The 72,089-nt window shown below is 43.3% G+C and overlaps 1 protein-coding gene and 1 long non-coding RNA gene across 2 annotated transcripts; both read left to right on the forward strand.

Annotated features, from left to right (window-relative positions):
- Nucleotides 1–31,839: 31,839 nt before the first annotated feature.
- On the forward strand, nt 31,840–33,719 carry LOC132534005 (uncharacterized). The gene is made up of 3 exons (XR_009545723.1): nt 31,840–31,908; nt 33,027–33,349; nt 33,574–33,719. It is a non-coding gene; the product is annotated as an uncharacterized LOC132534005 (long non-coding RNA).
- Nucleotides 33,720–35,478: 1,759 nt separating this feature from the next.
- On the forward strand, nt 35,479–37,997 carry LOC132534060 (coiled-coil domain-containing protein 81-like). The gene is made up of 2 exons (XM_060177483.1): nt 35,479–36,160; nt 37,668–37,997. Exons 1-2 carry the CDS (start codon nt 36,006–36,008, stop codon nt 37,807–37,809), a joined length of 297 nt encoding a protein of 98 aa, XP_060033466.1. The 5' UTR covers nt 35,479–36,005; the 3' UTR covers nt 37,810–37,997.
- Nucleotides 37,998–72,089: the final 34,092 nt, after the last annotated feature.

A 72,089-nucleotide genomic window follows, 5' to 3' on the forward strand; every position in this document is an offset into this window, starting at 1 on the left:
GCAATGTTGAGAGGCCTTCCTCAAAACTGTGAAAAGGAGACAAGGACAGTGACCACCCCGCCCCAGTACCTGCTCCCATTCCCCCAGGCTGTTCTTCTCCTATCACTCACTGCCACAAATGATGGGCCCTACATGAGAGAGGGGGAGGAAATGCCTTCCACCAAAATCAGAACATCTCCTTTAGAAGAGATTGTATCCCAGTGGGAAAGATAGCATGGTGGTTCTGCAAAAGACTTGCATGTCTGAGACTCTGAAGTCCCAGGTTCAATCCTCTGTACCATCATAAGCCAGACTGAAGGAGGAGTAGAGAGAGAAAGAAGGGTAGGAGAAGAGGAAGGAGGAGTTATCCATGGGTTACCCAGGATTACAATTTGTTAATTGGCCATTTAGAATATTTGTGGCCTTTCTCTGACAATCAGTGTCCTATAGCAGTTTTTCATAAGTTTGTTAGCCTTTTGGATCTCCTCTGTAGTGAATGTTTTGTTCATATCCTCTGCCCATTTTTGGATGGGGTCATTTGCTTTTTTGGTGCTAAGTTTGCTGAGCTCTTTATATATTTTGGTGATTAGTTTCTTGTCTGATGTATGGCCTGTGAAGATCTTCTCCCATTCTGTGAGGGGTCTCTCTGTTTGTTTAATAGTTTCTTTGGATGTGCAGAAGCTTTTCAATTTGATGTAGTCCCATTGGTTTGTTTCTGCTTTAGTCTTCCTTGCAATTGGGTTTGATTCATCAAAGATGTCCTTGAGGTGTAGGTGGGAAAGTGTTTTACCAATGTTTTCCTCGAAGTATTTGATTGTTTCTGGTCTGACATCTAGGTGTTTGATCCATTGGGAGTTGATTTTTGTTTCTGGTGAGATAAAGTGGTTCAATTTCATTCTTCTGCATGTTACAACCCAGTTTTCCCAGCACTATTTATTGAAGAGAGCCTCCTTTTTCCATTTAATCCTTTGGGCCCCCTTATCAAAGATTAGATATCCATAGGTGTTGGGATTTATTTCTGGGCTTTCAATTCTGTTCCACTGGTCTGTGTGCCTCTTTTTGTTCCAGTACCATGCTGTTTTGATGATGATGGCTTTATAATATAGTTTAAGGTCTGGGAGTGTGATGCCTCCATTTCTGTTTCTTTTCCTCAAGATGGTTTTGGCAATTCTAGGTGTTTTCACGTTCCAGATAAATGATTGTAGTGTTTGTTCTATTCTCTTAAAGAAGCTTGGTGGAACTTTGATGGGTATTGCATTAAATTTGTATATGGCTCTGGGGAGAATATTCATTTTGATGATATTTATTCTTCCAATCCATGAGCATAGCTATTTTGCTAGCTCTTTGTGGCTAAACCGACTGTGCTGGCTCCTGATTCTGGGGTGTCCGCATCAATAAGAATTGTATTATCACACTGCCACGAGTTCCTCGTCTCTTTCTCCAGTGAAGCTAGCACAGCAAGGTGGGGAATACAGAAAGAGGGAGAGAAATATATACACCTGCATACCTGCTTCACCACTTATAAAGCTACTCCCCTAGAGGTGGGGATTGGGGGCTGTGAACCATGATATTTATATGCTTTGTGCCATGTACACTTAACCCACTGCACTACTGCCCGACCCCCTTCTTTCCCTCTTTATCCCCACTGCCCCTTTCAATTTCTGTGACTGCATTCAATAATAAATAAATAAAAAGTTGAAAAGGATTTATAAAATATTTAATTTATTTCTTAATACAAGGTAGTGGTGGGGTGGGAGATCCAGAGCATCCTATTGTTTCTGAGTGACACTTTCAGTGTGTCAGCAGATTATGTTCAGAATACAAATAGTAGAGCTGTCTTCACAAACTATTGAGTTCAGTTTAGCTACCATGTACCTGAGAGAGAAAGAGATGTCTGATTCTCTCTCTTAACATCTGGAAAGAAAAGTCAGGTGATCACAAAATACAAAGACTGATTTTTTGACAGGTTTTTTTTTTTTAGGCTTATGGCCCTTATTTATATAACAAGGATCATGATAATACACCATCTTGCACATTTATTTTTCCTTTTTGAAAATTGTGATTAGTAGTGGTTTACAAAATTCAATGCACTCTCCCACCGCCCAAAGAAAATCACGATAGGTGATTGTGGAAGAGCTTGGCACATGCCCCTGAAGTACTGGTCCCCAGGGCAGGTAGCTAGTTGTGAGGGAGGTCAGAGGTCATGCAGTGGGTGGCCCTGTAGTGTGGGCCCTAGAGCCTCCTGCATCTGCTGGACAGAATTCCTCCCCTCCTGGCCTGGCTTATCTGCGACTCATCAAAGGTTTCAGTTGCCCGACAGTTGGCACAGGGTCTCCACCTTGTTCACTGCTTAGTGGCTGGGAGACTGGTGAGGAAGGGCGGGGTGGGGGTGGTGGTGAGCCCCAGGCTGGGCGGGGAGCAGGGATGTCTGGCCCCAAGCCTGGCCTCTGCAGGTGCATCCTGGCTGGGCCTTTCTTTGCTCATCACCCTCTCCAGGAGCTGCAGTTCCCACCCAGGTCAAGCTGCGTGGCTGGCAGTGTAGACGTCTGCTGGAGCTCCTGTCACCCGGCGGGCAGTCGGGAGTTCTCATCTGGTCTGAGGACCCTGTTTTTTTAATGACCCCGGTGCTCGGACAGTGTAGACCTACCGGGCCGGGTGTAGCCTGGAGGACTCCAGGGCAAGCCGGACCTGAGGTTCTCCCCAGTCGCCCCGTGTTGGTCGGTAGCAGGCCTCCTTGTAAGGTCCCCAGAGAGGATGCCCACTGAGCTAGATTGTGTGACAGGGGCGAGGTCACCCCCTGAAATGGTCAGGAATACTCTGGAGGCAGCCTGGCTCGCCACCTTGGAAGACCCCTGGAAATGTCCCAGAGCTCTGCTTTCTTGCTGCTGTTCAGTGATGCAGCCTTTTTGTTGAATGGTGTTAAGGACCATAGTAGTGCGCCTTCCTACAGTGCATTGGGCCGGGCCTCGAACCTGGATCGTGAGCATGACAAAACTCTGTACTATCTGAGTCAGCTGTTTTAGAGACTCCTTGGATACTTAAAAATCTGTTTTTTATTTAAAGATTTCATTCACTCGGTGATATCTTAAATACTTATTTTAGATCACCTGGGACTTCAGAGCCTCAAGCATGAGTCTCCTTGCATAACCATTATGCTATCTACCCATGCCCTGTATGTCAGTTTTTTTAAAAAAAGGTCATTGTACACCTGAGAGGTGATGTTGTTGTACTCTCATTCAAGAAGTTTTGAGTTCAAGCCTTGGCATATCATGCCAGAGTGATGCTCTGGTTCTCACTCTGTCTACCTCTCCTCCTCCATAACCTCTGCCTTACTAATAAATAAATAATTTAGGTTTTCAGAAAAAGTACAGAATTTGAGTTCATTTCCGTTTAACATCCTCCAAGAATAATGCTTCTTTTAAAGTATTGATATGAAATTATGGGTATATGTTATGTGTGCGCATGTGTATTCATAGCCTCTGGTATACTGTCAGCATCTGTTGAACCATTTATACATAAGGGAAGATACCAGTATTTTAGGAACTTTTATGCAAGGAGACTCAGTAATACAGTGTCTGCTTTCTTTTTTTTTTCTTTTGCCTTTATTTTAGTTTTCTTATATTTTATAGGACCGAGAGAAATTCTGAGGGGAAAAGAAAGACACCTGCATCACTACCTTACTACCCTTAAAGCTTCCCCCCTCCTCCACCCCCTGCAGTTGGGGGCTGAGATCTTGAACCTGGGTCCTTGTGCATGGTCATGTGTAATCCAAGTGTGCCACCTACCCGCCCTTGATGTGTATATTTCTTTTTTTTTAAGATTTTTAAAAATATTTATTCATTTTTCTTTTTGTTGCCCTTGTTGTTTTTATTGTTGTAGTTATTATTGTTGTTGTTATTGCTGTCACCGTTTGGATAGAACAGAAAGAAATAGAGAGAGGAGTGGGAGAAAGAGAGAGGGAGAGAAGATAGACACCTGCAGACCTGCTTCACCGCTTGTGAAGCGACTCCCCTGAAGGTGGGGAGCCAGGGGCTTGAACCGGGATCCTTATACCGGTCCTTGTGCTTTGTGCCATGTACGCTTAACCTGCTGTGCTATCCCCCAACTTCCAATGTGTACATTTCTTAACCTGCCCTGATCATCTTAGTTGTCATGGGTCAAGAAGCTCTGTTGATAGAAATGCAGTTGGCATCAGGTTCTGAATTAATCTACTGTGACTTTCAGTTTGACTGAGAAGATTATTTGTAACATTTGGATTCTGAAAAGGAATTTTATGATGGTTTTCTTTTCCAGTTAACGGTAGTTCAACTCTGATAAAGCTCATTGGCTATGATACTCCCACAGCTCAAAGTTTGATGAAATTGCATTTTTATTTTTACATCTGCACTCACTTCTTTACTATTTCATTTCATTATTCATTTGTTGGATAGAGACAGACATTGAGAGGGAAGGGAGAATTAGAGAAGAGAGGGAAGGAACATCTGCAGCACTAACATACGCAGCAGTAGCATCAGCAGCACTGCTTCATCACTCATGACACTTCCCTCCCTGCAGCAGTTAGGGGCCAGAGGCTTGAACCCAGGTCCTTCTACACTGTCATATGCACTGTACTGGTGTGTCACCACCTAGTTCCTGAATTACATTTTCAGACTGAAAATAGACTGGAATAGTCAGACTGGAATAGTCTGGGAATGATGATTCAAAACTACGATGAGGGCCAGGCGCTAGCGCACCGGGTTAAGCGCACATAGTGTGAAGCACAAGGATGTGCACAATGATCCCAGTTCAGTTCCCTGCGGGGGGTAGGGGGGAGTCATTTTGCAAGCCATGAACCAGGTCTGCAGATGTCTGTTTTTCTCTCCTCCTCTCCAACTTCCCCTCCTCTCAATTTTTCTCTGTCCTAACAGCAGTCATAACAAGAATAAAAGCAGCAACAATGGACAAAAGATGGCCAACAGGAGCAGTTAATTTGTAGTGCCAGCACTGGGCCCCAGCTATAACCCCGGAGGCAAAAACAAAAACTGAAAAGGTGCCTGCTTTGCCATAGATTCAAGATCTGAGAGAAAGGAGGAAAAAAGCTAGAATTCTATGCACTACTACACAGAAGCCCCCAGCTTCTAGCAGAGCTGTGGGAGCAGAAAGTTGTTCTTTGTTCCCACAGAGCATGGTGGTATTGATTCCAAAAGTTTTTGTTGAAAAAGGATGGGGGAGTTGTACCCCTATTATCCTATGGTTTTTATCAGTGTTTGATTTTATAAATAAAAAAAATTGAAAAACAACAACAACACAAAGCTGTCTTTCTGCTAACTGCAGAAAGATAAAGGTTTTCTTAAAAATGTTTTAAGTGGAAAAAAATATTAGTTTGCTGCAAAATATATACCTGAAAGCAGAAGTACACTAGAGTTTGTAGTGAGTATCCCCCTCACACTTCCTCTCCACTATTCCAAGCTTTGGGTCCATGATTGCTCAACAATTTGTTTGGCTTTGTATGTGAACTCTCTTTTCAGTCACCAGGTTCCAGATGTCATCAGGATGCTGGCCAGGCTTCCCTGGACTGAAGACTCCACCAATGTGGCCTGGAGCTCCACTTCCCCAGAGGCCCACCATACTAGGGAAAGAGAGAGGCAGACTGGGAGTATGGACCAACCAGTCAACACCCATGTTCAGCAGGGAAGCAATTACAGAAGCCAGACCTTCCACCTTCTACTACCCACAGTGACCCTGGGTCCATGCTCCCAGAGGAATAGAGAGTGAGAAAGCTATCAGGGGAGGGGGTGGGATATGGAGATTGAGTGGTGGGAATTGTGTGGAGTTGTACCCCTCCTACCCTATGGTTTTGTTAATTAATCCTTTCTTAAGTAAAAAAATAAAAAATAAAAAAATATTAGTTTGGAACAGAAAAGGATAGAGATTCTTTTCAACTGTATTCTGTCAAGGTATCCTCCCCCCCAATAAGTTGATAACTATGGTATAAAGGAGAGTGGAGACCTCAAAGACAGGGTGATTGTGTACAAGGGGAGAGAAAAAAACGGAAAAAAATAAAGACTGCGACTTGCTCCTAGGGACAGGAGAAAATTTAAAAATGCAGGAATTAATCAGTGTTTCATTAGTCATCTCCTTCATCTTCCTCTCTTTCCTCCCCCTCATCACCATCTTCTTCTCCTTCATCCTTGTCTCCTTCTTCATATCTTCTTTTTTTAAAAAAAATTATTTTTATTTGTTAATTGGATAGAGACGGTCAGAAATCAAGAGGGAAGGGAGGGATAGAGAGGGTGAGAGACAGAGAGACAGCTGCAGTACTGCTTCACCACTTGTGAAGATCTCCCCCCTGCAGGTGAGAATTGGGGGCTTGAACCCAGGTCTTTGTGCATTGTAACATGTGAGCTCAACCAAGTGCACCACCACAAGGCTCCCACTTCTCCATATCTTCTAATGTTTCTTCCTCTTCTTCTTCTTCTTCATCATCATCATCTTCCCCCTCGCCTTATTCATCATCCATATCAGGAACCAAGTAGTATTGTAGTGGATGTGGCCAGATACCATCTTTAATGACCTCTCTTAACTCACCTGCATCTGCATGAGAATGGTCAATAAAGCAGGTGAAGAAGGTCTCTGGTTCCTCATGCTGTCTCTTCCTGTTGATTTTATATTGTGTTTGACTTGAACATTTGATCAAATCCTTTCCAGATTTCCATTTGATTTCAGTGGATCCTTCAAAAGAAGGATCACCACTCTCATTCAGATAAAATTCTTTGGAGAGAACTTTATTTTCAAAGTAAGGGTTTTCAACAAAATAAAAGTCTATTCTATTACCTGATTTACTATCTTTGAATACTGCCACTTCAACTCTTGTCAAGTAATGCAGTGCCTCTTCATCCTCTTCCCCAAGCAGTGTAGACACTTGTGGGTGGTTGACAAATGTTACCCCAAACTTTGGCATATTGGCCAACAATTCTGATCTCTTCTGAAAAAAGTAGTTGGCAGAGTTTGTTAAATTTCTGTTCTAACTTCAAAATTGTCACTCCCCAGACATCAGCTTGGTAAAAAAGCAACAGGATTGAATTGAATATATCCATGAAGTACAGAATGAAATAGACTTAAGGAACAAGCCAGCTAGGAGATTTCTGGAATTTTCTATCTCACCTTAACTCTAATCCCTGAGAGTCTCATCTAAGACTCTTTGCTGACTCTCTGCTACTTAAAAGAGTCAAAGTTCAGATATCTGCTAGGTAAGGAGGATGGCCTAGGTAGATAAAAGCAATGCATCAAGTGAGCTGAATGTACCGTGTTCCATTATATATATATATATCTGAGTTGTAGTTCTAAACTGAGCTATGTGGCTTAATAGAAAATAGTAGGGTCCTCATGTCTGTGGCTCATGTGACCTTGCTTGAAGCATATGAAGAAATCCAAAGTTTTTTTTTTGTTGTTTGTTTTTTTTTTTAGGTGCTCGAGATACCTAGAAGTTGTCAGACAACCTTTTGATGACTGGTCCTTCGATTTAGAGATTTTCTTTGTTATCTTAAGTTGCTATTTATGCAATCTTCTTTCATTCTCTCCTATGTCCCCTATTTCTCTCTCTCTCTTCCTCTCTCTCTATCTCTCCCCCCTCTGCCAGGACCTGAACCTGTCACCTTCTTCTTCTTCTAGCGTTTGCCCTTCTTCCGTAGCCAGTCAACAGCATCAGGTTGAGCCTGATGTAAAGTTTCGAGACCTCCTTTGAATCTGGAGAGGTGGCAGTCGTTGACTATGTGGGTCATAGTCTGTCTGTAGCCACAGGGGCAGTCCGGGTCATCTCTGGCCCCCCAGCGATGGAACATAGCGGCACACCGGCCATGGCCTGTTCGATAGCGATTGAGGAGGGCCCAATCATAACGTGCTAGGTCAAAGCCGGGTTGACGCTTGCAGGGGTCTGTGATGAGGTGTTTGTTTTTTTACCTCAGCTGACTGCCAACTCTGTTTCCAAGAGACTGGAACAGAGAAGTTCAGTGTAGTCATAGGGGACCAGATAGGGTGACGAGACGTCAAGCGTTGGACAGGGTGGGCGAAGATATCCGGGTATATTGGCAGGTCCGGTTGAGCGTAGACGTGGGAAATGAACTTAGATGATGCCGCATCCCGACGAATATCTGGCGGGCGATGTTGCTAAGAACTGGCATCCATGGAACTGGGGTGGAACGGATGGTTCCAGGAATTATCCTTATGGAGGAATATAATTTGGAATCGACCAAGTGGACATGGGGGCTACAGAACCATACTGGGGCACAGTATTCTGCAGTGGAATAGCATAATGCTAGAGATGATGATCGTAGTGTGGAAGCGCTCACGCCCCATGAGGAGGTGGCCAGTCTTGCAATGATGTTATTCCTTGCGCCCACCTTTGCTGCAGTTTTTATGAGATGTTTGTGAAATGACTGAGTGCGATCGAGAGTAACGCCAAGATAGATTGGCTGGACTTCATGCTGGATTCTCGTATCGCCAAGCTGCACATTAAGCTCACGCGAGGCCGAAGCATGGTGTAGATGGAAAACAGATGATACCGTTTTTGCAGTGCTAGGGATTAGTCGACATTTTTTACAGTAATCACATATCAGAGACATGTCTTTCGTGAGTGTTTCCTTGAGGATGTTGAACTTGGATGCCTGAGTTGCACAGCAGATGTCATCGGCTTAGATGAACTTCCTTGAAGAAGTTTCTGGGAGGTCATTGATGTAGATATTAAATAGCGTAGGAGCCAGAACAGAGCCCAGGGGGAGGCCACTTGAGACAAGTCTCCATCTGCTAGACTTGTCACCCAGATGCACCCGGAATCTTCTGTTTTGGAGAAGAAACGATATAGTGTTGGCCACCCATGAAGGCAGGCATCTTGAGATCTTGACTAGGAGACCATGGTGCCAGACCATGTCATAGGCTGCTGTGAGATCAACAAAGACAGCACCCGTCTTTAAATTCACTCCTGCTGCCACGGAACATTCTCCTAGGCCCCTGCATCTGGTGTACAGCAGGGCAGGTGAGCAGGGAGTCTGTGCCCGAGAAGAGGCCTCCCCACAAGAAGTACAGCATCTTAGCATGCCAGGTTTGTAACTGCCTCAGGTTTGCACATCCCATGGCCTAACTGCTCTGCAGGGCTGATGATGGCTAACTTTTCAAACACTAATTAGTGTCTATGGGTGCCACAGCTCCAGTGTCCAAACCCTAACCAAATCTTCATCTCACAGCACCCTCATTGGTTACATTATATAACTGATCCTTCTTCACTTGAATCACATCCTTTGTGTTTTATCCACCAAAAGGTAGTAAGGGGCTGGCAGGTGGCTTCCTCTGAGTGCACACATTACCATGCACGAGGACTCACATTCAAGTCCTAGGTCCCACATGGGAGCATCTAGAGGACCCAGGGAAGCTTCATCAGTGGTGGACAGTGCTGTAGTGTCTTCCCTTTTCTGTTTCTCCCCCTCACCCCCAGGACTAACCAAGGAAAAAAGAATGGTCTCTGGGGCCAGGTGGTGATTCACCTGGTTGAAAAGCCATAATCACTTGTCAGCATAGCAAAACTTAGAATACTTAATCTTTCAGGTGTTTGATGCCACTTTATCTCTCTCAGAAATTCCTCTGGCTGTCCCTGTCATATGTTTGTGCCATGCCATGAAAGGCAAAGTCTATTTGAGTGCAATTCTAAACAATTGAAGAAGTTGTCTCTGAGTGTTAATACCATCCTCTTATCCCAGGACTTTCAGGAATCACTACACCTTTTAAATGAAGCCTGAAGTGACTGACTTAGCATTCTGGTGGGTCATCTCAGCTAGAAGTAATTTGCCTCCACATCTTCCTGGCACACCATCTTCCCACCTTTCAGAAGCTCCTTCACTTAGCTTGCAGCTGATACAATGAGTATGTGTATCAATTCAAGTCTCAGGAGAACCGAACAAGAATCATTTAAGGGGGCTTTATAGCCCACAATGTGTCACTGTGCACTAACTCTGGACTTAGGAAGTTTGCTTCTTGTGGGGCTTGGCTGTGGAGCACCTGGTTCAGCATGCATGTTACCATGTGCTAGGACTCCAGTTCAAGCCCCCGGTCCTCACATGCAGCAGGGAAGCTTGAGGAGTAGTACAGCAGTATCTCGGGTCTCTCTTCTCTCTCTCTCCCTCTCTATATTCTCTGTCTTTATCCAATCAATAACAATTAAAATGTAAAGTAAAAAATAAAGAAGTTTGATTCCTGACTTTAAAGTGCCAGAACTCTACTTCTGTCTCTGTCTTCCTTTTCTGAAAATAAATTTTTATGGTCCTGAAGGTGGGCAATGGCTAGAACACTGGACTCCAAAGCATGAGATTCTGAGTTCAGTGTGCCAGAGTGATGCTGTGATTATTTCCCCTTCTCTCTCATGTTAATACGTAAGTTTTTTTTCTTTTTTTTTTTTTTGCCTCCAGAGTTATCACTGGGGCTTGGTGCCTGCACTGTGAATCTGCTGCTCCTGGGGGCCATATTTCCCATTTTCCCATTTTTGTTACCCTTGTTGTTATTGCTGTTATTGTTGTTGGATAGGACAAGGGAAATTAGAGAGAAGGGGAAGAAAGGGAGAGAGAGACACCTGCATACCCGCTTTACCGCATATGAAATGACCCCATCCTTCATGTGGGGAACCAGGGACTTGAACTGGGATCCTTAATGCTTGTCCTTGTGCTTCACACCATGTGAGCCTAACCCGCTGTGCTACCACCCAGCCCCCACCCCCAATAATTGTTTTTTAAAAAGTAGGAAGGTGGGTGGTGAAGTAGTAAAGTTGAGGGTCCAAGTGGTGATGTACCTGCCCAAGTATGTGCATTAAAATGTACAGGAATTCAAGTACTCCAGTTCCCAACTGCAGGAGGAAAACTTCCATGGGTGGTGATGCAGAGCTGCAGGTGTCTCTGTCTGTAAACCTCTCTACCTCTGTCCAATAAAACAAGTTATTTTTGTTCAGCTATTTATTTTTCAAAAATAGCTAATGGGTAGTGTGCTGCTTTGTCAAGTGTGCACCCATGTTCAAGTCTGGCCCCCAATGATTTGAAGGAAGATTTGGTGCTGTGGCTTGTCTGTCTATTTCTCTCTCTCTCTCTCTCTCTCTCTCTCTCTCTCTCTCTCTGCCTATATAAAAAGAAATGAAGGCTACACATAGGATTTTATTTGGGCACATACACATAGTCACTTATCTCTCTTGATTGGTGACTAGTGTCCTACCAATTAAGCAATATGTGAGAATCTTAGGGCCAGGTGGTGCACCTGGCTAAGAACGCACAGTACAGTGCACAAGGACCTGGGTTCAAGCCCATGGTCCCCCCTGCAGGGGAAATGCTTCACGCGTGGTGAGGCATGGCAGCAGTTGTCTCTCTGTCTCTCCTTTCTAACTCAGTCTCCCCTCCCAATTTCTGCTGTCATCAAATATAAATAATGTTCTTAGAATTTGCATTTAGTCTTAATGAGGACAGAAGAGATTTCATCTCTAATAGAGTTAGTAGTTTAGAAGAAAGAACATATATCATTGTATTTTAATATAGAAAGTCATAACATTTTTGGAAACTCAAAACACAGGTTGCTTAAATTCATTGCTTAGTTTTTGTTGGTGGTGGTGTTTTTGTTCTTACTGTTATTGTTTTACAAAGTGATTCAGAACATACTGGTTTTATTGACATTGTTGTACTTTACTTACTAGGTAAAACAAAGCAAGAAGTTTCTGGGTTTTGAAAGGTATGTCTCATTTTGAAGTCCTACTTCAAAAATATACTACCATTGATTTAGTTTTGATAACTCATCTCTAAGATGTTATCTACTTATAATAATCAATGAGTTAAAAGAGTGAGAAAGTAAAATCAATGCAGCAAAGATGTTTCTCAACATATATATTCTTATCACCTGATCAGCTGAAACAAATGCAGTTGAAACAAATTTAGAAGAGATCGTGTTGCTTTTTTTGTTTTCTTTACGTATTTATTTATTTAATCAGAGCCCTGCTCAGCTCTAGTTTATGGTGGTATGAGGGACTGAACCTGGGACTTTGAAGCCTCAGGCATAACTTTGAAGCCTCTCTTTGCATAACTATTATGCTTAGAATAGATCTTTACTAGAAGACCTGACTATGAAGAACACCAAACTAAAGGGTAGTTATAAGAGTTACTTCCTGATGGGTGGTTTGAAAGCAAGTTCTGCCACATATATGAGATAGTTTAATTAAATGTATTTTCTTTGTACACTTTGTATATACACTTTTTATATACACTCATTTAATATGCAAGGATTAATATAATGCAGAAGTTCATAAACCTATATTATTTTATGTTCATTAATAAATACATGCTACAGAAAATATATTTATTGATCCTGGAAATATTTTAACATGAAAGAATGACAAGAAATTTAATTTAAAATAGCTAATATTGAAGAGAATTTTTATTTATTTATTTTTCACCAGAGCACTACTCAGCTCTGGTTTATGGTGGTGTGGAGAATGAACCTGGGACTTTGGAGCCTCTGTCTTGAGAGTCTGTTTGCATAACCATTATGCTATTTACCCCACCCAAGAGATTTTTTGTAAAAAGTTTTACATTCTCCTATAAGTAAGGACTGGGGCTTGAACTTGGGTTCTTGTGCATATTAATGTGTGCATTCTACTGTATGTGCCAACGCCTTTCTCCCACATCCCACACCTTTTTTTTTTAAGATATATTTATTAACGAGAGAAAGATCACTTTTCTGGGTAATTCACTTCAGAACTCATGTTTGCAGGCCCTGTGCTCCCCTGCTTTACCTACCACTCCTTAAGATATTAAGTGCTCCCATTTTTTCCTTCATTATATTATATTTTCTTCAATAAATATGTGTTAAATGGGGAATAAATGAATTGCCTACCTCTTGCATGGTGGGTTCTCTCTCTGCCCCATCATCACGCCTCTTATCTCTTAGCAACCAACCAAGTGCCTGGTAAAAGCTAATATATGCTCAGTAGACATGGGTTAACTTTCTGGCAAGTTTTGAATAATACAAAAGTGAGGGCATTGTAAATGTCTTTTCTTTCAGATACATTCCCAGACTGTCCTTATTCAGAGTGTGAGTCTTTGGGTTGTGTGGCAGCTGAGGGATGTGAATGAAAAAGTGACTGTCATGTGGGTTTTGCAATGCAAGTCCACGCTTGCAGAAAAGCGTATGTGCATTGAGGCAGCTTAGAAAACTCTGACCCAGTTCATTTCTGTCTGTTTGCTTAAATCCCTATACTCTCCCTGCACTTCACTCTGTGTGTTTCTTACCTTGGCCAACTCTTGGACTACTTGAAAAGTAACCCATACTCTTGGTGATCAGTAAATAAGAGAGAAAAATGAGCAAAAAGTTCCCTGAACTCTTCTTCCCCTTCACTTAAAATGTCACATGGTCCCCAAACAACCACAGCCAACACTTTTGTGTATCTGTCCTCAAAGACTGATACAAGTTTGGAAAGTATAGTTGTGCCAGGGACCAACCTTAGCAGTTAACTTAGTACCACCTGGCATATAGGTTTGGCCCTGTGCCCACTGCACTATTCTCCTGTTTTTTTTTTCAGAGCAGATTATTGGCAGGGGAATAGCCATGGTGCCCTAGCTTTACTGTGGACTGAAGCCTGTGTGGTCTGCACTCCGAGTAGAGTCCAGCTAGTCCCTAGTCTCTGTTGGGACAGACTGGGGAGTAGGATGGAACAGTTGTTTCTTTCTCTTTTTTTCCTCCAGAGTTATTTGCCTGCACAGAGAATCCACTGGATGCTATTTTTCCCATTTTGTTGCCCTTGTTGTTGTGCTTGTTGTAGTTGTTTTTGTTGGGAGAGCTGTTGTTGTTGTTGGATAGGACATAGAGAAATGGAGGGAGGAGAGGAATACAGAGAGAGGGAGAGAAAGATAAACACCTGGAGACCTGCTTCCAACACTTACAAAATGACCTCCCGCAGGTGGGGAGCCAGGGCTCGAGTCGAGATCCTTACTCTGGCCCTTGGGTTTTGCGCCATGTGCATTTAAACTGCTGCACTACCACCCAGCTCCCTAGAGCAGCTGTTTCTATCACTGATGGAGTTCTAGTTCTTGCCTTGGGCAAGGTTTACATGACTGTGTTTAACGTGTGAGAATTCACAACTAGCAGTTGAAGAGGGGGAAAAAACAGTGCAGGATGATGGGGCACAGGTAAGGGAATGGAGGGGCAACTGGATAAAGAAGTGTCAAATGAGATGAGACAAATACTGCTTTGTAATTTAAAAATAAAGACTATTGGAGGTGATGATACAGAGTGAAATAAGGGAGAGAAAGGCAGCTACCATTTGGTTTTGCTCATGTGTGGAATATAGAGGGTTGAAACACAAACTTAGGAAAGGAGGGGGGTGAGGGACGGAAGGGAAGGGAAAAAGAGGAGGAGAAATGATAAATAATGAAGGAGAATGAAGAAAGGAGGAGAGAGATGAAGGGGGTGTGTGGGAAGAGGAGCCAAACTGTCTCTAAGACTTTGTGAGGTGGGTCAGGTGGCAGTGCACATGGACTGAAGCACAAGGACCAGTGTAAGCATCCTGGTTTTAACCCCAGGCTATTCATCTACAGGGGGTTGCTTGACAAGTGGTGAAGCAGGTCTGCAGGTGTCTACCTTTCTCTCTTCCTCTCTGTCTTCCCCTCCTCTCTCCATTTCTCTCTTTCCTATCCAGCAACAATGATGTCAATAACAACAATAATAACCACAAGGATGATAAAACAACAAGGGCAACAAAAAGGGGGGGGGGACACAAAAACCTCTAGGACTGGTGGAGGTACCAAGCCCCAGCAATAACACCAGAAACAGAAAAACAAACAAACAAAAAACAATAAAAAACTTTGTGAGAACTATGGTTATTTTGTGGTGGGGGTAAGGGTGTCACATAACTCTGGTCGTGGGTGTAATGTGCAACTATACCCTTGTAATCTTACCATCTTGTCAGCCATTATCATATCACTGATAATAGTGAAAAAAGTTCATCCCAGCTGTAAACTCATTTTTTTATTTAAGAAAATAACATTAAAAAAAAAAAGTCAACCTAAACTGGAGTTGGTGTATTGCACCAAAGTAAAAGATTCTGGGGTGGGTGTGTGGTAGAGTCCTGGAAAATGATGACAGAGGACCTAGTGGGGGTTTTATTGTTATGTGTAAAACTGAGAAATGTTATGCATGTAGAAGCTATTGTATTTACTGTGGAATGTAAAACATGAATCCCCAAAAAGTAAATTTAAAAACATAAAAATAAAAATTAAAAGAAAATATGAAAGAGGGGGAAAAAACCGTCAACAGAGAGAGTCAGAGTGACAGCCTGTGGAACATATCTGGCAGCAACATTCTAGCAAAGGGGTGGGGGCTGGGGGCCAGGCGCCCAGGTGATGACCTCTGAGCCTTTGTTGCTTGCTTGCCTGGCCACGCCCCTTCTCCAGGTTGCCCAGATTTTCTCTCTGAATCCTGAGAGTGCAGGAGGGCAGGAACCTAGCTCCTCTGTAACACTGCCCTTCTGGGAGTCTTGCCCAAAGTACTGAGCCCAGGGGGTGTGGAGGGGAGGCTAGGAAGAGCCTTTGCCCTTATATTAAAAAAAAAAAAAATTCAAATCGCTCATTCAGTTATAGCGTAATTTCGAGGCACAGTCGGAAGTCAGACAACCCCCGTGCCTGCCTTGGTGGGCGAGCCCCACCGCCCACCTCCTTTGGGAGGGTGGGCATCATGCGCCCTGCGGACAAGACAGGCCTCGGCCCTTCTGCCGCCATGGGCGCCACTGCAGAAGAGTTGACGATCTGGAGACAGCACATGAATAAGAACAAGCTGCACACCCTAGCTCGGCTGAGCCGGGATGGTAAGGACACCACCCACCCCTCTGTGTCCCTCTCCGTGGGCAGGCTGGCTGGGCTGGGGGGCGGGTAGGAGGAATCCACACTATGACAGCCTGGGGTGCCCCAAACTCTTATATGATCTGTATACTGGCACCAAGTCTGTGTCCAATAAATGCCACTCAACACAGCCACCTCCTGGCTTCCTGGCCAGGACTAGACAGCCGGTGGCGTCCCTGATTCCTGGGGTTGTGTTGTGTTAAGAAACTGGGGTGAGGAGGGCCCAAGTTCAAGGCCCCAGTTCCCACCTTCAGAGGGTGGAGATTTTAGGAGCAGTGGAGTAGTGCTGCAGGTATCTCTTCAGTTTCTCTTGCACTTTCTCTCTCCCCCTCTGTTGGAAAGTAAGGAGGGGGAAACCATAAAAAGAGCTGCTTAATGTTTGGGAGAGGACCAGAGCAGCATCCCCTAGAAGACTTTCTAGGCTTGTTTGAAAGAGGATGCTGATCTCTTGGCAAAACAGATGCCTCAAGAATGGCACCACCACTACCATTAAGTCACTGGGCTCTTGCCCAGACTCTCACTAAATGATGTGAGATGAACCAGGAAGAGGCATCTCTTCTTTCCCTTCCCTGACATCTATTCGACTTCCATATTTTTATAAGAACTTTATTCTGCTGTCAGGAACAGGAGTGCTATGGTGTTTTGGTTCACTGTCAGTCGTCTTCCTCTGTGGGACATTTAATTACTTTCCCAGCTTTCACATTTCCATTAAATTATAGTTAAAACATTTCTTACTAAACATCAGCTGATTTTTCTCCCAGAAACAAATTCTGAAATTAAACATCACAGGTAATGATTTTATAGGTCTTCTTTTTAAAAAATATTTTAAAATTATTTATTTACTTATTTCCTTTTGTTGCTCCTGTTCTTTTATTGTTATTGTTGTTGCTATTAATGTCATAGTTATTGAATAGGGCAGAGAGAAATGGAGAGAAGAAAAAGATAGATACCTGCAGCAGACCTGCTTCACCCTTTCAACCCACTGCACTACCGCCCGACTCCCGATGTTATGTGTCTTAAGAAATCTATGCCTGGGCAAATTTCTCAGTTTTTTTCTTGATTTCTTTCTAAATTTTGGTAGTATTCTTTTCATCAAGCCATTTGGAGAGCCCATTCTGTGGCTTGGTGTGGCTAGAGGTCAGTTGCCTGGGAGATGAGTATGTCACAAAGGCCACCCTGACTGCCAGTCACCAGGTCATAAAGGTGGACATTGTTGGGGAATCAGTATGTGACAAAGGTCAGCCTGGATGCAAAGTCCCAGGTCATAAAGGTGGACATTGCCCAGCACCACCAAGTGTATGGCTGTGTGCTGGGTACTGGGGAACTGATCAAAGTCAAACATTTTGAATTTATAACCTAGTGTTGGGAGATACACAAAACCCAGTAAGCACAGATATAAATGCACATGTATAGTGAGTGTGAGGAGTAATTTGTATGGTTATAAGGAATGCTTTTTTTAAATTTCCTTATTGGGGGATTAATATATTCATTTAACAGTAAATACAGTAGTTTGTAGATGAATAACATTTCTCATGTTTTCCACATAACAATACAACCCCTCTGCCATCATATTCCAGGACCTGAACTACAAGAAAGACATTTACAGAGGGCGAGGGTGGGGTATGTTTCAAGGCTGACTAAAGAAGGGGGAGATGTGAAGTGAGAATCAGGATCAGTGGAGCAGGAGAGGAAGATTTTTTTTTTTTTTTTTTTTGGTAGAGGGAACAAGGAGAACAAACACACTTAACTGAGGGTGGATGGACAGTTTGTGGAAGGAGGTGAAAGACAACACTATGGCTGCTGTCTGACTGGGCATGGAAGTATGTGATTTTTTTTTCCCACCAAGGTTATAGTTAGGGTGTAATGTTGGTAATACAAAGTCAGAACTCCTGGCAGCAATATTTTCCTTTTCTTTTTTAATAGGACATCAGAATTTAGAGAGTAGGGAGAGAGAAAGATAGACACCTGCAGTCCTGCTTCAGTGCTTGTGAAACATTCCCACTGCAGGTGGAGAGCCAGGACTCAAACTCAGGTCCTTGCACAAAAAACTATGTGCACTTAACCCAGCCAAAGTGTTTGCTTAATGAGAGGAAAAAGTCATGTTATTCGGGGCACTGTCAGTCACATCACATAGGTTGGCATTGAGGATAATCCTAATGAGGGGGTAGAAGAGAAGTGAACCCCCAAGATCTGTGCTGGGAAACACTGGCTCAGGTGGCAGTGTGGAGAATTAAGTAGATGTCGGGATTGCCTTTATGAGTGATCTAAGTGACAGCTCAGGTGGTGGCACAGTGAATAAGATGTTGGACTCTGTTTCATGTATTTGTTATTTGTTTGCATAGAGAGTACAAAAGTTCACAAGAACAAAGTTTCATTTAAGGAGTTGGAGGCTGGGCTTGAACCTGGATAGCACACATGGCAAAGTACTTCAGTGTCCAAGGAAGCATTTTGCTGGCCCAGGTTGTTGGATTTTCAAGCTTGAAGTCTCAAGAATAATTCCATGACATCCTATGCGCAAAAATGGTTCTCTGATTCTGTCTCTTTCTCTCTACTAATTCTTTTCCTCGTAGGGTTCCCCCCTCCGCAGCCCTCCCCCATGTTTTAAACTTTAATCAGGAAAATGAAAAGGCCACACACTAGAGAAGCATGTGGGCCACTCAGGCAAAAATGGATGACCTAACGTGGAACAATTGTTTCCTTTCAGAGTTATCTAAGAGAGAAAGGATGGCGATTTGGCCTGAATTGGTAGAATGAAATGTAGAGAGTGGACAGACTTAAAGGACAGATGTGAAAATCTATTGGTTACAGTGATGTAGTAAATGATAGGATATAGCAGAAAGGAACTTTCCAAGCAGCTTTTGAGTTTGGATCTATGCAAGTGAATCAAGTGATGATGCTATTCGTCGAGAGCAAAAGCCTACATCAAAGACAAGATTTAAAGGAAGCCCGATTCTGGCTTTAAGTGAGTTAGGTGTGGTTTTTCCCAGAGCACTGATTTTTGTTGGCTTATGGCTGTGCTGGGAATTGACTGTTGGACCTCAGAGCTTCAGGCTTGAGTCTTTTTGTATAACCATTGTGCTATTTATTTCTCCAGTCCAAGCATATCGATTGTGGGATATTCAGGTAGGAAGTCACATGCATAGGATCAAAAATGTGATTTTGTGTGAGTGTGTTGGTGGTAGAGAGTTGGGGGGAGGGAACCTTGGCTTTTGAATTTGCCTTTGGCAGAGATTGGCATAGTGATGGTTGGCAAGGCCCTGGGCATGATGTAAGCAGAGGGGATGGAGGGAAATAAGAGAATGTGGAGCTAGACCTCAACAAGCTCCAACACTGATGCCTAAATTGAGCTAGTGAACCTGCTGAGGGAACTGAGAAGAAATGGCATAGAGACACAGGGAATCCCAAGAGAGAATGGTGCCACAAAGCCATCCTTTGATGCCACAAGCCCTCATCGCCAGGGCACAGTGGGTGCATGCCAGGTGAGCTTGTCGGCAAGGTAACAGTGTCAGTGACTCCTGCAAAAACCTCACGGTTGAAGGACAGACAAGTATTTTCAAATATAAAAGTCATATTCCAATTCTCTGACACACTGGCATATTGGGGCATCAGAAAAACTAGTTCAATACCAAGTCTGTAAGGTTTCCAAGTCTATTCCAACTGAACTGCAGAGGACTGAAACTGTTCTAGAGGGCACCAGGTGGTATCCCACGGGCTTATGTGCACATAGTGCAAACTGCAAGGAGCTGCACAATGATCCTGTTTCAACCCCTTGGTTCTCCACGAGCAGGGGGGTCAATTCACAAGTGGTAAAGCAGGTCTGCAGGTGCCTTTCTCTTCTCTGCACTATTTTCTCCTCTCAATTTCTCTCTGTCCTATCCAAAAAAAGAAAAAAAGGAAAGAAAAAAAGGTGTCCAGGAGCAATGGGTTCATAGTGCAGGCACTAAGCTCCAATAGCCCTGGAGGAAAAAAAAGAAAAACTTCTTGGAGTGAATACTGTGCATGTGTTCTCTGTCTTCAATGAGAAGTAGGAAATATCAGGTCAAAGGAATTTAATGCTGCTCTTATTAGGACATCTATTAGATTCTTAAAAGCAAAACCACACAGTGGATTTGTATAGTATCCAGATGAAGAAACACGACTCTTACATTTCCAATTTAGCTCTCACAAGCCTTTCTACTAGCATTTGGTTGCAAGAAATACTGTTTCTCTGGGTCCCAACTAGGTCATTTCCTTTTTGAATAGATGTGTTTCCTGAAATCTGAGCTGCCTGCCTCAAATCTACATAAAAGACAGTAGGTTTGACGCACTAACTTGGAAAGGGCTCCCCTATATCCAGATAGTGAGATTCTATTTTATTCCTGTGTATATTTGATTGTGATGAAATTTTAACTTGGGGGGTACAAGTTGGACTAGGTTGGAGAATCTTCTTTTGTGCTTAGCTTCCAGGAGGAGAATTCTTTTGGTAATGAAAATATGATAGGATAGAGGAAATACCTGAACAGATTCAGAGCTTGTCTGGAGGTTCAATCAGGGGAGCACAGCTACTCATATACCTTCACCCAAAGACCGGTCACCTCTACTTAGGGAAGGCCATCCTCCTCGACAGAGCACACGGCTTTGGGAGGGTCACACATGGAGTGATGATGGAGCAAGGGGACACCCACCTAACCAGGCAGATGAGCCAAATCAACCTGGCATTCAATGGGGTGACAGATGTCACAACCAGATCGCCCTCACATTCCCTGATCAGTTTTAATACATTAATTAGCCATGATTTAGACCATGGTTTAGAGAATAGGGCAAAATCTTAGTCTTTGACTGACTTACTTTTAGTACTTGGCTTACCATAACATATGTTTTGGGGTAGGTTTCCACCACCCAGTTTGTCTCCAATGTCCATAAGAGCAATTACTAGTTCTCCTTCAACAACCTGTACTTCAGTCCTAGGACATCAGAAAAAAACTGTGTATAACTTCCACATACTGGAAGTGAAAGACTGTGGTATCTCTGTCTCGGGTAGTGGTTTGGGGGTGGGGGAATATTCCAGTGAATTGAGCAGTTTGCTTTATTCCATAAAGATTTCCTTCAAGTACATATCATGATGTACTATTTATTACATATTTACAGAGCTTAGCAGGGGTAAAGTTAAACAATCAGGGAAACTGACTTTCAGGAAGGACCTTATTTCTGTCTGTTTCTAGCTATGAATGACTTGCTATTTGAAGGAGTCTTTTGCATTTGCATTTGGATAGTGACAGGGTATTTACATAAATCAAATTGTGTTTTTGTTTTCTTTGAATTTCAGAAGTCTCTATGATATGGAGCCACGTTTCTGACTTTATTCTACGACAGCTGAGGCTGCAAAAGGTAGGACTTCGGAAGGTGACTTGACAGTAGAGCACTGACCCTGCACACATGCCTGAGGTCTTGAGTGTGAAGCCTGGCACTGGCTGTGTTGGAGTGGTGCTCTGGTATCATGCTCTCTCATCTCTCTGTCTCTCTCTGTCTCTGTCTCTGTCTGTCTGTCTGTCTGTCTCTCTCTCTCTCTCTCTCTCTCTCTCTATATATATATATATATGCAACTATAGCATCCCTATAGTTTCTCTTAATATTATAGCTTTCGAGCTAGAAATGGACCTAATCTATGATCCTGTAATTCCTCTCCTGGAGACATATCCTAAGGAACACAACACACCCATCCAAAAAGATCTGTATACACATATGTTCTTGGCAGCACAAGTTGTAATAGCCAAAACCTAGAAGCAACCCAGGTGTCCAACAACAGATGAGTGGCTGAGCAAGTTGTGGTATATATATATTAAAGTACTACTTAACTATAAAAGTGGTGACTTTGGGAGTAAGGCTGTAGCGCAGCGGGTTAAGCGCAGGTGGCGCAAAGCACATGGACCGGCATAAGGATCCCGGTTCGAACCCCATCTCCCCACCTGCAGGGGAGTCACTTCACAGGCAGTGAAGCAGGTCTGCAGGTATCTGTCTTTCTCTCCCCCTCTCTGTCTTCCCCTCCTCTCTCCATTTCTCCTGTCCTATCCAACAACGATAACAACAATAATAACTACAACAATAAAACAACAAGGGCAACAAAAGGGAATAAATAAGTAAAATAAAAAATAAAAAAAGTGGTGACTTCACTGTTTACAGCCAATCTTGGATGGACCTTGAAAAATTCATTTTAAGTGAAATAAGTCAGAAACAGAAGGATTAATATGGGTTGCTCTCACTCTCAGGCAGAAGTTGAAAATCAAGATCAGAAAGGAAAACACATGTAGAACCTGAACTGGAATGGGTGTATTGCACCAAAGTAAAAAACTCTAGGGTGGGTGGGTGGGGAGAATACAGATCAAAGAAAGATGACAGAGGACTTAAGGGGGGTTGTATTATTATATGGAAACTGGGAAATTTTATTCATGTACAAACTATTGAATTTACTATTGAATTTAAAACATTAATTTCCCAATAAGGAAATTTTTTAAGAAAGAAAAATATAGCCTTTGAATTGGTTATATTTTATGCAAACATCATTTGAAAACTTTTAGTCTAAAATTCTCTCAGGATTCGTCTTTATCATCCCTTCAGAGAAGTCAGCATGTGGTTCTTTTCTTCCCACCTTCTGTTTGCTTCGTTTCTAGGGGGTCTACATACCTGCTTTTGGGACATTTACTTTTATGAGGCAAAAACTAGATGCTGGGAACAGGTTTAGCTCTATCCAGATACCGATCTTTATCATGTCAGAGAAGCTATTGCAGCTGCATGGACTACGACAAACTAAGATCCACACACCTGGTAAGTAGCTCTACTGGCTAAACCTTTCCCATTAAAAGAGAGACAGTTATTTCTGAGTATCTGCCATCTGCTCACTGTCTTTCCCCCACACAACTGTCCTTTTCTCTTCCAGGGGATATTCCCGTTGTACCACTGAATTTTATCATGGTTGCCATAGCGGGGCATTATAGCAGGGACACAGTCGAAGGATGCATTAAAGAAACTCTGCAGCTCTTATCACGATCAATCTGCACACGAAAGAAAGTTGAATTTACTTTCCAAGGAATCGGTATCCTTACAATTGAAAATGACAAAGTAAAAATGAAATTTTTTCAGGACTTCTTGTCTGCAGTGGATACAAGTGGCAATCTGGAAAAAGGTATTGCAAAGGTAATGTTGACCTTCTAATTATTTCTCTTTCTTACAGTTCTGAATTGTCTATAGAGGTGTCACCCTTCAGTGTTGGCCTGTCTTAGATGACAAGTGCCCCTTGGGCAAAAAAAGGCTTGATTCTAAGTGTCTTACTCAGATAAAATGGCCAGAAGGATAAAACATCTGAAGGACTGAGCCAGGGACAGGGGAAAATATGGTTTAAAAGTATCTTACTGAGAGTTGGGAAGTAGTGCAGCGGGTTGAGCACAGTAGGCCCAAAGTGCAAAGACTGGCATGAGGATCGTGGTTTGAGTCTGCAGGTGTCTATCATTCTCTCCCCGTCTCTGTCTTCCCCTCTTCTCTCCATTTCTCTCTGTCCTACCCAACAACAAAGACTTCAATAAGGACAATAACTACAACAATAAAACAACAAGGGCAATAAAAAGAGAATAAATAAATATAAAAATAGATAAAAGTATCTCACCCACATAATTTCTTTTTTATTATTTTTATTGAGGAATTAATGTTTTATATTCAACAATAAATACAATAATTTGTACATGCATAACATTTCTCAGTCTTCCACATAACAATACAATCCCCACTAGGTTCTATGTCATCCTTTTGGAACCTGTACTCAACCACCACTGCACCAGGGAATGTTTTACGTTGTGGCAGTACACCAACTCCAGTTCGGTTTCTACTTGTGTTTTCTGATCTTGTTTTTAAGCGTCTTCCTGAGAGTGGGATCATCCATATTCATCCTTCTGTTTCTGACTTCTTTCAGTTAACATGATTTCTTCAAGCCCCATCCAATATGGGTTTACAATGGTGAAATCACCATTTTTAATAGCTGAGTGGTATTCCATTGTGTATATAGACCACAACTTGCTCAGCCACTCAACTGATGTTGGACACCTGGGTTGCTTCCAGTTTTTGGCTATTACAAATTGTGCTGCCAAGAACATAGGTATACACAAATCTTTTTGGATGTGCATGTTGGGTTCCTTAGGATATATCCCCAGGAGAGGAATTGCAGGATCATAGGGTAGGTCCATTTCTAGCCTTCTGAGAGTACTCCAGACTGTTCTCCACAGAGGTTGGACTAATTTACATTCCCACCTGCAGTGCAGGAGGGTTCCTTTGACCCTACAACCTCTGTAGTATTTGTTGCGCTACCTTTTTTGAAGTATGACATTTTCATAGGAGTGAAGTGGGATCTATTGGTTGTCTTTATTTGCATTTCTCTGCCAGTCAAAGACTTGGAGCATTTTTTCATGTGTTTCTCATCCTTTTGGATCTCTTCTGTGGTGAATATTCTGTCTATGTCTTCTCCACATTTTTGGATGGCTTCATTTGTTTTCTTGTGGTTGAGGCTGGTAAGCTCTTTATATATTTTGGTTATTAGCCTCTCGTTTGATGCAGGGCATGTGACAATCTTCTCCCATTCTGTGAGGGGTCTCTTGGTTTGGGTATTGCTTTTTTTGCTCTGCAGAATCTTTTTAATTTGATGAAGTCCGATAGGTATATATTTGCCTTAGTCTACTTTGTAACTGGATTCATTTCATTGAAGATGTCTTTAATATTTATGTGGAAAAGAGTTCTGCCAATATTTTCCTCTAAGTATCTGATAGTTTCTGGTCTAACATCCAAGCCCCTGATCCATTTAGAATTTACTTTTGTGTTTGGTGGTTCACATTCATTCCTCTGCATGTTTCAACCCATTTTCCCAACACCATTTGTTGAAGAGACTCTGCTTTCCCCCTTTTAATAGTCTGGGCACCTTTGTCAAAGACTAGATGTCCAGTGTGTGGGGGCTTACTTCTGGGTTCTTGGTTCTATTCCACTGGGCAGTGTGTCTATTCATGTTCCATTACCTAGAAGGTTTGATTACAAGGACCCCATAAAACAATTTGAGGTCAGGGAGTGTGATCCTCCAGTTCTGTTCTATCTTCTCAAGATTATTTTTGACAATTATAGGTCTTTTTGGTTCCAGATAAACATTTGTAGAATTCGTTTTATACTCCTACAAGATGTGTATGGATTCTTGATGGGGATAGCATTAAATTTGTATATGGCCTTGGGCAGTATATTCATTTTAATGATGATAATTCTTCCAACCCTTGAACATGGAATTATCTTTCCACTTCTTTGTGTCTTTTTCAATTTCCTTGATTAGTGACTCACAATTTTAGTATACAAGCATTTCACTTCTTTGGTTAGGTTTATTCCTAGATATTTTATTTTTTTGTTCTTGTTGTTGCTGTAGGAAAAGGAATTGATTTCTCGATTTTTCTTCTTCTAACATAGTGTTTGCACAGAGGAATGCCACTGAATTTGAATATTAATTTTGCAGCCTGACACCTTACTGTATTGCTTAATGATTTCCTAAAGCTTCTGGCTGGATTTCCTAGGTTTATCTATGTATACTATCATATCATCTGCAAATAGGGAGAATTTGACTTCTCTTACAATATGTATGCCTTTAATTCCTTGCTCCTGCGTGAAAGCTTGGGCAAGAACTTCCAAAACTATGTTGGGTAGTAATGGTGATAGTAGGCAGCCCTGTCTAGTACCTGATATGTGTGGAAATGCTTACAGTTTTTCACCATTGAGTATGATTTTGGCTGTAGGGTTCTGAGGGATCAGAGCTCCAGGACACATTGGTGGGGTTATCTGTCCAGGGAAGTCTGGTTGGCATCGTGCTTGCAGCTGCATCCTGTTGGCTGAAAAGAGAGTTAAAATGTAAAGCCAAACATGTTTTTGACTGATTATGAACCTAAAGGCTAGAATGGCACAAATGAAGAGTTGGGGGTGGTCTCCATTCTCTGCTAATAGGCGTATTTTAGTTATATTTGTTTTTTAAGCTTTATTTTTTTTATTTACAAAAGGAGACAATAACAGAACTGTAGGATACTAGGGGTACAACTCCACACAATTCCCACCACCCGATCTCCATATCCCATCTCCTCTCCTGATAGCTTTCCTATTCTCTATCCCTCTGGGAGTATGGACCCAAGGTCATTTTGGGTTGCAGAAGGTGGAAGGTCTGGCTTCTGTAATTGCTTCCCCACTGAGCATGGGCTTTTACTCATTGATCCATACTCCCAGTCTGCCTCTCTCTTTCCCTAGTAGGGTGGATCTCTGGGGAAGTGGAGCTCCAGGACACATAGGTGGTGTCATCAGTCCAGGGAAGTCTGGTCGGCATCATGCTGGCATCCGGAACCTGGTGGCTGATAAGAGAGTTAACATACAAAGCCAAACAAATTGTTGAACAATCATGGACCTTAAGGTTGGAATAGTGGAGAGGAAGTGTTAGGGGGGGTACTCACTGCAGACCAGTGTACTTGTGTACTTCTGCTTTCAGGTATATATTTTTCCTTGGTTTATGGACACATGTGAACATATGCTCTATCTCAGGGGACCTGGTCTATATCTGGGTTTGGGGACTTTATTGGGGAGTGGACCACCTGGAATGGAATTAGAGAATACTATGAAAGGAAAGGTCTCTCCTGAGTGATGAAGCTGAAGGGTTGTCGTTCCACACCTGAAGTCTCTGGACACAGTCTGAAGTGAAGCATGCTGGGGTGGTACTCGTTGCGTTGATTAGGTTGTGATCGGCGGATGCAATATTATTTGACATGAATTGAGAGAAGCATGCAGGAAAGTCCAAAGGGCCTGAGGATATACTAGTTTTTTTTCTCCCTGAGCCTGAAATGTTATATGCAGATGGATCCTAGTTATTGTCTGGGGAGATGATGTCATGGCTGGAAAAAGGACCAGAAAGCTGGATCAGGGAAGAGAGTAGCTTCCAAATATGCTAAAGGTATATAAATATTGTTGACTGTAAACCCCATCTATTGGATCTGATCTGTTGCCCTACTTCAGCTTAGGAGCCTATTTGATTGACCTCTGTATCCCTTTAGATCAAACCTCACATTCTGGATCATCAGTAAGAACATTCCAATTGCCCCAAAATTAGGACCCATCTTCCTCAGGTGTAGCATAGAGTATGTGGTCCAGCCTCATTTCAGAGGATGGAACATTCTCTACTGTTGTTGATTTGAGTGCAAGGACCTGTGGGGGTCCACAAAGGGATCTGTTTTGTTGTTCCTGATACAGATGACTGGTAACAATGGAGAAAGGGATTTATTTGAGGTCAAGGCCCATCATGTCTGTTTGGGAGTCTCAGAACTCCCAGACTAGGGCCCCAGCTTGATGGGGTGGCCTGATAGTGACTAAAGAGTCATTGTTAAAGTATGCCAGTCTCTTGCCCTTATTGAGCTTTTGCTGTCTTTGCTTTGATAAGGATATCTTGGGAGTAAGTATAATAGGAAATAGGGAAGGAACTTCCCTATTCTTTATCCCTCTGAGAGTATGGACTCATGATCATTATGGGGTGCAGAAGGTGGAAGGTCTGGCTTCTGTAATTGTTTCCCTGTTGAACACTGGCATTGGCTGGTCAATCCATATTCCCAGCCTGTCTCTCTCTTTCCCTAGTGGGGCAGAGATCTGAGATAGGTGTGTCTCCAGGTGGAGTCATCTGCCCAGGGAAGTCAGGTTGGCATCATGGTATCATCTGGAACCTGGTGGCTGAAAAAGAGTTAATATAGAAAGCTGAACATATTGTTGACTAATCATGAACCTAAAGGCAACAATATTGCAGATGAAGATTTGGGGTCTCTGTTTTGGAAAAAACAGGTTTGTCTATTTTAGGTTTATTCTAAGGGCTCCATTTTTGCCTGAGCCTAACAGCTGATATGCAGGTGGACACAGGTTACTGTCTGGGGAAATGGTGTCATAGTTGGAAAAGGGACTAGAAAGCTGGATCTGGGAGAAGAGTCAGAAGATCGTTATTAAATGGGGGGCGGGGGGGGTAAGCTTGAGGCTTTAGTCACTGAGCATCCAACAAGCCAGCCTTCCAGTAGCATTGCTTCCAGGGAGCCTGTGAGGTGTCTGGGTCCTGGACTATAGACCAGCTATAAATCTCCTCTCTCCTTTTTCTCCAGACACCTCAAAGTGTAAATTCAACTTTAGCAAACATCAAAAATTCGAAGAGAAGTCCAAACTGTGTTCTTTCATTCCCCAGGTGAGTGCCTTACCCCACAGGTTCCATGGACCGATCAACCCTGGCCTCCCAAACACTCTGCCAACCACATACCACTCTGACAGCCCTGTATTGAATCTGGTGACAGAACTAGAAAAGTCACATTCAAACTGAAACCAAAACCCAAAGGCATCCCCTCCCCCCCAGAGTATGAGTACCTTTTGAGACCTCAGTTTAGAAGAGGCAGGTCACAGTCAGACTCAGGCTAAAAAAGAAAAGAGTCTTCAGTCTGTGATTTCTGCATAACAAAGTCCAGGCACTCACTCATGGAGAGAAGTAGGTTTATTTCAGTATTATCAGGCTGGGTGGGGTGCTGCTCAGAACTGAGAATTCTCCTAGTTTCTTATTCAGATCCAGTGAGCAGGCAAACCTTTTGGTCCATTCCTAGAATTGAATTTGAATTAAAAGGAAATAATGAAACACTGGAAAAAATTGAACAACCTAAACTGAGGAAATCTGTGTTAAGAATGAAGTCAGACAAAGATGATGTGCAAGGTAGGCCAACGATTTTAGCTGTTTTCTCTTTTCTGCTAAGCAGCAGGGCATTGTTGCTGAGCAACTCCTGTGCCGAAAATCAGTACCATTAGAGTTATAAGAAATGTGTTCTTCTAAGAAACTGGTCTTCTAGAATTTTCTTTTTTTAATTTTATAATTATTTATTTTCCCTTTTGTTGCCTGTTTTTTATTGTTGTTGCAGTTGTTATTGTCATTGATGATGTTGTTGTTGGATAGGACAGAGAAATGGAGAGAGGAGGGGAAGGCAAGAGGGGGGAGAGAAAGACAGACACCAGCACACCTGCTTCACTGCTTGTGAAGCGACTCCTCTGCAGGTGGGGAGCCAGGGGCTAGAACTGGGATACTTACACTGGTCCTTGTGTTTTGTGCCACTGGCATTTTTCCAGCTGCGCTATCACCTGACTCCCAAGAAATATGCTCTTCTAAGAAATAGCTCTTCTAGAATTTTCTATCTCACCTTAACTCTAATCCCTGAGATTCTCAACTAAGACTCTTTGCTGGCTCTCTACTACTTAAAAGAGTCAAAGTTCAGATGGCTACCGGGGGAGGGAAGTGGCCTAGGTAGGTAACAGAAATGCATCAAGTGAGCTGCATGTAACATGTTCCATATATATATATTCTGAGTAGGAGTTTACAACTGTCTTATATGGCTTAATAGAAAATAGTAGGATTCTCATGTCTGTAGCTGATGTGACTTTGGTTGAAACATATGTAGAAACACAAAGGTTTTCTTAATTTTTTTCTAAGTTACTGGAGATAGCTAGAAGTTGCCAGACAATGTTTTGAGGACTGTTCCTTTCATAAAGAGATTTTACTTGTTATCTTAAGTTGTTATTTATGCAATCTTTCCCTTTCACTTTCTTCCCTTCTCTCTATCTCTCTCTCTCTGTATCTGTCTCTGTGTCTCTCTGCCAAGGATTGAACCTGTGATTTAAGAGCATCAGACACAAAAAAGTCTTTTGCATAACCACTATGCTATCTCCCTGGCCCATTATGCATTAGATTAAGCACTTAGCACAATTGGTGTAGAGTAAGAATGTGTTATCTGTTCCTATTGTATTTTTCTCTCTTCATTGTATCTATATGACCATTAAAGCCTCAAAGGAAAAGACTGAAAGGAAACTTAACTCTTTCTCTTATTCTACAGTCAACTTTCTACCTAGACCTCCAGGTCAAAAACCCACTCCAGCATCTGGAAATATTGCACCCGTAATATTGCCTACCACAGTGGAACCTAATAAGACTGTCTTTACAAAAACAAGAACCAAAAGGTAACATGATGGTCTTTTGTGGGGGGTTAGGTGGGGATCACACTTTACTAACTGTAGTCTGAGTCTTATCTTGATTCAGGGATATTAGATGTTTCCATGCATGCCTTTACATGGTGTCCCTGCATTTGTGCTCCATGGTGAGGACTGCAGAGATGTTCAGGGCTCACAGTCTATCAGGGGGAAGCTAGGTGTGCATGGTCATTAGCAGTGCCAAATACACTGGAGACCTCACTTACCTTGTTTAGTAACTTTGCTTTAGAATGTTGATTCCACAGGAAGAGGGTTTGTGTGTGTGTGCGTGTGTGTGTGTGTTTGTGTGTGTGTGTGTGTGTGTGTTCACTGCACCTCCCATGCCTGAGAAAGTGCAGTCAGTAATGCTCAAAAGTCAAATGTAAACAAGCATGCTATTATTGAAATCCAGGCTTATCAAACACATAGGTCGCTCACCTGTACAATGCAGAGCTCTGAAGAGAACCACTGAGCTATCTTCCTTTGGCTATATTTGCCTCTAATTTCACTCTGGATGTGAAATTGTGTTGTTTTTTAATATTTATTTATTCCCTTTTGCTGCCCTTGTTGTTTTATTGTTGTAGTTATTGTTATCATTATTGTTGGATAGGACATAGAGAAATGGAGAGAGAAGGGGAAGACAGAGAGAGGGGAGAGAAAGATAGACACCTGCATTTCTGCTTCTCTACTTGTGAAGCAACTCCCCTACAAGTGGGGAGCCAGGTTTGATCCTTATGCCAGTCCTTGTGCTTTGTGTCCTGTGCACTTAACCCACTGTGCTACAGCCTGACTCCCTATTGTTGTTTTCTTATAGTGTGCCACATCCACCCAGTCCATCAAAGAACACCAAAACAGAACCTAAGACCTCTGAGACTACAACTTGTAGGGATCATGAGAAAGCAGGACAGGTACCAGTCTCCTCAGACAAACAAATGATAAATGATGGGGGTGGGGGCCACTGAACACAAACAGGGCTGGGAGAACAAGGGTTCTGAGTGAACATAGACCTTGCAAATCAAGTGGAATTGTGGCCACTCCTGCAACCTGAGGACTCAGCCTATCAAACCCATTGTGCACATCGCTGTTCATATGTCTTTTTATCAAACACACTCCTGGAGAAATCCAGTCTTGGGGAGCACAGGAAGAAGTGTGAAGATAAGAAAGCAAAAGGTAGGAATAGACCCTTGGTGTCATTGTAGGAACTTTGTTACGTGTGTATGCAACGCAGGAAGGCCAACAGTGCACTGTATTCTAATGTCAAGTTGAAAAAAGAAGAAGAACAGGACGACCAAATTCTACATCAATATCAGATAATGAAAGACAAGGACACTGAATTCAAAGACCAGGTAGTAGAATGCTTGGATTGAGAGGTGGTGCAGTGGGGGCAGCAAACAAGACAAGGCCACTGCAGATGTCCTGTGCATGTCTGCCTGGCAGTGTGCCAAATCAGGCATTTCATTTGAGAATGAAGTTTGGGTCATGGCCAGGTTTTCAGGAGCAGACTAAAGTCTTGTTTGGTGCACTACATTTTGGGGCTGAAGCTACTTTCTGATCTCCTCACAGCTTATATAAATGCATTGGGGAGGGGTTTGGAGGATGAATGGAGGGTTTACTCTACTCTGTTGCATGAGTGCAGGGAAGAACATAGACAGCCATCCATTTTCAGGTGCCATTCTGCTTGACTTGCTAGAGCCACCAGGCCTTGGGTTTGAAAAAGAAAGTTCTTGACTGGGAGACATTTTCTCAGGGAGCAAAACAAACATAGAAAAGCCCAATCAGTTTGGACTCATTTGAAACACAGTCTTTGTAGAGAGAAAGTTAGTAGCCTTCACAAACAGAATGACATTTCCAGTGTGTGTTTATTTTCTTTTTCCTTGCGAAGTTGAGACTAAAATCAGAAAAAGAAGAACGCATGAGGAATGCTGCTTATAACCTTGGTGTCGCAGATGCTATAAAATCACAGAGGAATCCGAAATGCCACTTTTCTGTAAGAGTTGTTTCTGCCTCTCTCTTGCATATAACCCTGTCTGGGAATGTTTGAACCCACCCTCTGGAGGGCACATTGAAGGGATTCCTGTGGGCTTTACAAGAGTGATACTTCCTTTCTGGGTGGGAGCTCATTCCATAGAATCTTGGGCCCCTCCCCACACCCTCAGAACTAAGGTCTCCACCTCAGTAAAACCCTCAGGTGAGCTGTAGGTGCAGAAGTTTCAAAAAACTTCATTTCAGATGGCAGTGAACATGCTTCACCACCATTTTCATGTTTTTAGTATCTTTGGCTTCTATTTTTATCTGCCTAAATCATCCTCTTTTCAAACCATTTTCTAGTTAACCTGACAACTCTTGGACTTGATAGATAGTCCATTGTATTGCCTTTGTTCACCATGCAGGGCTTTGGGACACACACACACACACACACACACACACATACATACACACACACACACACACACATACATACACACACACACAGACACACCATGGAGAAGAAAAAAAGACCTGTGTTGTTAAAATTCGGAGTCTCTAGCTGGCCAGGCTAGCTTCACGAGCGGGTAACAGAGACGACCAGAGACATACGGCTGGGCAGAGAAGCTGTATTTCTTTATTTAGCATCAACGATTTATAAACTAAGACAAACTAATCACCAAACAGAACTCTGCTGCCTCTTTCCCATGGCGGCGCCAAGAACTCTCTCTAACTCTGCCACTCTGGAACTCTGTTGGGGTTCCTAGGGGCGGGGCCAAGCAGGCCCTCGAAACTAACTGGACTGATGGCAATTCTCTTGGTGGGGGAGAGCTAGAACAAACCAATGTAAAGCATACAACAGACCTGTGACCTCTGGTCAGTTCTGCTCAGAGTCACCTTGGAGCAGGTGAGTTCAACATGTAGCTGCTTTATCGGCACTTTGAAAAATGACTTTTCTTTCTTTTAGATAGATGGAGAAAGCAACCACAGCACTGAGGCTCCTTCAGTGTGGTAGCGCAGGGCTGAAACCCAGGTCTCACCAACGACAAAGCAGTCACTGTATAAGCCAGCTATTTTGCTAGCCCATCAGTTGCTTTCTTGCTTGTCTCAAAGAAATGAACTGCTCCTCTTTCATCCTAGAATCCATATTACTTTGCAAACCGACCAGCAAGTGCTGCTATTGTCACTGAAAAGAAAAATGAGTATACTAAGAACCTTCTCAAACAAATAGATGCCAATAGTAAACTGGCCAAGAAAAAGAAAGAAAATCAGAAAGTCTTGGAGCAACTAGAACGGCTGCAACTCAAACAAGAGTGAGTTTTGGTGGACTTGCAGGGGGACTCCAGTAGGGAAGGGTAGGGCAGCACAACTAGTGCTGCAGCACATGTCAGCCAGCCAACCAGGATCCCCATGCAGCCCATCATCGCCACCATGCTTAGTGTCAGGACAGCCTTGGAGGCCAGGTACAGTTGTTAGTTGGGACCATGGCCTTTGGCTTTGTGGTCAGTGGTGTTAGTAGAGGAAGAAGGGGCCAGTCTGATGGAGGGACCCTTCCAAGTGTAGGTTTATCATCAGTCTGTTGGGAGCCCAGCGCCCAGGGTCGGGAGTGTGGGGGCCCAGACTAGAAGCAGGGGCCAGGCCATCATGGAAAGTCTTCCACATACTCATACCTGCCATTCTCCTGTAGCTCAGCCTGGGATGAACATTTCTCTCAATTCCCAGTCCTGAGGAAAGAGAGTGTTTGGTTGCACTTGGCCTGAGGCTGAGCATTTGAGTCAGGGAGGAGGTCAGGAGAGCAGTGAGGGAAACTGCTGTGGGGAAGACTCCCCCAAATGGAGGTAATTCCTGCCTCCATAAAGCTAGTGTCTCTCTCTCTCTCTCCCTTGCTCCCTCCTTTCCTCCCTCCCTCCATTCCTTTCTTATTTGCCACTATGGTTATTTGGGGCCTGTTGCCCTGATGCTTCACTATTTCTGACAGTCCTTTCTCCCATCTAAGTACTAACCAGGTCCAACCCTGCTTAGATTCTGAGATCAGATGACATCGGGTGTGTTCAGGGTGGTATGGCCATAGACCTGACAGTCCTTTCTTTGATAGACTGTGATAGCTAGAGAGAAGACAGTGAGAGAGAAAGAGAGACAGAAATAGAGAGAGAGAGAGAGAAAAGGAGAGACACCTGCAGCACTGTTCCACTGCTTGTGATGTGTCTCCCTTGCAGGTGAGAACCTTGAGCTCAGGTCTTTGCACATGGCAGCATGTGTGCTCTCCTAGATGAGACACCACCAGGCTCCAAGGCCTGTCTCTATCAGGTGCAATGGAAGCTTCCAGAAGGAAGTACCAGCTTTTATTTTCTTGGAACTTATTCCCACTATTACTTGTTAGGTGTGTTTTGATGATGTTGGTCTCCATTAGAATAAAGTGTGGCCTCACCTCCTCCTCTTCCAATTATCAGAATTGATGAACAAAAAGCTGAATTGAAGAAACATCAATTTGAGGAGAGAGAAATGTATAAGAAAGCACTGGAACACCAGGTAAATGGACGGGTTGCTATTTTGAGAACTGTACACTGCTTCCTAGCACTCTGAACGTAGGTGTGTATTCTACCCTCCAATACTGGGCCCCCACCCACCTAGCAGGTTTCCTCATGTGAGTTTGGGTGCCCTGGCTCCTTCCTATAAACAGTGGGTCTGTCAGTGTACCCCAATGCTTCAAGCCTTCACACTGGCTCTCTCTGTTCCAGCTGAAACACAGGCCTTCCAGACTGCCCATCTATGAGCCCATGGGCACCGTCACCAACTTTGGGCAGAATGAGAAGACCCTGGAGGCCGAGAAGCGGCAGAGAAATATTGAATATATGAAGCAGCAGGTGGAAGCCGCTCTAGGTCACAGAAGACAGCGTGTCCTCAACCAAATAAAAAATCTGCAGCAAGAAAAAAAAATGCTTCAGAAAAACCAAGAAAAGTACGGGGCCTGGCCCTTCCTTCCTCACCATAACCCTCTCCTCCTTTCTCTCCCTCTCCTCCCCCACCCCTTGACACCGACCTTAGTAGAAACATGTGTGGACACGTGGAGAGTCATGACTGACCCTAGCTCGCCCCAGCCTGCTTCTCATCTCTACTCCCCAGTCAACTGCTGAGGCTGTTGCATGTCACAAACCACCTTATGGGATGAGTATAAATACAATAGTTTGCACATGCATAGCATTTCTCAGTTTTCCACATAACAATGCAAACCGCACTAGATGCTCTGTCATCATTTTTGGACATGGACACTGCCCCCCCCCCCACTGCACCCCAGAGTCTTTTACTTTGGTGCAATACAGCAACTGCCGTTCTGGTTCTACTTGTGCTTTCTCTTCTGATACTGTTTTTCAACTTCTGCCTGGGAGTGAGATCTTCCCATATTCATCCTGTTTCTGACTTATTTAATTTAACCTGATTTCTTCACACTCCATCCAAGATGGGCTGAAAATGGCGAAGTCACCATTTTTTTTTTATTATCACTGAATAGTATTCCATTGTGTATATAGACCACAACTTGCTCAGCCACTCATCTGTTGGACACCTGGGTTGCTTCCAGGTTCTGGCTATTACAAATTGTGCTGCTTACGAACATATGTGTACACAGATCCTTTTGGATGTGCGTGTTGGGTTCCTTAGGATATATCCCCAGGAGAGGAATTGCAGGATCATAGGGTAGGTCCATGAGATGAGTTTTCAGATTAATTAAAGGAAACAAACATCTTTTGACAGAAAGAGCGTTTTCATTGACAGAAAGAGGGTTTCGGCTTAAAGCAAGCAGCCTTGGACCCTTCAGCTAGGGTTCCCTGTATCTGCTCATGTTACTGACTCTTTTTCTTTCTTTTTTTTATTTTTGAAAATTTTTTATTTATTTTGGGTAGAGATTGGGAGAAAAACAGAGAGAAACCTGTTGCACTTCCTAATTGAAGTTGGGGACCTGAGGCTTGAACCCAGGTCCTTGCACACTGCAATGTGTGCCTTCAACTAGGTGCACCACTACCTGGCCTCCAACTTTACCTCTTATTCCAAAGAGAGAGAGCAAAACCAGATTTCCCACTGAATCCAAAGGAGAGAGGACTAGGCGGGAGATGGTGGCAGTGGATGGAGTCAGACTCTTGCCTTCCCTCCAGGCATTTAGCAGAAAGATGTGCAGAAGAGGATCGAAGGAACACCATCAATCAACACCTGAGAAAAGAATGGGATAAAGATGTTGTGCTGAAGCATCAGCGAGATGAAGATGCCAAGGCCTTTGACAAGTAATTGCCTTCTGGGGTTGCAAGTTGCCTCCTCTCCCCATTTCCTCCCCTCTGATCTGTGGGTCTATAGAGCTTCATGCAAATGAGTGGGGGTTGCCAAGAGAACTCCATGGAGGACAGAAGTCTGGGTTTAGTGTGGGGACAGGTGTGCTGCCTGCTAAATGTCTACCAACAGTGTTTTGGTCTGCCTCTACTCAAGGGAGCTTCGTTTTTCTTTTGTGGAGGGTGCAGGGCATTTCTCTTTGGAAATAACAAGTTTGAAGCAGGGAGAGTGAGTTTCCATCCTTGGCTTATGGAATGTTCTGTTCTAAGAGCAGAGCTGAGGAATCATGGGTAAATGGGCAGTCAGGGGAGTCGGGCTGTAGTGCAACGGGTTAAGCACATGGACTGGCATAAGGATCCTGGTTTGAACCCCGGCTCCCCACCTGCAGAGGAGTCGCTTCACAGGCGGTGAAGCAGGTCTGCATGTGTCTATCTTTCTCTCCTCCTCTCTGTCTTCCCCTCCTCTCTCCATTTCTCTCTGTCCTATCCAACAACGACAACAACAATAATAACTACAACAATAAAACAACAAGGGTAACAAAAGGGAACAAATAAAATAAATATTTAAATTAAAAAAAAAATTTAAGATAAAAAAAAAAGTAAAAAAAATGGACAGTCAGTTAGGAATGGAGTCATGAGTAATGGATGCTATACAAAGTAAGACACCCAGCTGGGAACAGGCCCAGACCATCCTCCCAGAGGGTGCCTGTCCTGTCTTCTCAGCCCTCTCTCTCTACTCACCACCAGGAGCAGAGCCTCTAGCCTCGGTCCATGGAGGTTGACAGTTAGCCTGAAAAAGGCTGATGATCTTTTGTTTTATTTTCATTTGTCAATGGCGAAAGTTAACATGTGCCTGACTGAGAAGGTGAAAAACTTGCCAAAACAGATGGAGCCTATCCCTTCAGATGTTATCAAAGCCTCAGTATGACAAACTTTTTTTTTTCATGAACCTTAGGTCAGGCTTATAGTGGAGCTGGGAATTAAACTGAAACTTAAAAGGAAATGAAAGTCACTTGCAGAATGACTGGGCTATATCGGTAGCCCCAAATATTCTAAATGACCAATTGACAAATTATTATCTTGGCTAACCCATGGATAAGTCCTCCTCCTCCTTCCTCTCCTCCTACTCTTCTTACTCTCTCTACTCTTCCTTCACTCTGGCTAATGATGATACAGAGTATTGAGCCTGGGACCTCAGAGCCTCAGACATGCAAGTCTTTGCACAACTGCCATGCTAGCTTTCCCACTGGGATACAATCTGTTCTAGAGAAGATGTTTTGATTTTAGTGGAAGGTGTTTCCTCCCCCACTCCCATGTAGGGCCGTCATTTGTGGCAGTGAGTGAGAGGAGAAGGGCAGGCTGGGGGCAAGGGGAACAGGTACTGGGGGGGGGTTCACTGTCCTTGTCTCCTTTTCACCGTTTTGAGGAAGGCCTCTCACCATCACATGTGCTTTTTCCACTTCAGGGCGCCAGACAAACTATTTATTTTGGATCAGTGCAATGACTACAAACGCTGTAAACAGTGTCAGAGAGACCCGTCCAACAAGGGCAAGACCCACTTCTGGCCCTACAACAAACACTTGCCAGGGTCTCTCATGCTCATGTGAAGCCAGAGTCCGGTCCTCGCCTCCCAGTTGTCTTGGGACTCCAGCAGGATGCCACCTGGGAGCTTGCAGAGAAGATTGTGTCTGTCCTCCCTCCTTTTGTGAATCCGTGTGTGCCTGATCACCCACAGCCTCACCCCAGTCCACCTGCACCCCAGAACATAATGTGACAGCTGTGAGGAGGAGTTATGTAGACTCACCCTAGGGTGGAGTGCTGTCCTCCACCCCCACCACAGACACCAGTCCAGCCTCAACCTCACAGCACCTGCTGCCAGGGTGGCAGGGGAGAAGGCACCCAGCCTCACCTGAGCTGTAGTGATCTGTCCTCAAACCCATCCCCCCACCCACAGCCCCTTCCCTCACCGTCCACTTCATCCCTCCCCTGGCCATCCCCTCATACCCCAGTTGACCCTTAGCACAGCCCACCACCCACCCTGGAGTCTACCTCCCTTTTCCCCATCTACCACCCTCCCCTCATCCACCACCCACCCTGCAGTCCACCCCCTTAACCCCATCCACCACCCTCCCCTCATCCACCAACCACCCTGCAGTCCACCCCCTTCCCCCCCATCCACCACCCTCCCCTCATCCACCAACCACCCTGCAGTCCACCTACCTGCCCCAGTCCACGTCCACGTCCACTCAGAGCCCACTATCCACCTCCATCAGTCCACCCTTAGCCCACAGCACCCTGGCTGTAGTGTGCTGTCCTCACCCTCACTCTACTCCCGCCCCAGTCTACCAATCCCCCTCCAAATCCACACCTCTCCCTTATTGCACCCCTCCCCTCCAAGTTCACCAAAACATAGCAGTCCATCCAGCTCACCCCTACTGGACTCCCCACTATCAAAGCACCCAACCATTACTCCACCCTTCCTCCACCCTCATTTTCTGTCCCTTCTCAGCCCTAAAGGTACCCACTGCCAGATGGCTGGAGAAAGCCACCTAGCCTCCATTTGGCTTTGGTGTATTGCCCCCCCCTAACCAGTGCAACCAAAGTTCACCTTTTTGGACCCCCCTCTCTAAGTCCAGCCTCCTCCCTTCACCTTCCCTGTCCCTCCTCATCCACTGTACCTGCTGCCAGGGAGGAGACACCCAGCCTCACCCTGACTGATGTTTCAGCCTCCTCCTCCCACCAGTCCTCTCCTCTGCCTCATTAGACCCCCTCCCACTCCCATTAGTCCACCCTCCCGCCACCCCCCACTTGTGCATCCCCCTCCTCTAACCATACCCCTCCTCCCCTCCATCCAACTCTCCTCCCATTAGCCCACCCTCTGCCCACCCCACCCCCCAGTCCACCCTCAACCCCACAGCACCTGCTACCAGGACAACTGAGGACAAGGCACCCAGCCTAACACTGGCTGTGCTGTGCTGTTTTTGACCCCGGCCCCCACCACTGCACCCTTCCGCCACTCAAAACCCCTCTACCCTCCTGTGCTCCTTCCACCACCCCATCTCCCTTCTACCTCCAGGCCCACAATACCTGCTGCCAGAGCAGCTGGGAGGCACCCAGCTTCCCTGGCAGCCAGGGCCATGGGGTTGAAGGTGGACAGGAGATGGGGTGGTGGTGAAAGGAGGGTAGTTGGGGTGAAGGGGTGTTGAGTGTGGAGGAGGGGTGGAGTGGTGGGGGGCTGGGCATTGAGGACCAGGACTGAACATCACAGCCAGTTAGGCTGGGTGCCTTCTCCTCAGCTGTCCTGGTAGCAGGGCCTGGGGGTTAGGGGTAGACTGGGGGGTGGGGGGGTAGAGGGAGGATTCACCCCACTCAACAGTCCAGTACCCCAACCCCATACTCCCACCACTCAACCTACCTCTACCCCTTTCATCACCCCCAACCCAACCACAAACCTTATACCCTCCCAGTGCACCCTCAGGCCTGCTGGGGAGAAGGCACCAGAGTCAGACAGGATGTGGTGAACTCTCCTCACTCCCTTCACCCACCAGTCTTCCCCTCTCCTGGCCTCAGATCCCCTCAGACTAGTCCAGCACCACAGCCTACCCCCAGTCCACTATCAACCTCACAGTCAGGTTACCAGGACAGCTGGTGAGAGTGCTCCCAGCCTAACTCTGGATTATGCATCTGTCCTCACCCCCCACCCCACACCAGGCCACTCTCATCCCTCCCATTCAACTCCCCTATCTCCCAGTCTAAACCCCTTGCCCAACCCTCCCCATTGCTCTATTCCAGCCCATCCCCATCCCACCCCTCCCCCACTCAAATCCCACACCTCCCCACTCTACTCCTCCCTGAACCCACCCCCTCACCATTACCCCTCCCTCCCCACTTCAACCCTCTCCCATTCCATTCCCTCCCCCACTTTACCCCTCCCCCATCCCACTCCTTCCCCCTTCACCCCAGCCCCATTCCACTCATTCTCCCCCACTCTACTCCTCCCCAACCCACTCCCTTTCCAATTCCACCTCTCTCCCCCCACTCCAACCCTCCCCATTCCACCTCACTCCACCAACCCCCTTTCCCCCACTCCATACCCTCCCCTTAGTCCACTCCAACCCCTCTGGCCCCTTAGTGCAGCCTCCTATCCTCCAAGCTCACCCTAGACCCTTTATCACTGAATTCCAGGGCAGCTGGGGAGGGTGACCCCAGTCTTACCCCAAGCTGTGCAGTGCTATCTTCATTCTCATGCCCTTGGCACCCAGTCCATGCTCCCCACAGCATCTGCTGCCAAAGAAGCTGGGGAAGAGGCACCCAGCCTCACCTTGCCGGGGTGCATCCCTGCTTGTGCCTGTACCCTCCTTGTGTATCACCCACAATCTTTTCTAAAAAAGCGCAACCTCCTCTTGGAATTGATGTTAAAATAATAAAGTGTTTCTATGTGCCCGCTTGCTCTTAATATTTTTTTTTTCTTTTTTGTCATCAAGACTTAACCACACTGGGCTAACTTATTGAGAAAGAGAAGCAGCACTGACTTTCCCTCAATTCTGTGGGTGCCAGGTTTGAACCAGGATCATGCACATGACAAAGCAGCACACTATTCTAGTGAGCTATTTTTTCAGTCCACAGTTTTTTATCTAATGTGGTGCCTGTTAGAGGAGGAATCCAGGGGACTCATGTCTGCTCATTGTGACTGAGCTACCTTCCCAGACAATCTGTAAGTCTGTATTTTTAGAGAAAAGACAAGATCAAAGTACTGTCCCACCATCCATGGAGCCCCATTCAATGCTTCAGCATTCCAGGCAATTCTTTCAGAGGGAGAGCAGGAAAGACCCCAGCAGGACAGCTTCCTTCAGTGTGGTGGGGGTTGGGCTCTAGCAGGGTTGAGTGTAGTGCCAAGCAGGGTTCTGTTCAGGGAAGCTTTTCTGCCAGCCCTCCACTGGCCTTTATCCAGGGTGCTCCCATGTAGTGGAAGGTCTCCAACTCCTACATCAAGGCTTTATCACAGCCCCCTCCTGGGTCCCTGTGTGTAACAACCTTCTGTAGCTAAAGGCAAGAAACCTAAGGTCCTGTGCTTGTGTAATTGCATCGCTCAGAGGCCTCCTGGCCTCAAATGTTTCACTGTGTCCAGAGTGGGAGAGAGACTAATGTTACCCTAGCACCGTTCCCCTCACCATGAAGCTCCCCACCCCTTTTACCTTTCATGGTGCTCTCATGTGGTGCAGGGGCTCGAACCCAGGGCCTTAGTATGAAGAGCTATTTTCTCCCTCTCTCCTCCAGAACAGTTACTTGTGAATCTGATCATGCCTCCCTAAGCCTGGACTTTTCTGAAGGAATGAATGTTCTGGAACACCCCCCAACCCCCATGAATCTTTCAACCCAAATCCAGGAGTCATGGGACAGAGCTATGCTTTGGGGACACTACACTGAGTGTCAGCACACTGGGAGATATGGGGAGACTAAGACCTGGGCCAAAGGGGCCTGTTGTGGCTGACAGATGGCAGTGTGGCTCTAGGCAGAGCAGGCAGCAGGGGTTTCCTGAGTGTCTGCTTCCTGTGTCACACAGTGACATCACTGGCACACTCAATGTCAAGGACTCAACTCAGGATCTCATGCTTGTGACTCATGTAGTGTAGTTTAGTCACTGCTCCACCACTCTGCTCTCTCACTGCTCAGCTGCCTGCCCTGAACCACTTTCCTCCTGTTCAAGTGACTCCCCACGTGGCACACTTCACTCTCCACCAGCAGCCATGGGTACTGTCGGGGCTGAGCTTCAGGTGGGGCTTTCAGATTTTTCACAAGCTTAGGTTCAGGGCTGGCAACAGAAAGTCTGGAGAAATCCTTAAGCCAGATGTGGAGGGAGGTTCTGAAAAGATGGGCATTTAGGGCCTGTGGGACAAGATATCTCTGGGCTTCTGCTCTTGCACAGAGAGTTTAGGGATAGACAGTGACAAGGACAGCCATCAGTGGTCATCTGTATTGTTGGTGTCCCTCCCTTGCCCCTGCTCCCAGCCCTGCAGAAATGGCATCAGACCATCTGCACATTCATGAGTTCCCTAGAACAGGTGTAGCTGTCCAGTGAGAAGGATTAGCCCAAAAGAGAAGGATGATTATTGGATGATCTCACTCATAGGCAGATCTTAACAGTCAAGGACAGAAAGGGAAAACGCCAAGTAAATTTGAACTGCATTTCATGCATTGCACAAAAACAGCAAAGGATTCTGGGGAAGGAGGCAGCAAAAGGGCTGTGGAGTGCTTGGAGGGATGGTTTCTGGTGCACGATGGAACAGAAGGACCTAAATCAGGATTGAGAATGTTCTGCAGATGAGACATTGTCCTGTAAACCACTATCCAGCCAAGAAAACAGTAAAAAATTGGTTTAATCAACAATAAAGATGTAAGATATACATGTATATGTATATTAATAGAAATAACATAATAAGAATGTCCTTAGCATTCCTAGAATAATCAAAGTTAACTTTACTGCTCCACATTTGTTTTTTACACCAGGGATATTTCTAGGGCTCAGTGCCTACATGATTCCACTATTCCCTGTAGCCATTATTTTTTAAATGAGACAGAGATAGTGGGAGAAGTGAGAGACAGAATTAGAGGGAGAGACAGAAGGGGAGCCACCTGCAGCACTGCTCCACTGCTCATGAAGCTCCCCCTTCAGATAGGGATCCATGGCTTGAACCTGGGTAACATATGTTCTCTGTGAGGTGAGCCACCACCTGACCCCTCTGATTTATGTTTATGGCCTGGGCTCTCACGTCTCATTTCTGGTTCCATACAGTCTTTTGTGTGTACATGTGTGCACTCACACATATGTGCATGTATAAGACACACATGTACACACATGTGCAGCCATGTGTTTGCACAAACATATGTGGGAGCCCTGGGTGAGAGCATGTCTGACAGGAAGCAAGGAGGGGACAGTCCAGGCAGCACACTCCCAGCTTCCTTTGCACCATTCTCCACTCCAAAGCCAAAGTCTGAGCCTTTGCTTGGTGGGGGTGGGGAGAGGCTGGCACTGAATAAACTCTCAGAAACACTGAGCATCACCCCCTACAACAGGGAGACTCTCCAGCAGGTGAGCACAGGCCTCCCAGCCCCGAGGGTGTGCCTAGCATGTGCCAGAGCAGATCAGGCCCCCTTGCAATCCCCCCTGAGCATCAAAATCAATATTTAGTGAAATACAGCCATTCTTATGAATGCCCAGAGTTGTCCAGAAAGAATCCATGAAGCACTTCCAGTACAGAGTCTTCTAAGAGTGGAAACAGCCTAAATGCCCATCAAGAAATGACAGGCTGTTGTCTGGGATGTGGCAGAGTGGATAAATCATTGGATTATCAACCATGAGGTTCTGATTATAATCCCCGGCAGCACATGCCAGAGTGGTGTCTGTTTCTTTCTCTCTCTGCCTATCTTTCTCATGAATAAATAAACAAATTCTTTAAAAAAAAACGACAGGCTGAGGACGTTCTGGGATATGTATTCCATGGAATACTACTCTTTGACCAAAAACCATGACATTGACATTGTGACCTCTGGGACAACATGGATGCAGTAGAGGTGACCATTCTTAGTGAAATAAGTAGACATCTGGGTTACTTCTTATTTGGGCTCTTAGAAATCATGCTGCTGGGAGAAGCGCTATAATGTAGAGGGCTAAGCGCAGGTGGAACAGAGCTCAAGGACCTGCTTAAGGATCCTGGTTTGATCTCCTGTCTCCCCACCTGCAGGGGAGTCGCTTCACAAGTGGTGAAGCAGGTCTCCAGGTATCTATCTTTCTCTTTGTCTTCCCCTCCTCTCTCCCTCTCCATTTCTCTCTGTCCTATCCAACAATGATGACATCAACAACAATAATAACTACAACAATAAAACAACAAGGGCAACAAAAGGGAATAAATAAATATTTTTAAAATCTTTTCTTAAAAAAGAAGCTATGCTGCTGCGAACTTAGGGGTGCAGAGATCTTTTTGGATAGGTATTTCTACCAACCCTCTTTCATCTGAATTTCTTGGCGTCCACAGATGTGCTTTTGCCAACCCTGATGATTATTTTGAGCCCCTATAAATCTGCCCTAGAAGACTTTCAGAATTTCCTCAGCCTAGGAATCTATTTCAGCACAGCCTTCAGCCTCCTGCATGAGCGACTGCGCTCTGACCAGCAGATGGCACCAAAGACCATCAGTAGAACAGCTTCCAAGGCTGGGCCTTGGTACTGTGAGTGGCATGTTCTTTGGTGGCTGGAATCTGAATAACCCTGATAATATCCACTGCTACCTTGCACCTTGCACTGTTAACACTCAGCCTGATCGCCCAGGTCACCAAGTATACTTTCTCTGGGCCTCTGCACAGCACCTTGATCTTAAAATAAGCTTTGGCACTCTGCTCCAGCAGTGTAGATGACTTCCAGAGCCTCCAGACATTTTGGTAACCTAGGGTGCCATCTGAGGCTACCTTTGAAGGGAGAAGTTAACTCCACCCCCACCCCCCCACACACACACTACAGCCCAGAACCTCAAATGATGAACAACATGTCTTGAACCCTACAACAGAAAGTTTTTTTTTTTTTTTTTCCAACAGTGACTTTCATGGAGCAGGGGCTCTTGGATCACATATTAAGGACTTAAAAATAGAAAGGAGGACCAGCAGTTGGCTCACCTGGTAGAGTGTACACATTACCATGTATAAAGACCTGGGTTCAAGTCCCCCAGTCACCACAAGGGAGTTTCTGCAGAGGGGTGGGGTCTTCTGTGGTGGCGGAACAGTACTGTGGTATCTCTCCTTCCCTCGCTGTCTTTACTTCTCTATCTCAAGGAATAAATGGTCACTAGGAGCAGTGGAGTCATGCAGGCACTGAGCCCCAGTGATAACCCTGATGGCAGAGAGAGAGAGGGGGACAGGTAGTGAAAGAGACCGTAGCACCTCCGGTGTGGTGGGGGCTGGGCTCAAACCTGGGTTGTGCACAGGAGAAAGGAACGCACTATCCAAATGAGCTATTTTGCCTGTCTCCCGCAAAGCCCCCACCCTAACCCTGCTTTTTTCTTATATTTATATAAAATTTCATGTACATATATTTCATGTGTATATATATTTCACATATATGTAGTTTATATTTCTTTCTAACATTTATTTACTTACATAATTTTTTAAATTTCATTTTTGAGGAATTAATGTTTCACCTTCAGCAGTAAATACAATAGCTTGTACATGCATAAAATTCCCCATTTTCCCATATAACAATACAATCCCCACCAGGTCCTCTGTCATCCTTCTTAGACCTATATTGTCCCCACCCCCCACCCCCAGAGTCTTTTACTTCGGTGCAATACACCAATTCCAGTTCAGGTTCTACTTGTGTTTCTTTTTTCGATCTTGTTTTTCAACTTCTGCCTGAGAGTGAGATCATCCCATATTCATCCTTCTGTTTCTGACTTATTTCATTCAACATGAATTTTTCAAGGTCCATCCAAGATTGGCTGAAAACAGTGAAGTCACCATTTTTTATAGCTGAGTAGTATTCCATTGTCTATATATACAACTTGCTCATCTGTTTTTGGACACCAGGGTTGTTTCCAGGTTTTGGCTATTACAAATTGTGCTGCCGAGAACATATGCATATACAGATCTCTTTGGAGGGGTGTTTTGGCTTCCTTAGAATATATCCCCAGGAGAGGAATTGCAGGATCATAGGGTAGGTCCATTTCTAGCCTTCTGAGACTTCTCCAGACTGTTCTCCACAGAGGTTGAACCAATTGACATTCCTACCAGCAGTGTAAGAGGGTTCCTTTGACCCCAAACCCTCTCCAGAATTTGCTGCTGTAACCTTTTCTGATGTATGACATTCTCACAAGAGTGAAGTGGCATCTCATTGTTGTCTTTATTTACATTTCTCTGACAGTCAGAGACTTGGAGCATTTTTTCATGTCTTTCTCAACCTTTTGGATCTCTTCTGTGGTGAATATTCTGTCCAAGTCTTCTCCCCATTTTTGGATGGGGTTATTTGTTGTCTTGTTGTTGAGTTTGGCAAGCTCTTTATATATGTTGGTTATTTAACTCTTGTCTGATGTATGGCATGTAAAGATCTTTTCCCATTCTGTGTGGTGTCTCTTGGTTTGGTAGTGGTTTCTTTTGCTGTGAAGAAGCTTTTTAATTTGATGTTGTCCCATAGGTTTATACTTGTCTTAGTGTTCTTTGTAATAGGATTCATTTCATTGAAGATGCCTTTAAAATTTATGCAGAAAAGAATTCTGCTACTATTTTCCTCTAAGTATCTGATAGTTTGTAGTCTAACCTCCAAGTCCTTGATCCACTTGGAATTTATATTTGTATTTGGTGAAATACAGTGTTTCAGTTTCATTCTTCTGCATGTTTCAACCCATTCTTTCCAACACCATTAGTTGAAGAGACTCTGTTTTCCCCATTTAATAGTCTGGGACCCTTTGTCAAGGATTAGATGTCCATAGGTGTGGGGGCTTATTTACTTACATTATTTATTTAATCTGATATAACAAAGAGAAATTGAGGAGGGGCCACATGGTGGCACATGTGGTTGAGCACACATGTTATAGCATAAGGACCCAGGTTCGAGCCCTCAGTCCCCACCCGCAGGGGGAGTGCTTTGCAAGTGATGAAGCAATGTTGCAGGTGTCTCTCTGTCTCTTCTTCTCTATCACCCCCTTCCCTCTCGATTTCTGGCTGCTTCTATCTAGTCAAAATAAAGATAATAAAGAAATTAAAAATAAATTGAGGGGGGAGAGATAGGGAGAACCTATATCACTGCTTCACCACTTATGAACCTTTCCCCTGACAGGTGGTGACAGATTGGGTCCTTGTGCATGATAACACCTGTACTTGACCAAGTGCACCAACACTCAGGCCCCAGTATCTCATATTTGTTTGTGTGTGTGTGTGTGTGTGTGTGTGTGTGCCTGTGCATGTGTGTGTACAATTCATATATGTATATTCAAGAGGGATTTCATTATTTATCCATTTATTTTATTTTTTTATTTTTTAATATTGTTTATTTCCTTTTGTTGCCCTTGCTGCTTTTTATTGTTGTAGTTATTGTTGTTATTGATGTCATTGTTGGATTCGACAGAGAGAAATAGAGAGGAGGGCAAGACAGAGAGAGGGAGAGAAAGATAGACACCTGCAGACCTGCTTCACCACCTGTAAAGCAACTCCCCTGCAGGTGGGGAGCCTGGGGCTCGAACCAGTATCCTTCCTCTGGTCCTAGCACTTTGTACCATGTGCGCTTAACCCGCTGCACTACAGCCCTACTCCCTATCCATTTATTTTTAAACAAAGCACTGCTCAGTTCTGACTTTTGGTTGTGCTGGGGACTGTACCTGTACCTCAGAGCCTCAGGAGTGAAAGCCTTTTTGCATAACCACTGCAATGTCTCCTCAGGCTCCTAACCCCCAGATCTTGGTCACCTGACAAAACCTTCAGACCAACTAGGACCAGAGGGCTGAATAGTGGGCCAGTGTGGCCTCCAATTGAACCCTTTATTACAGAAGGTGGGCTTGTTGGAGGCCCACCATCATGTCTGGCCAGCTGTCATGTGGGTCCACTGTCAGCCCTGTGTCACAGTGAGGCAGAGTTTGGGCCACTTAATTGCAGCCACACGTGGCCAGTGGGAGGCATAAAGGTGATGGGCCCTGGTGTGCACCCCTCACCTTCCCCCCATGGATTCCCTGGCAGGTACCACCAGGGCAAAACCAGGGAGTGCTGGGAAATTGTGAGCATGTGGTTGGGCTTGACTTGAGGGGAGATCCATCCTCTCCCTGCCTCTCAAACTACCCTACATTCCTGATACTATGGCCTGTTCTTTTATTATCTACATATCAATTTCCTGCTTTGTCTTACAAATGATTAAAGGTCTCCTTCCTAATTCCCCACAAGATATAGCTAATCCTAGGAGTTGATCCCCCAGCAGGGTTTCCACCAACCAGGTTGAGATCAGCAGATGCAATATTATTTGATAGGAATTGGGAGAGGCATGCGGGAAAGTGGGTCCTATCCTAAGGTTCCAGGACTGGGGGAAATATAGGCTCTATAGTGGAGATGTGAGGTTCCTGCTGTCTTAGGGTTCAAAAATATAATGGATAGTTATTGTTATCATCACATTATTTGGTAATTGGGTTAACAAACTCTTTTTCTAGGGTTTTCTGTATAGTACCCAGTATATTGTTTATAGCTGTGCTACTGGTTGCTTTTGATCTACTTGGTCTAGGCTTTTGAGAGAGTCCGCAAGTCAAATACACAGCCTATATATTAAAAAGACTCAGTCTGTTTTAAATTACGAGAAGTGTACATAAACACCATTCCCACCACCAAAAGACTGTGTCCCATCCCACCCACCCACACCCACACCCACCAACCCAGGAAACAGCATGTGTACCCCTCACCACAGGGTTTTTACTTTGGTGCCCTACTTTCAATTTAGTCAGATCCTGCTTTTAGTTTCCCTTTCAGATCTTCTTTCTCAACTTCTGTTGATGAGTGGGATCATCCCATACTCATCTTTATCTTTCTGACTTATCTCACTTAACATAATTCCTTCTCGCTCTGTCCAAGATGGTTCAGAGAAGGTGGGTTCATTGTTCTTGATAGCTGTATAGATTTCCACTGTGTATATATACCACAGCTTTCTCAGCCACTCATCTGTTGTTGGGTACCTGGGTTGCTTCCAGGTTTTAGCTATTATGAATTGTGCAGCTATGAACATAGGAGTACACACCTCTTTTTGGTTGGGTGTTATGGAGTCCTTGGGGTATAACCGTAGGAGAGGAATTACTGGATCATATGGAAGGTCTGTGTCTAGCCTAGTGAGAGTTCTCCATACTGCTCTCCACAGAGACTGGACCAATTTACATTCCCACCAGAGTTCTGCTCAGCTCTGGTTTGTGATGATGCTTGAGATTGAACGTGGGAACTCAGAACCTTAAGCATTCAAATCTTTGCATAACTACTGTGCTATCTTCCTGACCTCCTCCTCCTCCCTTTTTTTTTTTTTTTCTTTACTGGGGAGTTTTACATTTGACAGTAAATACAATTTGTTGTACATTCATAACATTTCTCAGTTTTACTTATAACTATACAACCCCACCAGGTCCTCTGAATCCTTCTTGGACCTGTATTCTCCACAAACCCCACCCCCACCCAGCCCAGGGTCTTTTAATTCCTGTTCAGCTTCTACTTGCATTTTCTCTTCTGATCTTGTTTTTCAACTTTTGCCTGAGAGTTAGATCATCCTGTATTCAGCCTTCTATTTCTGACTTATTTCACTTAACATGAGTTCTTCAATGTCTATCCCAGATGGGCTGAAGACAGTGAAGTTACCATTTGTTATAGCTAAGTAGTATTCCATTGTGTATCTAGACCACAACTTGCTCAACTTGTCACTCATTTGTTGTTGGACACCTGGGTTATTTTCACGTTTTGCCTATTACAAATTGTGCTCCTAAGAACATATGTGAACACAGATGTTTTTGTATGGGTGCGTTGGGTTCCTCAGGATATATCCCCAGGAGAGAAATTGCAGTATCATAGGGTAAGTCCATTTCTAGCCTTCTAAGAGTTCTCTAGACTCTTCTCCACAGAGGTTGAACTAATTGACATTCCCACCAGCAGTGCAGGAATGTTCCTTGGTCTCTACAACCTCTCCAGCATTTGCTGCTGTTACGTTGTCATTTTAAAAAAAAATTTTATTTATATAAAAGGAAACATTGACAAAACCATAGGATAAGAGGGATACAGCTTTTCACAGTTCCCATCACCATACCTCCAAATCCCATCCCTTCCTCTGATGCCTTTCCTCTTCTTTAACCCCTTGGGAGTATAAACCCAATATCCCTGTGGGTTGCAGAAGGATAAAGGTCTTGGTTCTATAGTTGCTTCCCTGCTGAACATGGGCATTGACAAGTCAATCCATACTCCCAGCCTGTTTCTCTTTCCCTAGGAGGAAGGGTTCTGGGGGAACATAGCTCCAAGATACATTGGTGGGATTGTCTGTCCAGGGAAGTCTGGTCGCATCCTCCTAGCATCTGGAACCTGGTGGCTGAAAAGAGAGTTAATATACAAAGCCAAACAAATTGTTGACCATTCATGGACCTAAAGTCTGGAATAGTGCAGATGAAGAGTTGGGGGGGTCCTCCATTTTGTAGATAGCTAGTAGGCATAATTTAGTTATATTTCAAAGGACAAAGGGCCTGTAGCTATACTAGTGTTTTCTTTTTTGTTTTTGTTGTTGTTTTTGCCTGAGTCTGAAATCTGATATGCAGGAGGATCCTCATTATTGTCTGGGGAGATGATGTCATGGCTGGTAAAAGGATCAGAAAGCTGGATCAGGGAAGAGAGTACCTCCCTAATATGGGACAAGCCTATAAATATTACTCAAACTCCAGCGATGTTATGTTGTCTGGAGCCCATAATTAGCTTAGTTGCCTGTGTGACCTCTTCATTCCTCTAGATCTGATCTCACATTCTGTGGCCATGACAGGAGTGCTGTTACTTTTTCTGATGTATGAAATTCTCACAGGAGTGAAGTGGTATCTGATTGATGTCTTTATTTGCATTTCTCTGACAATCTAACACTTGGAGCATTTTTTCATGTGTTTCTCGGGCCTTTTGGTTCTCTTCTGTAGTGAATATTCTGTCCATTTCCTCCCCCCCCCATTTTGGATGGGGTTATTTATTTTCTTGTTCTTGAGTTTGGTAAGCTCTTTATATATTCTGGTTATTAGCCTATTGTCTGATGTATGGCCTGTAAAGATCTTCTCCCATTCTGTAAGGGGTCTCTTGGTTTGGTAGTGGTTTCCTTTGCTGTGCGGAAGCTTTTTAATTTGATGTAGTCCCTTAGGTTTATACTTGCTTTAGTCTTCTTTGTAGTTGGCTTAGTTTCACTGAGGATGTATTTAAAATTTATGTGGAAAATATTTCTGCCAATATTTTCCTCTATCTGATAGTTTGTGGTCTAACCTCCAAGTCCTTGATCCACTTGGAATTTACTTTTGTGTTTGGTGAACTATATCAGTTCAGTTTCATTCTTCTGTATGTTTCAACCCATTCTTTCCAAAACCATTTGTTGAAGAGACACTGTTTTCCCCATTTAATAGTCTGGGAACCTTTGTCAAAGATAGATGCCCGTAAGTGTGGGGGTTTACATCTGGGCTCTCAATTCTATTCCACTGGTCAGTGTGTCTATTCATTTTTCAGTACCAAGAATTTTTTATGATAGTGGCCCGAAAATACAATATTTGAGATCTGGGAGGATGATGTCTCCAGTCCTGTTCTTTCTTCTCAAGATTGTTTTCGTAATCCTAGGTCTTTTCTGGTTCCAGATAAACATTTGTAGCATTTGCTCTATTCTCTTAAAAATGTTTTTGGGATCATGATGGGGACAGCATTAAATTTGTATATGACTCTGGGGGGTAGTATATAAATTTTGATGATGTGAATTCTTCCAACCCATGAACATGGAATGTCTTTCCACTTCTTGGTGTCTTTTTCTATTTCCTTGAGTAGTGACTCGTAATTTTTGGTAAGCAAGACTTTCACTTCTTTCATTAGATTTATTCCTAGATATTTTGTTAATTTTTTTGTTACTATAGTAAAAGGCCTGATTTATAGGGCCAGAACTTCCAACACTATGTTGAGTAGTACGTTAGCATCATAAAAGCTGGAAGGATGTATTCCAGTGTCTTTAATCCTTTGGAAGACTTTTAAAAGTAGAGGTGTTAGTTCTTCTTTGAATGTTTTGTAGAATTCATTTGTAAAACCATCTGGACCAGGACTTTTATTTTTGGGAATGTCTTTGACAACTGTTTCAAATTCACTAGCTGTGATGGGCCTGTTCGTGTTATCTACTTCCATTTATTTAATTTAGGAAGTTTGTAGGTATGTAGGAAATTGTCCATTTTCTCCAGGTTCTCTAGCTTGGTGGCGTATATTTGTTCATAAACGCCTCCACATGATATCTTGAATTTCTGTGGTGTCTTTTGTGATATGTCTTTTTCATTTATGATCCGATTTATTTGGTTCTTCTACCTTTTCTGTTTTCTGAGTCTGGCTAAAGGCATGTCAGTTTTGTTCACTCTTTTGAATAACCAACATTTGTTTTCATTGATCTTTTGTGTCATTTTCTTATTTTCAATCTTATTCTTATTTCTGCCCTAATTTTAATGATTTCTTTCCTTCTATTTCCTTTAGAGTTCTTCTTCTAGGTCTTTGACATATGCAATCAGGTTGTTTATTTGTGCTTTTTCTTGTTACCTTATATGTGCTTGTGTGGATAAGAACCTCCACTCAGTATAACAATACCTGTATTCCATGTATTTTGATAGCTCGTGTCTTAAATTTTATTGACCTCTCAAAACATCTTGATTTCTTCCTTGATTTTCTCTTGTTAAGTAGTGTACTGCTGAGATTCCACACTTTGGGACTCTTACTAATCTTATGTTGATTGTTAAGTGTTAGTTTAATTCCACTGTGGTCTGAGAAGATCCTTGGGAAGACTTCAGTGCTCTTGAATTTGCTGATGCTGTCTATGTGGCTTAATATATGGTCTATCTTTGAGAATGACACATGGGAACTTGAGTAAAATGTGTACTCCAGTTTCATGGGGTGAATGACTCTGACAATGTCCAATATTTTTTTTATCTATCTCCTCATTTAGCTCCCTTATGTCTTTATGGTTTTCTGCTTGGGTGATCTGTCAAAATGAGAGAATGGTGTCTGAAGTCCCCTACTATGACTATGTTGCTGTTAATATATTGCTGTGGCTCTTTCAGTAGATGTTTGATGTATTTAGATGGCTTCTTATTGGGTGCTTAGATATTAGTAATTGTTCAGTACTCTTGATTGACTGATCTACTGACCATTAATTAGTGTCCATTCCTATCTTTTTAAATTTTATTTATTTTAAAATCCATCATGTCAAATATGAGAATAGCTTTTCCTGCCCCTTTTGTGGACCATTGGCTTGTATGATAATTATCTATCCTTTCACTTTAAGTCTGTGTTTGTCCTGTTGAATGAGGTGGGTTTCCTGTAGACAGCAAATTGCTGGGTTGTATTTTCTGATCCTTCTTCCTACTCTGTGTCTTTTCATAGGTGAATTCAGGCCATTGACATTTACTGTTATCAAAGATTGAAGATATTGTAATGCCATTCTTGTAGAGTTTCAGAGTGTTCTGATATGTCTTATTTATGGTGGTCTGAATGATTATAGGAGGCCTTGCAGAACTTCTTTCAGGGCAGGCTTGGTGATAGTTGATTCTTTTAACTGTTGCTTATCTGAGAAGGTTTTGATGCCTCCATCTATTCTGTTTAGTTTGAATGACAGTCTAGCAGGATACAATAGTCTTGGTTGAAAGCCTTTCTCCTTGAGCACTTCTTTCCATTCTATTCTGGCCTGTAGTGTTTATGTGGAGAATTCAGCTGCTAATCTTATGGGACTTCCTCTGTAGGTGACTCTGTTTTTCTCTTGCAGCCTTCAGAATCCTTTCTTTATCCTTAATCCTTTCCATTTCTAAATATGATGTTTCCTGGTGTCTTTATGTCTGGGTTAATTCTGTTTGGGAACCTCTGGGCTTCTTGAATCTTTATGTCTTTGATGTTGTCTAGACTAGAGGAGTTCTCACCTATTATGTCCTGAAGAATTCTTTCTTCCCCTCTCTCTCTCTTTCTTCCTTAACTAAGCCAATAATGCGTATATTGTTTCCTTGAAAGTCATACCATAGGTCTCTGTTGTTGTTTTCAATATCTCTTAATGTCTTTTTGAGATCTCTTACTTCTTTTTTAGTCATCTCTAATTCTTCCTTGATACTGCTAATTCTGTCTTCAGCCTCATTTATTCTATACTGTTTCTGGAGTTCTCTTATTTTGTTACCCTGTTCTGATACTGTTTTAGCTTGTTCAGTTTGTTGTGTTCTTAGCTCAGCTATTTCAGTTGTTGGTTCTCTAATAACCTTGAGATAATTAGTGTTTCTTCCAGGGTCTCATTTGGTGTTTCAGCATTTCTGATACAATTCTTTCAAACTCTTTACTCACTCCTGTGAGTATTTCCTTAACTAGTGTCTGAATGTTGACCTCATTATTTTGTGATCCAACCTTTGGGGGACTTTTATTTGGACTCTTGTCCTCATTCATTTCTCCAGTATTTCTTCTTGTTGGTTTAACCATTTTATATATGTTATGAGGTCCCTCTCTCAGTACTTTTCAAATTACTGATCACTCTTGCCTGTATTGACTTGTGTATAATTAAGGTAATTATAGGGTTCACAGTTGTGGAAATTGACCGTTGTTATAACAGTATTTTAATCCCTGAGTTGGAAGTAAGTGGCTTAAAAGCCTCTTTTGTTCTTTCTCTTCCCTGTAGGCTATAGGAGCCTGAGTGATTTTAAACTTTAAGTAGGCTTCTTTGCTTATTCACTGACTCCTGATCAAGAGATAAAGCAGGGTGTGACAAAGATAATCCAGTAGTTTTGCAAAGAGACATTCACAGTCCCACCACTAAGTCACAAAGGTAGAGATCTTCTGCTAAGTTTTGCCATTAGTTCTCTGTCCCCTCGTGTCAGCACACTGCTTCTATGCTGCTGCTCCAGATTTTGAGGGCAGTAACAATGGAGATACACACTTGCATTTGGTGAGTCTCAGGAGAGTCCTCTCCTCCCTTCAACCATTTCTTTGTTGGTGAAACAGAGTGGAGGTGTTGTCTTAACTGTTAAACTGCCACTTACCTGTTAAACTGGCAAACTGTTAAACTGCCACTTAAACTGGTAAACCAGCCACTTAATCTCTCCCTAGGCTCATCTCTGTCCATGAGCCATATATGTTTGTACTCACCATTGATTTGGTGGGTTCCTGAAGTTAAAGTCATTCTAGTCGTCATGTGGTCCCAGGAGTCTCCTGTGGTATTCCTAGTTGACCCAGGAGAGAGGAGAGGAGAGAAACATAGTTGCTATTGTTCTGTAGCCCAACTCCAGAAGTGTTCCCCTTTTCTTCTTATTTTGCCACCAAGATCATCACTAGAGTTTGTTTCCCACATGACAGTATTGCTCCCAGTGAGAGAAAGAGAGGCAGAGAGGGAGAGAGAGAGAGAGAAAGTGAGAGAGAGAGAGAGAATGAGAGAGTAATCTCTTGTACTGCTTCACTGTTCATGATGTTTGGGTCCTTGAGCCTGATAACCTGTATGATCTAATGGCCATGCCACCATATAACCTCCATACATTTGCAATTTAAACATTTACTGTATCTGCCCCAGGTCTTTGTTAGCTTATTCTGTGGAGAGAGGCTGAAACTGTGACTCACAAAAGTGCTCTGTCCTATTCCATCTTCCACTTGCTGGTTGTATTATTTATAAAGCTCTTTACATGTTTAATTTCATTTTCTTTTTTTTTTCACCAGTGTTCTTGCTAGGGCTGAATGCATATATGTGATAGAAATCAAGATATGGAGAGAGACTACGAGTGAGACAGACAGAAAGAGGGGTGACACCATGGCACTGATCCATTGCTCATGAAACTTCCCTCTTTTTTCTTTATTTTTGATTCTCTTTTTAAAATACTATTTATAAAATGAAACACTTACAAGATCATAGAAAAAGAGAGGTACAATTCCCAATGCCAGATCTTCATATCCCATCCCATCTGCTTATAGCTTTCCTATTCTTTAACTCTGTGGGAGTGAGTATGGACCCAAGGTCATTGTGGGGTGTAACTGCTTCCCTGCTGAATAAGAGCATTGACAGGTTGATCCATACTTCCAGCCTGTCTCTTTCTTTCCTTAATGGGTCAGGTTTCTGGGGAAATGGGGCTCCAGTACAAATTGGTGGGGTTGTCTTCCCCGGGAAGTCCTGTTGGCATCATGTTAGCATCTGGAATATTGTGACTGAAAGAAGAGGTTACATAGAAAGCCATACAAGCTTCCGTCTTGTAGGTGCTCCCATGTGGTTTCCAGAGGCTCAAACATATATCCTTGTACACCGTCACAGATATATTCAGTAATGTAATACTCATTTCCCTTAATGTGGCCATGGTCTCCAAGGTATAGACCAGGGATCAGTGGGTTAGCAAAGCCCCTGAACTCTCTCCCAGGTCACAGCAAAGCCTGAGCCACGAGGCAGTGGAGCCCCAGTGGCACACTGGCAGCAGGTGGTCCTGTCCCAGCCACTCAGTCTCAGGGAGAAAACTACCTTGGATGTCATCACTGTATATGCAGTACATGTTTCAGTACTTGTTTATCAGAAGGAAGGCACTGGCATTGGCAAAGTCCTCAATCTGGACAAGTGAGTGGTTTCCATATCAGAGTAGAGAAGTCCGTGATAGTAAAAACTATACTGTACTGTACTACACTATACTCTCAGAAAGGGTTGAGACATCCTGAATGCTAGAACTTTCTGCAGGAAGGATACATTTCCCCTCTACTCATAACATCCTGCGCTTGCCTCCAGTCAGAACAGCTCAGGCCTGGAGGTTTTCCCTTAGGACTTCATCTGGGTTCCCTCCCCCATGGCCTCAGTAACCACCTATCCCCATACCCTCCACACACTCACCACTGGTGGCACTGATTGTCTCTGAGTTCTGAGGTGAGGCAGGAGTCTCCATCCCCCCCACTCTGTGCATCCTCCTCCTCATCCCAGTTTGTTCATAGAGCCTATCCCTGCCACACCCCATCCCAGGGGCTTGTGAAGCTCACTTGTGGGTGACTGCCTGCATGAACTCGTCCAGAAGCTGGTTGTAATCCTCTCTATGCATGCTCTCCTGCCACATGCCGATGTACAGGGGACCCCATCAGCTCATGGGGCAGACATACAGGGAGATTACTCAGGACCCCATCCAAATGAGAAGTCCGTATGTGGAGGTGGGAGGTGATTGTGCTGGAGGTTCCTTGGGGCTAAGCTTCCATTCTAGGGGGCTCCTCTGAACCTCCAGACAAGCTCAGTTATTTATTTCTTTGTTTATATTTTGGTCTTGGGACTCAGTGTAGCCTCTGGTATATGGGCCAAAATTCTTTTTGGGGAACAGAACAAAGGAGTTCTGGCTTCTTTAACTGCTTCTCTGTAGGTCATGTATGTTGCCTGGCCTGGCATCTCTCTCTCTCTCTCACTCTCTCTGTCTCTCTCTTCTGTCTCTGTATCTCTCCTCCTGTATGGCCTGTACAGAGGAGGTGCCCTGAGCTAGAAGTATCCCTGCTGTCCTCAGGGCCTTATGCCCAGTTTTGGGGGGATTATCTGCTTGTTGTTACCCACATGTAGCATCACAGGCAGGCACTGGCGTGGAGAGATGATCCCACACACTCTGTATAGCACCAGCTTGCCCACAGGGATGCCCATGCCTTAGAAGCGCAGGCCAAATGGTTGCTTGCTTTAAGGTTATTTCACTCAAAGTTCACACATACACTTCACCTTTTGATCACAAAGGAAGAACACATCCTGTCACACACTGAAAAGCCCCCAAAACCTTATTTCCTGGTTTACTTTGATGTCCTTAATTTACATCAAACCTTGTTCTTCCTTCTCTATCTCACCTTACTGGTTCAACCCCTATTCTTCTTTCAGATGCCTTTGGATAATTAAATTCCTGCATCAGAAGACTGCCTGTTTTGACCTTTATGTGTCACATCAACTCTTGTCATACCAACCCCTTACCATAGGGGGCAAGATGACCTTTAAGAAACCTGTGAGTTCTGACATATGTGAAAAATGTTCTTTGTTTCACTTTATATAGTAGCCCAAAAACAACCCCCCAGTAAACGGGTATTTGTACCAGAATTCTTCTTGAGTCCCCTTTATCATGCAGTCCCTAGAGCTGGTGTTAGGGCCTCAGTAAGCTTACCTTCTGGCTGGAGCTACCTCACATGAGCCTCAGCAGGTATGCTTCTGACCCAGTGGCCCACCCAACTTGCTTGCAAGTATAAATGAGACAGTAAGAGAAAAAGACACTACTGGCTTGTATTAACCAAAGTGGACCTAGTTTACTTTTGTCCCCTCAGTCATCCATGTTTGTGTTTTGTGCTTTAGTTTTTTGTTTATTTGTTTTCTGTTTTTTTTTTTTTTTTCTTTTGGTGGGGTGGTGTGAGACAGGTGTGGGGAGATGCTTTTAAGACCCAGTGAGGCAGCATCCTGGGAGCCAAGGTCAAACTGCTTTCCTCCACACCCAGAGTCCCATTGCACACTGTCATTAAAGGGACAGTTGTCCATGCATTCTGAGGACAATCTTGAAGTAATTCTAAGTGGAAGGAGGGCTCTTTCCACTTTAATTTATTCAGATTCACGGCTGAATGTAGCTCACACACTCTTGGTGCCAAGAACTACAGTTTGAGAACACAGTGAAGTACTCAGTGAGGACATCAGGTGGTGAGGAAACATATGGCCCGGTCACAGAAAGCCAAAACACAAACATGGATGACTAAGGGGACAAAAGTAAACCAGTCAAGAGAGACACTTGCAGTACTACTTTACTACTTGTGAAGTTTGGGACCACCGTGAGCTTGAGCCTGGATCCCGGCACCTGGTAATGTGTGTACTCAGTGGGTGCACTACTCTGGCCCCAGCGAAAGTGCTCTCAAGTCTAGATGAAGTAGACAATGACCTTCATTCCCCATTGACCTTTCACCATGTGGGAGAGGTCAATAGGCTCCAGGTTGCATTTTGCACTCAGTTTGCCCAGGATCTCTCGAAAAATGCTCTGTGACTCAGAAGGTGTGTTTGTAAAGTGTGGCACTATCAAACATGAGGCCCAAGTTCCATCCGTGATATGGCAGGTCCCAGAGTGATGCTTTGGATCTCTCTCTGAACTCCATAAACAAACAAACAAATGAGCATTAAAAAGAAAAAGGTTAGCATTTAAGGACATTCTAGTAAGATAATGTAAGAGAAACCTGTAGGGAAGCCCCCCTGCTCCATTGCTGATAGTACGGTCTATTTACATAATCATTGTTTTTCCTAAGACCTGCCCTGCCTGCATAGTATTGATTACTCCCACTGGTTTCAACCTTCTCAACAGCTGCTCTGGAAGCTTTCAACCTTGGTGCACTTTTTTCCACCCCCTCTCCTAGCCATTTCCTTTTCCCACTTGCCACTTCCATTTAAAGTTAAATATAAAGGAGTTGTCTCTGATCACTAAAGGCATGGCATTATGTTCCCACTCTGACATGAGTTCCCGGTCTCTCTTTCTTTCCTGAGAAGCTAGCCCGGCAGAATCCCATCGAGTGCAGTGGACTCACAGAGGGAAGGTATCTAACAATGGAGCTTGATTGACCAGTTGGTTGGTGCTGAGTCTTTGATGACCAGGCAGCCTGTACTTTTATTGAAGCCATTCTACAATGAGGCTTCACCCACGCCTTAGTACAGAACCTTTGAGAACACCTATGTCCTTTGCCGCCTCCAAGATGCTTCTCCTGACACTCCAGTCCCTGTGCCCACACTCACAGGAGCAGGTAGGGTGTTCCCTGCTTCCCCAAATACAAGCTTCCCCTTCAATATGCCAAAAAATTCCCATTCACATACATCCGAGACTTTATTTTGTGTCATATATCTATATCTATATCTATCTATATATCTATATATATCTCTCTCTCTTTCTCCATATATATATATATATATATATATATATATATATATATATAACTTATTGGCAGGGGAGGTAGCTCCACTGGCAGAGTGCAGGACTTGCATGCTATTTGGGCCAGAGCAGTACTCACATGATTTCTCTCTTGCATACAAAATTGTACTTTAATAAAAGCTAGTCCATCCCTTGATTGATACCCACATGAGTCAAGACCCAGGGTATGTGGTCCCACTCTATCCTGTCTCTTGCACCCAGCTCTCTTCTGAGAAGCATATCAGTTAGGGGGGATAAGACAGAATTCCACTGACAGACACTCTAGGGTCAGTTTCGTTCCCCTTCTTTAGCTGTGGCCCAGTGTCAGTGGCTGAGCCACAGCATCAAGCATCAGCCAGTTTTTGGTGGGCAGAACATGAAAGAAACTCAGGCCGCGGGTATTTTTTTTTCATTAAAGCAAAAAAAAAAAATTATTTCCAACAAGGTTATCACTGGAGCTCCATGCCAGCACAGTGAAGTTGCTGGCAGTATTTTTTCCTTTTCTTGAAATATAATAGGACAGGTGTTACTCTCCTCTCCTCTCCCCAGTCCACTAAGAACATCTAAGGAAACAACTTAGGTCCAAAACAAAACAGGACTAGAATGACTTTGGGAACCCACCAAACAACCAATGAGTGCACACACATGTGGCTTATGGACAGAGAGTAGCCTAAAGAAAGATTCCTGGAACTGAAGCCTACATTTACTCCCAACTTACTGGTAGCAGTCTGGCAGTTTACCAGTTGAGGCACCACCTTCAGTCTGTTTTACTAACAAAAAGACTGACTGAGGTAAGGCTCACCAAATGCAACTGTCATTCGCCATTACTACTGGCCCTCAGAGACTGGAGCAGCAACTGGGAAGCCCCATGCTGATATTGGGGTGCAGAGAACTTACTTCTCCTGTGAGCTACCAGGTTCCAGATGCTAGCATGATGCTTACCAGACTTCCCTGGACAGACAACCCTACAAATGGGTCCTGGAGCTCTACTTCCCCAGAGCCCTTCTCCACTAGGGAAAGAGAGAGATAGCCTGAGAGTATGGGTCAGCCTCTCAATTCCCATGTTCAGCAGGGAAGCACTTACAGAAGCCAGACCTTCAACCTTCTGCATCCCACAGTGACCTTGGGTCCATACTCCCACAGGGTCAAAGAATAGGAAAGCTATCAAGGGAGGGGAGGGGATACAGAGTTCTGGTGGTGATAATTGTGTGAAGTTGTACCCCTCTTATCTTATGGTTTTGTCAATGTTTCCTTTTTATAAATAAAAAAGTTAAAAAATGAAAAGCAGGAGAATATCTATACCCTGGTGGGCTATAGTTGGAGCTGCATAGTGAGTATATTTCCACATTGTTTTCCTGATAAATTGGGGAGAGATGGTGAATAATTGCCACAGAACTGACAGAGTATAAACAAGAAGAGTTTGGAAACTCTCTGAGCCAAGTACTTTCAGTTTGGCTCTGATGCTAGAAGAACTGGTGAATTGAGCCCTTTGGGGCTGGGAGTCTCTTTGCATAATCACTGTGTTACCTCTCCCCCACCCTGATTTATCTATTGGTCTGGGGAGAGTGATTAAGATAAGAAGCTTACCTATAGTTAAAAAGCCCTCAGGCTCTCATTGCCCACAGGAAGAAGAAGAACAAAAGATGCTTTAAAAGCCACTGTGCTCCAACTCAGGGAGTGAAATAATATTGAAACAACCGTAAATTTCCAAAGTACATTACTTAGACACAAGTCAATCCAGGCATGAATTTACAGAAATTTGAAAAGTATTGAGTTAGAGACATCAAAACATACTATATACCAGTTAAAACCAAGAAGAAATATTGTAGAAATGAACCAGGAAAAAAGACCAGCTAAAAGCCCACCAAAGGTTGAAGCACAGAACAATGAGGTCAACATCCAAATGATACTTAATGATTTATTCAAATGAGACTTAAGGAATTAATCACAGGAGTGAGGAAAGAGTTTGAAGGTATATTCATCAGAAATAAGGAAACAACAAATGAGATTCTGGAAGAAAGTACTAATTATCTTTAGGTAATTTGAGAGCTAAAAGCTGAAATAGCTGAGCTAAGAACTCCACTAGCTGAATAAGCTAAAACAGTATCAGAATGGAGTAACAAAATAGTGGAACTACAGAAAACAGCAGAGGGGGGAGAGAATAGAAAAAATGAGGCTGAATACAGAATTAGCAAGATTGAGGACAAATAAGAGAAAACTACGAAATTAGAAAGAGTTGTCAAAAAGAGATTTAGAGATACTGAAAATAACAGAGACCTACAGGATTACTTAAAAAGAAACAATATATGCTATATTGGCTTACCAGAGGAAGAAAGGGAGGGAGGGGAAGAAAGCATTCTTCTGGACATAATAGCTGAGAACTTCTCTAGTCTAGGCAACATCAAAGACAGAAAGGTTCAAGTAGCCCAGAAGGTGCCAAACAGAATCAACCCAGGTTTAAAGTGACCAAAACACACCATATCTAGAATGGAAAAGAATAAGTATAAATAATGGATCTTTAAGGCTGCAAGAGAAAAACAAAGAGTCACCTACAGAGGAAAACTCATAAGATTAGCAGCATACTTCTTCACACAAACACTACAGGCCAGAAGAGAATGGCAAGGCATCTATCAAGTGCTCAATGAGAAAGGCTTTTAAGCAAGACTCCTTTATCCTATTAGACTGTCAATCAGATAATACGGAGCCATGAAAACTTTCTCAGGTAAGCAGTAGTTGAAAGAATCAAGGATCATCAAGTCAGACCTGAAAGGACCTCTGAAAGGTCTCCCAAATACAGTCAGACCAACAGTAATACGCCATATATCAGAACACTCTAAACATCTACAATAATGCTGTTAAAATATCGTCAATATTTGATATCAGTAAATAACAATGGCCTGAATTCACCTATTGAAAGACACAGAGTAAGAAGATAGATCAGAAAACACAATTCAACAATATGCTGTCCACAGGAAACCCACCTAACTCATCAAGACAATCACAAACTCAAAGGGGAAAAATGGAAAATTTTCATACAATCCAATGGCCCACCAAAAAATCGCATGTACAGCTATTCTCATAACTAACATGATAGACTTTAATATAAATAAAATTAGAAAAGATAGAGATACATATTACTTAATGCTCAGAGGATCGGTCAATCAAGAGGACTTAACAATTATTAACATCTATGCACCCAGTAAGAAGCCATCTAAATATATCAAACATCTACTGAAAGAGCTAAAGAAATATTTTAACAGAAACACAGTCTTAGTAGGGGACTTCAACACCCCAGTCTCTCAACTTGACAGATCACCCAGGCAGAGACATCAATAAAGACATAAGGGATTTAAATGTGGAGAGAGATAAACTAGAAATATCGGACATTTTCAGAGTCATTCACCCCAAGAAACTGGAGTACACATTTTACTCAAGCCCACATGGGTCATTCTCAAGGATAGACCATATATTAGACTACAAAGACAGCATCAAGAAATTCAAGACCATTGAAATCATCCCAAACATCTTCTCAGACCACAGTAGAATTAAACTAACACTTAACAATCAACAAAATATTAATAATAGTTCCAAAATGTAGGAGCTCAACAGTATTCCTTAACAACTACTGGGTCAAAGAGGAAGAAAAGGAAGAAATCAAAATGTTTTGAGAGATCAATGAAAATGAAAAAACGAGCTATCAAAATATTTGAGACATAGCTATCACAGTACTGAGAGGGAAGTTCATAGCCATACAAGCACAGATAAGGTCACAAGAGAAAGCAAAGATAAACAGCCTGATTGCACACCTTAAAGACCTAGAAGAAGAAGAACAAAGGGACTCAAAAGCAACCAGAAGGACAGAAATCACTAAAGTTGGGGCAGAAACGAATAATACTGAAAAAAAAAACATACAAAAGATCAATGAAAATAAATGTTGGCTCTTGGAAAGAGTGAACAAAATCAACATGGCTTTAGCCAGACTCACAAAGCAAAAAAAAGGAGAAGACCCAAATAATCAGATCATAACTGAAAGAGGAGATATCACAACAGACCCCACAGAAATTCAGCATATTATGCGAGGCTTCTATGAACAAGTATATGCCACCAAGCTAGAGAACCTGGAAGATATGGATGATTTCTTAGTTATCTACAAACTTCCAAAATTAAATAAAGGGAACTAGGTAATATGAACAATCCCATGAAAGCTAATGAAGTTGAAACAGGTATCAAAAACATTCCCAAGAATAAAAGTCCTGGACCAGATGTTTTTTTTTCAAATGAATTGTAAAAACCTTCAAAAAGAAATAATACCTCTACTCTAAAAAGTCTTCCAGAAGACTGAAGACACAGGAATACTCCCTGTCAGCTTCTATGAAACCTACATCCAAAAGCAGACAGGGACACAACCAAAAAAGTAACGTACAGACCATCATTTCTGATTAACATAGATGTTAAAATATTGAACAGAATTCCAGCCAGCCGGATATAGCAATATATTAAAAAGATTGTTCATTATGACCAAGTGGGGTTTATCACAGGGATGCAATATTAGGTAAATATATGTAAATCAATCAACATGATCCATCAAATCAATAAAACCAAGACCAAAAACCACATGGTCATATTAATAGATGCGGAGAAAGCCTTTGACAAAATCCAACATCCCTTAATGATCAAAATACTACACAAAATTGGAATAACCTCCCTCCTGTGATAATGGCATACAACAAAAAGGACAGCATCAACAAAAGCTTGAGAGGCTGTGGGGACAGAGGAACCCTTTTGAACTGCTGGTGGGAATATAAATTAGTCCAGCCTCTGTGGAGAGCAGTCTGGAAAACTCTTACAAAGCTAGACATGGACCTTCCTTATGACCCAGTAATTCCTTTCCTGGGGATATACCTCAAGGACTCCATAACACCCAACCAAAAGATATGTGTACTCCTATTTTCATAGCAGCACAATTCGTAATAGCTAAAATCTGGAAGCAAGCCAGGTGCCCAACAACAGATGAGTGGCTGAGAAAGCTGTTGTATATATACACAATGCAATACTACGCAGCTATTAAGAACAATGAACCCACCTTCTCTGACCCATCTTGGATGGAGCTAGAAGGAATCATGTTAAGTGAACTATGTCAGAAAGATAAAGACAAGTATGGGATAATCCCACTCATAAACAAAAGTTGAGAAATAATGACAGAAAGGGAAACTCAAAGCAGGATCTGACTAAATTTGTAGTAGGGCACCAAAGTAAAAACCCTGGGTGGAGGGTGAGGGTGGATGTTCAGCTTCATGGGGCAATGCTGAGGGGGGTTGGGATGGGACATAATATTTTGGTGGTGGGAATTGTGTTTATGTACACCCTATTATTTTGTAGTCATATAAATCACTAATATGAGAGGGGGAAAACTGATTGAATGTTTCAAAGATTTTAATGCACAGACAGAATTTTTAAATGCATAGGATGAATCTTTGATATGTTAACTCTCTTAAAAAATTAGTCCAGGGAGAACAAAAACAACCAGAGGCATAACTATATGCAAAACAATGTCAAAGAACATAAAATATGGTAATGGTGTGTATGATGTAGCAAATCCTAACAAAGGGATTTTTCAAAGTTAACCCAATAGCCAAATAATGTGATTATTGAAATAACTATCTCTTGTCTTCTTAAACCCTAAGACAATAGGAATCTCTCACTTCTTCTATAGAGCCTATGTTTCTCTCAATCCTAGAACTTCTGGAGTGGGGCTTATTTGCCTGCATGCTGCTCTCGAGTCATACCAAATGATATTGCATCCACCGATTCCAACCTAATCAAAGCAACGAGTACCATCTCAGCATACTTCTCATCAGACTGTGTACAGAGACATCAGGCATGGAATGCAACCTTTCACCCTCATCACTTGGCTCAAACCTTTCTTTTTATGGTATTCTCTGATTCCATTCCAGGAGGTGCACTTCCTAACAAATATCCAAACTCTAGATATAGGCCAGGTCCCATTAGATAGAGCATATGTTCACACGTATCCTTAAATTAGGGGAAAATATATAACTGAAAGCTAAAATACACAATAGTCTGTAGTGAGTCAGTATCAAGTTCATAATGAAATAGTGTCCACTTAGACATAGATACCCTCCTCACCTACTTCCAATTACAGTTCTCTCACTCACTCCAAAGCTAATCTTATCAAAGCAAAGACTGCAAAAGCTGAATAAGAGCAAGAGACTTGCATACTTGACTGATGTCATTCCGCCAGCTGGGGCTCTACTCAGGGAGTCCTGAGATTCCCAAACATACTTGATGGGCCTAGAACTCGAATAAATCTCCCTCTCCATTGTTACTGGTCATCTCTATCAGGAACAACAAAATAGGCCTCTTTTGGGCTCCCATAGGACCTTGCCCTCAACTTGGATCAACAATGGTAGAGAATGTTCCATCCTATGAAGGGGGGATGGACTACATACTCTATGCTACACCTGAGGAAGATGGGTCAATATTGGGGCAGCATGGAATGTTCCTACTCATGACCACAGTATGTGAACTCAGGTCTAGAGGGTTGTAGAGGTCATACAGGCTCCTAAGCTAATTATGGGCTAATTATGGGACAAGATCCCTCCCTGCCTGGCCTGGCATCCCCATGACTTGTCGATGGTTCCAGCTTCCTGCAGGCTGGCACAGGGTCGCTGCCATGTTTGGCTGCTTAGTGGCTGGGAGACTGGTGAGGACGGGCGAGGGCATGAGCCCAGGCTGGTTGGGGAGCAAGCAATGCCCGCCTGGAGCCAGGTCACTGCAGGCACATCTTGGACCATTGCTTGCTGCCCTCTCCTGGAGCTGGGACTGAGGTTCCACCCCCCAACCCAACCCCACCCCCCACTTCCATCGCCCATGTAGGTCAGTAGCAGGGATCCTTGTAAGGGCCACAGAGAGGATGCATGCCATTCTAGATTGTGTGACACGGGCGAGGTCACCCCCTGAAATGGTCAGGAATAATCTGGAGGTGCAGCCTGGCTTGCCTTCTTTGAAGCCACCTGGAAGTGTCCCAGAGTTCTGCTTTCTTGCTGCTGTTCAGTGTTGCAGTTGCTTTGTTGAATGGTGTTAAGGATCACAGCAGCGCGGCTTCCTCCAATGTGCTGGGCCTGGCCTCGAACCTGGGTCCTGTGCACGGCAAAGCTCTGTACTATCCGAGTTAGCTGTTTCACAGCCTCCTTGGATACTTATAAATCTGTTTTTTATTTAAAGATTTCCTTCACTCATTGATCTCTTAAAGTTAAATACTTATTTTAGATCACTAAGCTTTATACTTTTCTGGTATACATGGACTATTAGATTAACCAAGGTTATACATAGTGTATTGATCATAATTGATTATACTTGCTATTAGAGCTTACAGATGTTCTGTAAAGGTTATAGAAACTTAGGTGACGTTTTCTAAGAGGAGTTAAGAATAACTTTAAAAAGTAAGTAAAGTGGGGACCGGGTGGTGGCGCACCTGGTTGAGTGCACAAAGCACCATGCTCAAGGACCAAGAATGTGCCCCCCCAAACCCCCCCCGTGGGGAATGTTCTGCGACTGGTGAAGCAGGTCTGCAGGTGTCTGGCTTTCTCCTCTATCTCTGTCTGGCAGCTCCTGAGATTTTTCACGAATGGGAAGCCAAGTGCCATCTTCAAAATTTCAGGTCTTCAATCAGGACAGAACGGAACATTGAAACAGTCTCCTAATTGGTGAACTTAGGAACTTGTTTTCTTAGGGAAAGACTTCCTTTGCTCCTCATATTAACACCTTCTGCCCCTGGGGAAAACCACTCAAAATGTTCTCTTTGTAAAGGGATTTTCCTGATTAATGGATGTATACTGAATAGGAGAGAACAATGAAATAGCTCACTCTGATAATGCACTGCATTGCCTTTTGCATGGCCCAGGTTTGAGCCCAGCCCCACTCCTTTGAAGAAAACTCCAGTGCTCTGGTCTCCTTCACTTTCTTTTTACCTCTTTGTCGAGAAAAAAGGGGGGCATAGATTAAATATATGTCAGTTTTTAAAAATATTTTATTCATTTTATTTTTGAGAGAGATGCAGAGAGATAGAGAGAGAAACACCACACCAGTGCACTGTCCAGCTCTGGCTTATGGTGGTACGGGGGATTGAACCTGGAACTTCAGAGCTTCAGGCATGAGAGTCTCTTTTCATAACCATCTTGCTGTCTATATCCACCCTGTATGTCAGTTGTTTTTTTTTTTAAGTTGAGCAACTAGACTCTCATGCAAGAAACTTTGAGTTCAAACCTTGGCATCTCATGCCAGAGTGATGCTATGGTTCTTTCTCTGTCTTCCTCTATTCCCCCATAGCCTCTATCTTACTAATAAATAAATTATTTAGATTTTTTAAAGAAAAGTACAGAAATAGAGTTGATTTCCATTTAAAATCCTCCAAGAATAATAAATCGTTTAAAGTATTAATATAAAATCATGGGTATATATTATGTATGGACATATGTATTCATAGCCTCTGGTATACTTTCAGGGTCTGTTGGACCATTTACACATATTTTCCCTTTTTTTTAAAGGGAAGATACCAGTATTTTAGGAATTTTTATGCAAGGAGACTCAGTAATACAGTGTCTGCTTTCTTTCTTTCTTTTTCTTCTTCTTCTTCTTCTTCTTCTTCTTCTTCTTCTTCTTCTTCTTCTTCTTCTTCTTCTTCTTCTTCTTGCCTTATTTTAGTTTTCTTATATTTGGTAGGACAGAGAGAAATTCTGAGGGGGGAAGAAAAACACCTGCATCACTGCCTTGCTACTCCTCTGCCCCCTGCAGTTCAGGACTGAGAACTTGATCCTGGGTCCTTGTGTATGGTCATGTGCCACCACAGAGCCCCTGATGTGTATATTTCTTAACTCTGCACTGAACGTGTTAGTTGTCGTGGGTCAAGAAGCTCTGTTGATAGAATTGTAGTTGGTAGCAGGTCCTGAATTAATCTACTGTGACTTTCAGTTTGACTGAGAAGGTTATTTGTAACACTTGGATTCTGAAAAGGAATTTTATGATGATTTTCTTTTCTAGTTAATGGTAGTTAAATTCTGATAAAGCTCATTGGCTATGACACTCCCATAGCTCAAAGTTTGATGAAATTGCATCTTTATTTTTACATCTGCACTCACTTCTTTACTCTTTCATTTATTTATTTGTTGTATAGAGACAGAAACTGAGAGGGAAGGGAGAGATAGAGAAGAGGAGGGAGGGAACATCTTCAGCACTAGCATCTGCAGCACTGCTTCATCACTCATGATGCTTCCCTCCCTGCAGCAGCTGGGGAACAGAGGCTTGAACACAGACCCTTCTGCACTGTCATAGGCACTCTACTGCTGTGCCACCACCCAGCTCCTGAATTACATTTTCAGACTGATGCGGGAATAGTCTGGGAATGATGATTCAAAACTAGGATGGGGGGCAGGTGCTAGCACACCAGGTTAAGCGCACATAGTGTGAAGCACAAGGACCCGCACACTAATCCCAGTTCAGTTCCTTGCAGGGGGGTTGCTTTGCAAGCGCTGAAGCAGACCTGCAAATTTCTATCTTTCTCTCCTCTTATCTACCTTCCCCTCCTCTAACAACAATAACAGCAGCAACAATGGACAAAAGATGGCCATCAGGCGCAGCCAGTTTGTAGTGCCAGCACTGAGCCCCAGCTATAACCCTGGAGGCAAAACCAAAAGCAAACTAACAAAAAACTGGGATAGGTGGGCTTGGGAATGCACCTGCTTTGCCATATGATTCACTCAGATTCGAGATCTGCCCCACAGCACTGAGGGAAGCTTCAGCTACTGCTGCTGTGGGGTCTGTCTGGCTCTCTCTTCCTGTTGTGAAATAGTAAAACTTTCATTTTATATTTTTCAGTTTAGTACCATACTGGTTTTTTGTTTTTTTTTTTCTAGGATTTCACCATTCTCTGACAACCTTCTTTTTATCTTTTTCGCTGACAGAAAGAGAAGGGCAGAAACAAAGTGGAGGAGGAGATAGGGAGGAGAAAGTGAGAGACAGACAGACCCCACAGCACTCTCTGAAGCTTCCCTTATTGCTTAGGACAGATCTCGAATCTGAGTGCATCATATGACCAAGCAGGTACCTTCCCAGCCCCACCTTCTCTCCCTTTCTAGCTCCAACAAAAATATGCCTTTTATTATTATTGTTTTCCCTTTTTTGCACATATTTTCTCTCAGGTATGATTTGGCAGCTAGAGACTTTGGGATATTTAAATGAATCATTTTCTATTTTTTTTCATTATCTTAATGTATTGGATAGAGACAACCAGAAATCAAGAGGGAGGGGAGAGTTAGAGATAGAGAGAGAAAGAGCGACACCTGCAGCCCAGCATCACTACTTGCAAAGCTTTCCCCCTACAGGTGGAGACCAGGGACTCGAACCTGAGTCCTTGAGCACTGTAACATGTGAGCTCAACCAGGTGTGCCACCATCTGGCCCCTAAATGAATCTTTTTCTATTTTGTCTTCAGATGAGTCTCTTCTTCCTAATATGGATGAGACATTTAATTAAAAACTCAGTACAAATAATTAAATAATTATTAATTAAATAATTAATAATTGGGAGTTTATAAAGAGTCTTATAGATTCTTTGATTTGGAAGTACATTCTTTGCTTTGGATTAGCACATATCAGGAGATGTTAACAGTTAACATTAGTTTTTGTTTTGATTTTGGAACTGCCAGGAAGTGTAATTAGTTACTGGTAATGTGGTTTAGGCACTATATGTCTGTTGGTTATACCTTGAGTTTTTTAAAAATTTTATTTATTTTCCCTGTTGTTGCCCTTGTTGTCTTTTTATTGTTGCTGTAGTTGTTGTTGTTATTGATGTCACTGTTATTGTTGGATACGACAGAGAGAAATGGAGAGAGGAGGGGAAGACAGAGAGGCGGAGAGAAAGATAGACACCTGCAGACCTGCTTCGCCACCTGGGAAGCTATATACCTTGATTTTTAAACTGTCTCTATATAGTGAAAGCTGGGGGAAAATACTTGGGAGTTTATATTTAAGATCCAGAAGAAGAAAGGACCTGCTCTTGTGGTTAAGACTGTGTGGTTTATCTTATTCCTCAAGAATATCTACTCTTTCTTAGCATGTGTGCTTTAAAGTAGTGACTGTTTTGGGGATATTCAAGTCACAGAAGCAGGATTCGAAGAAAACAAACAGTGCACTGTCAGAAACAGCCTATGAAAGATAATGATTCTCAAGTGTTCAGTAGACTTGAATGGGATAAAAGTGGGACAATGACAACTGTGTTTGTTAGTAGTTAGAATCATAAACTAGTAACATCTGCTGCACCTTCAAGTAGAGGGGAAGCTTTTAGGATGGCATGATAGGCTTATTTTTGGAAAGTCTTGAAGATCAAGTAGATTGGGTAGCATACAGGATTGGGCACTCCAACATGTGTGGCGGAGTGATGTTCTGGTTCTTTGTCATTGATAAGTACTTAAATAGGGAGCAGGGTGGTAGTGCAGCAGGTTAAGCACACCTGGCAGAAAACATACCCACCAACATCAGGATCCTGGTCCCACGTTTGAGCTCCAGGCTCCACTCTGGTTCCACGTTTGAGCTCCAGGCTCTCCACCTGCAGGGGCTTCGCTTCACAGACTGTAAAGCAGGTCTGCAGGTTTCTGTCTTTGTCTCCCCCTCTCTGTCTTCCCCTCCTCTCTCTATTTCTCTCTCTGTCCTATCCAACAACAGTGATAGCAATGACAACACAAAGAATAATAACAACGATAAACAACAAAGGCAACAAAAGGAAAATAATTAAAAGGTCATCAAAAGGGAGAAAATTAAAAAAAGAAAAGTTAAAAATATATTTAGATAAATGAGGAAGTAAATAAATGTTGAGATGGGTGATAGGCACACTAGAGGGGGTTTCAATTTTTTTCTTTTTTACCTTCTGGTAGGCAAATATTTGAGCAAGACTCTATTCACATTGGTGTCTGAAGAAAACTCTTATCTTGGATGGACTCAAGACTGTAGCTTAGGTTAGAGTCAAAGAAACCACCTAGTAATAATAGTGGGATCATGACTGAGGGATGAAGGAAAAGGTAATAGATACTGACTCTGTGCAACGTGCCTTTGCAAACATTTCCTGTGTACTAGCTACGTCATCTTTAAAAATCAACCTTTTGATGTGGTGCTATTGATATCTCCTGTTTCAAGAGACTGGGTTACAAGAAGTTTAGTATGTTGTTCAGGCAACCCACTGATTTGTGGGCAGTAAACAGTCA

This window comes from Erinaceus europaeus, chromosome 17, assembly GCF_950295315.1.
Source record: "Erinaceus europaeus chromosome 17, mEriEur2.1, whole genome shotgun sequence".
NCBI classification, from domain to species: domain Eukaryota; kingdom Metazoa; phylum Chordata; class Mammalia; order Eulipotyphla; family Erinaceidae; genus Erinaceus; species Erinaceus europaeus.

Bases quoted from the DNA above. Each gene is read 5' to 3' on its own strand.
- LOC132534060 (XM_060177483.1), top strand. From the start codon at position 36,006: ATGGAGTCAGACTCTTGCCTTCCCTCCAGGCATTTAGCAGAAAGATGT. The intron at 36,161-37,667 runs GTAATTGCCTTC...TTTCCACTTCAG, and splicing joins GATGCCAAGGCCTTTGACAA to GGCGCCAGACAAACTATTTA.